Source organism: Phyllobates terribilis, unplaced genomic scaffold (genome assembly GCF_046119375.1).
Source record: "Phyllobates terribilis strain yellow unplaced genomic scaffold, ASM4611937v1 Scaffold_5__5_contigs__length_657084704, whole genome shotgun sequence".
Classification (NCBI taxonomy): domain Eukaryota; kingdom Metazoa; phylum Chordata; class Amphibia; order Anura; family Dendrobatidae; genus Phyllobates; species Phyllobates terribilis.
The window spans coordinates 71,412,417-71,484,505 of NW_027362765.1; positions in this window are offsets into that span (position 1 = coordinate 71,412,417).

The following is a 72,089-nucleotide window of genomic DNA, read 5'->3' on the forward strand; positions in this document are numbered from 1 at the left end:
TTAAAACCCACTGAAACCCCGCCCACTTAAAAACCTCAAACCCCGCCCACTTGCAAAAAAAACAACCGCCCACTTGAAAATAACACTGAAACTTTGCCCACTTACAAAACCACAAAAAAACTCAAACCCCGCCCACTTGCAAAAAAAACCTCAAATCCCTCAGACTGAAATCCCTGACTGAAAAAACTGAAACACCGCCCACTTACAAAACAACAAAAACTCAAAACCCACCCACTTGCAAAACAACAAATCAAACCCCGCCCACTTGAAAACTGAAACCCCGGCCACTTGCAAAGAAAAACCTCAAACCCCGCCCACTTGACAAACTAAAACCCCGCCCACTTGAGGGAAAACTGAAACCCTGCCCACTTGAGAACTCAAACCCAGCCCACTTTGCAAAAAAAACACTGAAACCCCGTCCACTTACAAAACAACAAAACTCAAACGCCGCCCACTTTGGGGAAAAAACTGAAATCCCGCCCACCTGCAAAAAATCAAACTTAAATCCGCCCACTTAAAAAAATACACTCAAACCCCGCCCATTTGCATAAAACTGAAACCCCGCCCAACTGCAAAAAACCCTGAAACCCCACCCACTTGGAATAAAAACCCTCAAATCCCACCCACTTGCAAAAAAAAAAAAAAACCCTGAAAACCCACCCACTAACAAAACCCTCAAACCCCACCCACATGAAAAAAAAAAACCTGAAACCCCGCCCACTTTGCAAAAAAACCTCAAATCCCTCAGATTTTCATAAAACCCTCAAACCCTCAAACCCCGCCCACTTGAGAAAAAAAACACAAAACCCGCCCACTTGCAAAAAAAAGAAAAATTAAAATTGAAAACCCGCCCACCTGCGGAAAAAAAAACACAAACTCCGTCCACTTTAAAAACCGCTGAAACCCCGCCCACTTGCAAAACAAAATCTTCCAACCCCGCCCACTTGGAGAAATGGAAACCCCGCCCACTTGAAAAAACCCGGAAACCCCGCCCACTTGAAAAAACCCGGAAACCCCGCCCACTTGAAAAAACCCGGAAACCCCGCCCACTTGAAAAAACCCGGAAACCCCGCCCACTTGGGAAACCCGGAAACCCCGCCCACTTGCAAAACAACAAATCAAACCGGAAACCCCGCCCACTTGGGAAAATGGAAACCCCGCCCACTTGCAAAACATCAAATCAAACCGGAAACCCCGCCCACTTGGGAGAAAAAAAAGGAAACCCTGCCCACTTCGAGAAACGGAAACCCCGCCCACTTGGAGAAACGGAAACCCCGCCCACTTGGAGAAACGGAAACCCCGCCCACTTGGAGAAACGGAAACCCCGCCCACTTGGAGAAACGGAAACCCTGCCCACTTGGAGAAAGGGAAACCCTGCCCACTTAAAAACACTGAAACTGCCCAATTGAAAATAACACTGAAACCATGCCCACTTACAAAACAACAAAAAAAACTCAAATCCCTCAGACTGAAAAAACTGAAACCCCGCCCACTTACAAAAAAACCTGAAATCCCGCCCACTTGCAAAACAAACCTCAAAACCCACCCACTTGCAAAGCAAAAAATCAAACCCCGCCCACTTGCAATAAACCCCTCAAATCCCGCACACTTGAGAACTCAAACCCTGCCCACCTGCAAAAAAAACAAACACTGAAACTATGTCCATTTGCAAAACAAAAAACTTCCAACCCCGCCCACTGACAAAACAACAAAAAACTCAAACCCCGCCCACTTGCAAATAAACAAACTGAAACCCCGCCCACTTGAAAACTGAAACCCCGCCCACTTGCACACACAAAACGGAAATCCGCCCACTTAAAAAAACAAACTCAAAACCCCGCCCACTTACAAAGGAAAGCCCTCAAACCCCGCCCACTTGAAAACAGACTCCGCCCACTTGAGAACTCCAACCCCGTCCACTTAAACACCCAACAAACCCTGCCCACTTACTAAAGAAACCTCAAATCCCGCCCACTTTGCAACAAAAACCTTAAACCCCGCCCACCTGAAAAAAAAAAACCAAAAACAAACTGTGAAACCCCAACCACTTGAAAACTGAAACCCTGCCCACTTGAAAAAAACTGAAACCCCGCCCACTAACAAAACAACAAAAAACTGAAACCCCGCCCACTTTACAAAAAACCTCAAATCCCTCAGAATTTCAAAAAACCCTCAACCCCCACTCACCTGTAAAAAAAAAACAAACAAACCTGAAACCCCGCCCACTTAAAAAAAAACATCAAATCCCTCGGACTTTCAAAAAGCTCTCAAACCCCGCCCACTTGAAAAAAAAAAAAAAAAAAAACAAACTGTGAAACCCCCGCCCACTTGAAAATTGAAACCCTGCCCACTTTAAAAAACAAACTGAAATCCGCCCACATAAAAAAACACAACTCAAACCCCGCCCACTTAAATAAAAACTGAAACCCCGCCCACTTGCAAAAATTGAAACCCCACCCACTTGAAAAATACTGAAACCCCGGCACTTACAAAAGAAACCTCACTGAAACCCTGCCCACTTACAAAAAAAAACACTCAAACCCCACCCACTTGCATAAAACTGAAACCCCGCCCACCTGCAAAAAAAAACCAAAAATGAAACCCCGCCCACTTGAAAACTGAAACCCCGCCCACTTACAAAACAACAAAAACCCCACCCACTTGCAAAACAAAAAATCAAACCCCGCCCACTTGCAAAAAAACCCTCAAATCCCGCCCACTTGAAAAACTGAAACCCCGCCCACTTGAGAACTCAAACCCCGCCCACTTGGAAAAAAAACTGAAACCCCGCCAACTTGAAAACTGAAACCCCGCCAACTTGAAACCCTAAACCCCGCCCACCTGCAAAAAAACCCCTCAAAACTGAAACCCCGCCCACTTAAAAAAAACAAACTCAAAACCCGCCCTCTTGGGGGAGAAACCTGAAACCCCGCCCACTTCAAAAAAATAACCTCAAACCCCGCCCACTTGAAAAAACTGAAACCCCGCCCACTTGCAGAGCAAAACCATTCAAACCCCGCCCACTTGAAAAATGAAACCCCGCCCACTTACAAAAGAAACCTCACTGAAACCCTACCCACTTACAAAACAGCAAAAAACTCAAACGCCGCCCACTTGCAAAAAAAAACCCCTGAAACCCCGCCCACTTTACAAAAAACCGTCAAATCCCTCAGATTTTCATAAAACCCTCAAACCCTCAAACCCCGCCCACTTGAGGAAAAAAACACAAAACCCGCCCACTTGCAAAAAAAATAAAAATTACAACTGAAAACCCGCCCACCTGCGGAAAAAAAACCACAAACTCCGTCCACTTGGAAAAAAACGGAAACCACGCCCACTTGGGAAAAAACGGAAACCCCGCCCACCTGGGGAAACATGGAAACCCCGCCCGCTTGGGAAACCGGAAACCCCGCCCGCTTGGGAAAATGGAAACCCCGCCCACTTACAGAACAACGAAAACTCAAACCCCGCCCGCTTTAAAAAATAACCTCAAACCCCGCCCACTTGAAAAATTTGAAACCCCGCCCACTTACCAGGCGTGGACTAATTGGGGCTTTTGTGCTGAGCAGAAGGGGAATAAGGGAGGGGGGGTGAACATCTGTGTCAGGCAGATATGGAAGAAAATTTTCCTGATATTAATGTTCCTGACACCCGCCCACTTGCAAAAAAAACACTGAAACCCGCCCACTTACAAAACAAAAACCTCAAACCCCGCCCACTTGCAAAAACAAAAAACAAACTGAAACCCCGCCTACTTACAAAGCAAAAACCTCAAACCCCGCCCACTTGCAAAACAAAAACAAACTGAAACCCCGCCCACCTGTAAAAAAAACCCTGACACCCCGCCCACTTACAAAACAAAAAACTTCAAACCCCCGCCCACTTGAAAATAACACTGAAACCCTGCCCACTTACAAAAAAACCCTCAAATCCCACCCACTTTGCAAAAATAGAACCTGAAACCCCGCCCACCTGTAAAAAAAAACTGAAACCCCGCCCACTTGCAAAACAAAAAACTGAAACCCCACCCACTTGAGAACCTGAAACTACGCCCACCTGTGAAAGAAAAATTGAAACCCCGCCCACTTGAAAACAACAAAAAACTCCAACCCCGCCCACTTAAAAAAAAAACACGGTAACCCTGCCCACTTGCATAAAACTGAAACCCCGCCCACCTGCAATGAAAACCCTCAAACCCCGCCCATTGCAAAAAAACAAAAAAAATGAAACCCGCCCACTTAAAAACCCACTGAAACCCCGCCCACTTGAAAAAAACTGAAACCCCACCCACTTGTGAAACATAAAATTTCAAATCCCGCCCACTTTGCCAAAAAAAAACTGAAATCCCGCCCACTTGAAAAAAAACTCAAATCCCTCACTTTCAAAAAGCCCTCAATCCCGCCCACTTACAAAAAAAAACAAAACAAAGCAAAAACCTCAAACCCCGCCAACTTGAAAAAAACGGAGACTCCGCCCACTTAAGAACTTAAACCCCCACCCACTTAAAAAAAAAAACCTCAAACCCTGCCCACTTTGCAAAAAAAAAACCTTAAACCCCGCCCACCTGTAAAAAACAAACAAAAAACACTGAAACCCCGCCCACTTAAAAACCTCAAATCCCTCGGACTTTCAAAAAACTCTCAAACCCCGCCCACGTACAAAACAACAAACTCAAAACCCACCCACTTGCAAAACAAATCAAACCCCGCCCTCTTGAAAACAGAAACCCCGCCCACTTGTTATAAAAACCAAACTCAAACCCCGCCCACTTAGAAAGCAAAAAACTCAAACCCCGCCCACTTGCATATAAAACTGAAACCCCACCCACTTGAAGAAAACAAACGAAAACTCCGCCCACTTGAGAACTCAAACCCCGCCCACTTACAAAAGAAACCTCAAATCCCGCCCACTTGAAACAAACTCCGCCCACTTAAAAAAACCTTGAAATCCCGCCCACCTGTAAAAAAAATCCTCAAACCCCGCCAACTTGCAAAAGACAAACAAACCTGAAATCCCGCCCACTTACAAAACAAAAAACTCAAACCCCGCCCACCTGCCACAACAAAAAATCTGAAACTCCTCCCACTTGAAAAAAAATTCAAACCCCGCCCACTTGAGAAAAAAACCCTGAAACCCCGCCCACTTGAGGAAAAAACCCTGAAACCCCGCCCACTTGAAAATGAAACCCCGCCCACATACAAAAAGAAACCTCACTGAAACCCTGCCCACTTACAAAACAACAAAAAACTCTAACCCCGCCCACTTGCAAACCCACTGAAACCCTGCCCACTTCAAAAATAACCAAAAACCCATCAACTTACAAAACAACAAACTCAAACCCCGCCCACTTGCAAAACAACAAAAAACTCAAACCCCTCCCACTTGCAAATAAACAAACTGAAACCCCGCCCACTTGAGAGAACCACTGAAACTCCGCCCACTTGAAAATAACACTGAAACCCTGCCCACTTACAAAACAACAAAAAAAACTCAAATCCCTCAGACTGAAAAAACTCAAACCCTGCCCACTTACAAAAAAAACCCTGAAATCCCGCCCACTTGCAAAACAAACCTCAAAACCCACCCACTTGCAAAACAAAAAATCAAACCCCGCCCACTTGCAATAAACCCCTCAAATCCCGCCCACTTGAAAAAACTAACCCCGCCCACTTGAGAACTCAAACCCCGCCCACCTGCAAAAAAACCCTCAAAACTGAAACCCCGCCCACTTTAAAAAAAAAACTCAAAACCCGCCCACTTGGGGGGGAAACCTGAAACACTGCCCACTTTTAAAAAAATAACCTCAAACCCCGCCCACTTAAAAAAAAAACTGAAACCCCGCCCACTTGCAAAACAAAACCATTCAAACCCCGCCCACTTGAAAAATGAAACCCCGCCCACTTACAAAAGAAACCTCACTGAAACCCTACCCACTTACAAAACAGCAAAAAACTCAAACCCCGCCCACTTGCAAAACAAAAAATCAAACCCCGCCCACTTGCAATAAACCCCTCAAATCCCGCCCACTTGAAAAAACTAACCCCGCCCTCTTGAGAACTCAAACCCCGCCCACTTGAAAAAAAAACTGAAACCCCGCCAACTTGAAAACCTAAACCCCGCCCACCTGCAAAAAAACCCTCAAAACTGAAACCCCGCCCACTTTTTTTTAAAAAACTCAAAACCCGCCCACTTGGGGGGGAAACCTGAAACCCCGCCCACTTTAAAAAAATAACCTCAAACCCCGCCCACTTGGGGGGAAACCTGAAACCCCGCCCACTTGCAAAACAAAACCATTCAAACCCCGCCCACTTGAAAAATGAAACCCCGCCCACTTACAAAAGAAACCTCACTGAAACCCTACCCACTTACAAAACAGCAAAAAACTCAAACCCCGCCCACTTTGCAAAAAAAACTCAAATCCCTCAGATTTTCATAAAACCCTCAAACCCTCAAACCCCGCCCACTTGAGAAAAAAACACAAAACCCGCCCACTTGCAAAAAAAAGAAAAATTAAAACTGAAAACCCGCCCACCTGCGGAAAAAAAAACACAAACTCCGTCCACTTTAAAAACCGCTGAAACCCCGCCCACTTGCAAAACAAAAACTTCCAACCCCGCCCACTTGGAGAAATGGAAACCCCGCCCACTTGAAAAAAACCCGGAAACCCCGCCCACTTGCAAAACAACAAATCAAACCGGAAACCCCGCCCACTTGCAAAACAAAAAATCAAACCGGAAAACCCGCCCACTTGGGAAAATGGAAACCCCGCCCAATTGGAAAACTCAAACCCCGCCCACTTGGAGAAACCGGAACCCCGCCCACTTGGAGAAACGGAAACCCCGCCCACTTGGGGAGAAAAAGGAAACCCCGCCCACTTGGAGAAACGGAAACCCCGCCCACTTGGAGAAACCGGAACCCCGCCCACTTGGAGAAACGGAAACCACGCCCACTTGGAGAAACGGAAACCCTGCCCACTTAAAAACACTGAAACTGCCCACTTGAAAATAACACTGAAACCCTGCCCACTTACAAAACAACAAAAAAACCTCAAATCCCTCAGACTGAAAAAACTGAAACCCCGCCCACTTACAAAAAAAAAACTGAAATCCCGCCCACTTGCAAACTCAAACCCCGCCCACCTGCAAATAAACAAACCGAAACCCCACCCACTTGAGAACCACTGAAACTCCGCCCACTTGAAAAACAACAAATCAAACCCCGCCCACTTGAAAACTGAAACCCCGCCCACTTGCACACACAAAACGGAAATCCGCCCACTTAAAAAAACAAACTCAAAACCCCGCCCACTTACAAAGGAAAACCCTCAAACCCCGCCCACTTGAAAACTGAAACCCCGCCCATTTTAAAACATACTCCGCCCACTTGAGAACTCCAACCCCGCCCACTTAAACACCCAACAAACCCCGCCCACTTACTAAAGAAACCTCAAATCCCGCCCACTTTGCAACAAAAACCTTAAACCCCGCCCACCTGAAAAACCACACCTGAAACCCCACCCACTTGAAAAAAAAACCCAAAAACAAACTGTGAAACCCCAACCACTTGAAAACTGAAACCACGCCCACTAACAAAACAACAAAAAACTGAAACCCCGCCCACTTGAAAAAAAAACAAAAAAAAACAAACTGTGAAACCCCCGCCCACTTGAAAATTGAAACCCTGCCCACTTTAAAAAACAAACTGAAATCCGCCACATAAAAAAACACAACTCAAACCCCGCCCACTTAAATAAAAACTGAAACCCCGCCCACTTGCAAAAGAAACCTCACTGAAACCCTGCCCACTTACAAAAAAAAACACTCAAACCCCGCCCACTTGCATAAAACTGAAACCCCGCCCACCTGCAAAAAACAACCAAAAATGAAACCCCGCCCACTTGAAAACTGAAACCCCGCCCACTTACAAAACAACAAAAACCCCACCCACTTGCAAAACAAAAAATCAAACCCCGCCCACTTGCAAAAAAACCCTCAAATCCCGCCCACTTGAAAAAACTGAAACCCCGCCCACTTGAGAACTGAAACCCCGCCCACTTGGAAAAAAAACCTGAAACCCCGCCAACTTGAAAACTGAAACCCCGCCAACTTGAAAACCTAAACCCCGCCCACCTGCAAAAAAAACCCTCAAAACTGAAACCCCGCCCACTTAAAAAAAATAACCTCAAACCCCGCCCACTTGAAAAAAATTGAAACCCCGCCCACTTGCAGAACAAAACCATTCAAACCCCGCCCACTTGAAAAATGAAACCCCGCCCACTTACAAAAGAAACCTCACTGAAACCCTACCCACTTACAAAACAGCAAAAAACTCAAACGCCGCCCACTTGCAAAAAAAAAAACCCTGAAACCCCGCCCACTTTGCAAAAAAACCTCAAATCCCTCAGATTTTCATAAAACCCTCAAACCCCGCCGACGTGAGAATAAAAACACAAAACCCGCCCACTTGCAAAAAAAAATAAAAATTAAAACTGAAAACCCGCCCACCTGCGGAAAAAAAAAACACTGAAACTCCGTCCACTTGGAAAAAGGAAACCCCGCCCACTTGGAGAAACGGAAACCCCGCCCACTTGCACACACAACTGAAACCCCGCCCACTTGAAAATAAACAACCTGAAACCCCGCCCACTTGAGAACCACTGAAACTCCGCCCACTTAAAAACCCCGCCCACTTGAAAACTGAAACCCCGCCCACTTAAAAAACAGACTCCGCCCACTTGAGAACTCCAACCCCGTCCACTTAAACACCCAACAAACCCCGCCCACTTACTAAAGAAACCTCAAATCCCGCCCACTTTGCAACAAAAACCTTAAACCCCGCCCACCTGAAAAAACACCTGAAACCCCGCCCACTTGAAAACTGAAACCCCACCCACTTGAAAAAACAAAACAAAAACAAACTGAAACCCCAACCACTTGAAAACTGAAACCCTGCCCACTTGAAAAAAACTGAAACCCCGCCCACTAACAAAACAACAAAAAACTGAAACCCCGCCCACTTTACAAAAAAACTCAAATCCCTCAGAATTTCAAAAAGCTCTCAAACCCCGCCCACTTGAAAAACAAACAAAAAAAAACCTGTGAAACCCCCGCCCACTTGAAAATTGAAACCCTGCCCACTTTAAAAAACAAACTGAAATCCGCCCACATAAAAAAACACAACTCAAACCCCGCCCACTTAAATACTGAAACCCCGCCCACCTGCAAAAAAAAACAACAACCTGAAACCCCGCCCACTTGCAATAAAACCCCTCAAACCCGCCCACTTGCAAAAAATTGAAACCCCGCCACTTACAAAAGAAACCTCACTGAAACCCTGCCCACTTACAAAAAAAACACTCAAACCCCGCCCACTTGCATAAAACTGAAACCCCACCCACCTGCAAAACAACAAAAACCCCACCCACTTGCAAAACAAATCAAACCCCGCCCACTTGCAAAAAACCCTCAAATCCCTCAGACTTTCAAGAAACTCTCAAACCCCGCCCACCTGTAAAAAAAAACCTGTGAAACCTCGCCCACTTGCAAAAAACAAACTGAAATCCCGCCCACCTGCAAAAAAACAAACTGAAATCCGCCCACTTAAAAAAACAAACTCAAACCCCGCCCACTTGCATAAAACTGAAACCACGCCCACCTTCAAAAACCACTCAAACCCCGCCCACCTGCAAAAGCCTGAAACCCCGCCCACTTGAAAAAACACAAACCCCGCCCACTTGAAAAAACTGAAACCCCGCCAATTACAAAAGAAACCTCACTGAAACCCTGCCCACTTACAAAACAACTAAAAACTGAAACCCCGCCCACTTACAAAAAAACCTCAAACCCCGCCCACCTGCAAAATAAAAACTCAAACCCCACCCACTTACACACAAAAAACCTTGAACCACGCCCAATGGAGAAAAAAAAACACCCACTTGCAAAACAACAAATCAAACCCTGCCCACTTGCAATAAACCCCTCAAATCCCGCCCACTTGAAAAAAATGAAACTCCACCTGCTTGGAAAACTGAAACCCTGCCCACTTGAGAACTCAAACCCCGCCCACTTACAAAACAACAAAAAAACGCAAACCCCGCCCACTTACAAAAGAAACCTTAAATCCCGTACACTTGAAAAAAAAAAGAAACCCGCCCACTTAAAGACACACTGAAACGCCGCCCACTTAAAAAAAAACTGAAATCCCACCCACCTGTAAAAAAAAAACCTCAAACCCCGCCAACTTGCAAAAAAACTTCAAACCCCGCCCACTTACAAAACAACAAAAAACTCAAAACCCACCCAGTTGCAATAAACCCCTCAAATCCCGCCCACTTGTAAAAATTCTGAAACCCCGCCCACTTGAAAACTGAAACCCCACCCACTTACAAAGCAAAAAATGCAAACCCCGCCCACTTGAGAAAAAAACTGAAACTTCAACCCACCTGAAAAAAAACTCAAACCCCGCCCACTTGCAAAAAAAACCTCAAACCCCGCCCACTTTCAAAAAACAAAAACAAAACAAACCCCGCCCACTTGAAAACAAACCCCGCCCACTTACCAAAGAAACCTCAAACACCGCCCACTTGCAAAAACACAGAAACCCCGCCCACTTATAAAACAAACTCAAACCCCGCCCACTTTTTTTAAAAAAAATATAACCTGAAACCCCGCCCACTTGAAAAATGAAACCCCGCCCACTTACAAAAGAAACCTCACTGAAACCCTACCCACTTACAAAACAGCAAAAAACTCAAACCCCGCCCACTTTGCAAAAAAACTCAAATCCCTCAGATTTTCATAAAACCCTCAAACCCCGCCCACTTGAGAAAAAAACACAAAACCCGCCCACTTGCAAAAAAAATAAAAATTAAAACTGAAAACCCGCCCACCTGCGGAAAAAAAAACAAAAACTCCGTCCACTTTAAAAACCGCTGAAACCCCGCTCACTTGCAAAACAAAAACTTCCAACCCCGCCCACTTGGAGAAATGGAAACCCCGCCCACTTGAAAAAAACCGGAAACCCTGCCCACTTGAAAAACCTGGAAACCCCGCCCACTTGGGAAACCCGGAAACCCCGCCCACTTGCAAAACAGCAAATCAAACCGGAAACCCCGCCCACTTGGAGAAACTGAAACCCCGCCCACTTGGAAAAACGGAAACCCCGCCCACTAGAAAACTGAAACCCCGCCCACTTGCACACACAAAACGGAAATCCGCCCACTTAAAAAAACAAACTAAAAACCCCGCCCACTTACAAAGGAAATCCCTCAAACCCCGCCCACTTGAAAAACAGACTCCGCCCACTTGAGAACTCCAACCCCGTCCACTTAAACACCCAACAAACTCCGCCCACTTACTAAAGAAACCTCAAATCCCGCCCACTTTGCAACAAAAACCTTAAATCCCGCCCACCTGAAAAAAAACACACCTGAAACCCCGCCCACTTGAAAAAAAAAAAAACTGTGAAACCCCAACCACTTGAAAACTGAAACCCTGCCCACTTGAAAAAAACCTGAAACCCCGCCCACTTACAAAACAACAAAGTCAAACCCCGCCCACTTGAAAAGAAAAAACACGGAAACTCCGCCCACTAACAAAACAACAAAAACTCAAACCCCGCCCACTTAAAAAAACTGAAACCCCACCCACTTTACACAAAACCTCAAAACCCTCAGAATATCAAAAAACCCTCAAACCCCGCTCACCTGTAAAAAACCACGGAAACTCCGCCCACTAACAAAACAACCAAAAATGAAACCCCGCCCACTTGAAAAAACTGAAACCCCGCCCACTTACAAAACAACAAAAACCCCACCCACTTGCAAAACAACAAATCAAACCCCGCTCACTTGCAAAAAAAACCTCAAATCCCTCAGACTTTCAAGAAACTCTCAAACCCCGCCCACCTGTAAAAAAAACCTGTGAAACCCCGCCCACTTGCAAAAAAACAAACTGAAATCCGCCCACTTAAAAAACCAAACTCAAACCCCGCCCACTTACAAAGCAAAAACCTCAAACCCCGCCCACTTGCATAAAACTGAAACCCCGCCCACTTGCATAAAACTGAAACCCCGCCCACCTGCAAAAAACTGAAACCCCGCCCACTTGGAAAAACAGAAACCCCGCCCACTTAAAAAACCTCAAATCCCTCGGACTTTCAAAAAAACTCTCAAACCCCGCCCACTTGGAAAAAAACTGAAACCCCGCCCACTTGAAAAATGAAACCCTGCCCACTTACAAAAGAAACCTCATTGAAACCCTGCCCACTTACAAAACAACCATAAACTCTAACCCCGCCCACTTGCAAAAAAACCTCAAATCCCTCAGACTTTCAAAAAACCCTCAAACCCCGCCCACTTTCAAAAACCCCTCAAACCCCGCCCACTTGCAAAAAAAAAAAAACTGAAACCCCGCCCACCTCTGAAAAAACAAAAAAACTGAAACCCTGCCCACCTGCAAAAAAACCCAAAACACTGAAACTCCGCCCACTTAAAAACCCACTGAATCCCTGCCCACTTCAAAAATAACCAAAAACCCATCAGCTTACAAAACAACAAACTCAAACCCCGCCCACTTACAAATAAACAAACTGAAACCTCGCCCACTTGAGAGAACCACTGAAAATCCGCCCACTTAAAAAACACTGAAACTGCCCACTTGAAAATAACACTGAAACCCTGCCCACTTACAAAACAACAAAAAACTCAAATCCCTCAGACTGAAATCCCTCAGACTGAAAAAACTGAAACCCCGCCCACTTGAAAAAACTCAAACCCCGCCCACTTACAAAAAACCCTGAAATCCCACCCACTTGCAAAACAAACCTCAAAACCCACCCACTTGCAAAACAAAAAATCAAACCCCGCCCACTTGCAATAAACCCCTCAAATCCCGCCCACTTGAGAACTCAAACCCCTACCACTTGAAAAAAACTGAAACCCAGCCCACCTGTGAAAAAAACAAAAACTGAAACCCTGCCCACCTGCAAAAAAAAAAAACACTGAAACTCCGTCCATTTGCAAAACCAAAAACTTCCAACCCCGCCCACTGACAAAACAACAAAAAACTCAAACCCCGCCCACTTGCAAATAAACAAACTGAAACCCCGCCCACTTAAAAACTCCGCCCACTTGAAAACTGAAACCCCGCCCACTTAAAAACAGACTCCGCCCACTTAAACACCCAACAAACCCCGCCCACTTACTAAAGAAACCTCAAATCCCGCCCACTTTGCAGCAAAAACCTTAAACCCCGCCCACCTGAAAAAAACACACCTGAAACCCCGCCCACTTGAAAACTGAAACCCTGCCCACTTGAAAAAAAAAAAAAAAACTGAAACCCCAACCACTTGAAAACTGAAACCCTGCCCACTTGAAAAAAACTGAAACCCCGCCCACTAACAAAACAACAAAAAACTGAAACCCCGCCCATTTTCCAAAAAACCTCATCCCTCAGAATTTCAAAAAGCTCTCAAACCCCGCCCACTTGAAAAACAAACAAAAAAAACTGTGAAACCCCCGCCCACTTGAAAATTGAAACCCTGCCCACTTTAAAAAACAAACTGAAATCCGCCCACATAAAAAAACACAACTCAAACCCCGCCCACTTAAATACTGAAACCCCGCCCACCTGCAAAAAAAACAACCTGAAACCCCGAACACTTGCAATAAAAACCCTCAAACCCGCCCACTTGCATAAAACTGAAACCACGCCCACCTTCAAAAACCTGAAACCCCGCCCACTTGAAAAAAACACAAACTCCGCCCACTTGAAAAAACTGAAACCCCGCCAATTACAAAAGAAACCTCACTGAAACCCTGCCCACTTACAGAACAACTAAAAACTGAAACCCCGCCCACTTACAAAAAAACCTCAAACCCCGCCCACCTGCAAAATAAAAACTCAAACCCCACCCACTTACACACAAAAAAACCTTGAACCACGCCCAATGGAGAAAAAAAACACCCACTTGCAAAACAACAAATCAAACCCTGCCCACTTGCAATAAACCCCTCAAATCCCGCCCACTTACAAAACAACAAAAAACTCAAAACCCACCCAGTTGCAATAAACCCCTCAAATCCCTCCCACCTGTAAAAAAATAAAACTCAAACCCCGCCAACTTGCAAAAAACTTCAAACCCCGCCCACTTACAAAACAACAAAAAACTCAAAACCCACCCAGTTGCAATAAACTCCTCAAATCCCGCCCACTTGTAAAAATTCTGAAACCCCGCCCACTTACAAAGCAAAAAATGCAAACCCCGCCCACTTGAGAAAAAAACTGAAACTTCACCCACCTGAAAAAAAACTCAAACCCCGCCCACTTGCAAAAAAACCCTCAAACCCCGCCCACTTTCAAAAAACAAAAACAAAACAAACCCCGCCCACTTGAAAACTCAAACCCCGCCCACTTACAAAAGAAACCTCAAACACCGCTCACTTGCAAAAACACAGAAACCCCGCCCACTTATAAAACAACAAACTCAAACCCCGCCCACTTTTTTTAAAAAATATAACCTGAAACCCCGCCCACTTGAAAAATGAAACCCCGCCTACTTACAAAAGAAACCTCACTGAAAGCCTACCCACTTACAAAACAGCAAAAAACTCCAACCCCGCCCACTTTGCAAAAAAAACTCAAATCCCTCAGATTTTCATAAAACCCTCAAACCCTCAAACCCCGCCCACTTGAGAAAAAAAACACAAAACCCGCCCACTTGCAAAAAAAATAAAAATTAAAACTGAAAACCCGCCCACCTGCGGAAAAAAAACCACAAACTCCGTCCACTTTAAAAACCGCTGAAACCCCGCTCACTTGCAAAATAAAAACTTCCAACCCCGCCCACTTGGAGAAATGGAAACCCCACCCACTTGGAGAAATGGAAACCCCGCCCACTTGAAAAAAACCGGAAACCCCGCCCACTTGAAAAACCTGGAAACCCCGCCCACTTGAGAAACCCAGAAACCCCGCCCACTTGCAAAACAAATCAAACCGGAAACCCCGCCCACTTGGGAAAAAGGAAACCCCGCCCACTTACAAAAACTCAAACCCTGCCCACTTGAGGAAAAAACTGAAACCCCGCCCACTTGCAAAACAACAAATCAAACGGAAACCCCGCCCACTTAAAAAAAAACCTCAAATCCCTCGGACTTTCAAAAAAAACTCTCAAACCCCGCCCACTTACAAAACAACAAAAACTCAAACCCCGCCAACTTAAAAACTGAAACCCCGCCCACTTAAAAACGGAAACCCCGCCCACTTAAAAACGGAAACCCCGCCCACTTGGAGAAACGGAAACCCCGCCCACTTGGGGAAACCGGAAACCCCGCCCACTTGGAAACCTTGCCCGCTTGGGAAAACAGAAGCCCCGCCCACTTACAAAACAACAAAAACTCAAACCCCGCCCACTTGAGGAAAAAACTGAAACCCCGCCCACTTGCAAAACAACAAATCAAACCGGAAACCCCGCCCACTTGCAAAACAACAAATCAAACCGGAAACCCCGCCCACTTAAAAAAAACCTCAAATCCCTCGGACTTTCAAAAAAAATTCTCAAACCCCGCCCACTTCAAAAAAACTGAAACCCCGCCCACTTGCAAAACAACAAATCAAACCCCGCCCACTTGCAAAAAAAACCCAAAACAAACCGGAAACCCCGCCCACTTGGAGCAACGGAAACCCCGCCCACTTGGAGCAACGGAAACCCCGCCCACTTGGAGCAACGGAAACCCCGCCCACTTGGAGCAACGGAAACCCCGCCCACTTGGAGCAACGGAAACCCCGCCCACTTGGAGCAACGGAAACCCCGCCCACTTGGAGCAACGGAAACCCCGCCCACTTGGAGCAACGGAAACCCCGCCCACTTGGAGCAACGGAAACCCCGCCCACTTGGAGCAACGGAAACCCCGCCCACTTGGAGCAACGGAAACCCCGCCCACTTGGAGCAACGGAAACCCCGCCCACTTGGAGCAACGGAAACCCCGCCCACTTGGAGCAACGGAAACCCCGCCCACTTGGAGCAACGGAAACCCCGCCCACTTGGAGCAACGGAAACCCCGCCCACTTGGAGCAACGGAAACCCCGCCCACTTGGAGCAATGGAAACCCCGCCCACTTGCAAAAAACTGAAACCCCGCCCACTTGAAAAATGAAACCCTGCCCACTTACAAAACAACCATAAACTCTAACCCCGCCCACTTGCAAAAAAACCTCAAATTCCTCAGACTTTCAAAAAACCCTCAAACCCCACCCACTTTCAAAAACCCCTCAAACCCTGCCCACTTGCAAAAAAACCTGAAACCCCGCCCACCTCTGAAAAAACAAAAAAACAAACCCTGCCCACCTGCAAAAAAAACCAAAACACTGAAACTCCGCCCACTGAAAAACCCACTGAAACCCTGCCCACTTCAAAAATAACCAAAAACCCATCAACTTACAAAACAACAAACTCAAACCCCGCCCACTTGCAAAACAAAAAACTCAAACCCCTCCCACTTGCAAATAAACAAACTGAAACTCCGCCCACTTAAACACTGAAACTGCCCACTTGAAAATAACACTGAAACCCTGCCCACTTACAAAACAACAAAAAAAACTCAAATCCCTCAGACTGAAATCCCTCAGACTGAAAAAACTGAAACTCCGCCCATTTGAAAAAACTCAAAACCCACCCACTTACAAAAAAAACTGAAATCCTGCCCACTTGCAAAACAAACCTCAAAACCCACCCACTTGCAAAACAAAAAATCAAACCCCGCCCACTTGCAAAACATTAAATCAAACCGGAAACCCCGCCCATCTGAAAAAAAAACCCTCAAACCCCGCCAACTTTCAGAAAAACAAACCTGAATTCCCGCCCACCTGCAAAAGAAACCCTGAAACCCCGCCCACTTGAAAAAAACACTGAAACCCCACCCACTTACAAAACAAAACCCTCAAACCCCGCCCACTTGCAAAAAAAAACTCAAACCCCGCTGTCAGGGACAGCATCGGCAGGATCACACAGTATCCCACCGCTGCCACCAATTTGTCAGGGATTCCACCCATACAGTCAGGACGACACCGGGGAGATCACACAATATCTCATCGTGCCGTCAAGCTGTCCGTATTTCGTCCGGAGTCGCGAGCACGTAGGTATTGGTAAGCGACCAGTGAGCATATGGCTCAACACCCTGGGTTCCACAGCCTGGAATCCGTGTTTAACGCCTTCAGTACGGTCACTGTCAGCTTCACGATAGCCCAATTATTAATACTCTCTGCCACCACCGGCCGAGTTTGAAATAATACAGGCCTGGCTGGACGCCTGCGTTTTGGTAGCGTATATGGCTTCGGGGGAGGGAACGATTACAGAACGAAAGAAACAGAACTATTAAATTTTATATTTAATCCAAAAGGGAGGCAGTGTTTAGGAAAAATATATACAAGGATGTTACAAAGGGGACATTAAAATACATACGCAGTTACATAAAATAAACAGGGTAAAAAAGTGAAACTTACACTATAAAGTTCGCTGCGCCGACTCAATATAGGTGGAGGAGGGGCACTCCGGTTGGAATATGCTGTTATTGAACAGGACCCGTTGCTTATAATTCTTATTCCCCCCTGGCAATGAGTGCTCCTGTCTTCTCCATGGGTTCTTTTAAACCTAAGGGAGATCTGGCCACACGCCCCTTGTGGTGACATCCTGTGGGACGGTCTCCAGCCTGTACATTTTTTACTAGAAACGCTAACTTCTGCGATAACTCATTGCTCGTTGATCGCAGAAGCTTGCAGACTACGACATTTTTTCCCTTATGATTTTATCTTTATTTAGATATCACACATCCCATAGCTGCAGTCTGCTATTCTGGTGTTTTTGCGCTGCAGCTCCCTGATTTTGGTTACAGCTCTGGAAAAGTACCTATACATTCCTGGGCTGATTTGGTCACTACACATATGGGTCCCGTCACTGTCGGACCTATGGAACTCATAATATCTCATAATTCATATCGGAGTCATCATGTCTGCAAATTCCCCTTTGAAGCTTGGGAAGTACCTTTAACAGTTACACGCAAATTAGTGCAAGCCTGCATTTTAACTACCTCCTTCGTCTTTCAGGGACAAGATGCTTACTTCCTAATGAAGTTATAACACTCCTTGGCTGGTCGTATTTGCATAAACTATTTACCAGGTGTGGACTAATTGGGGCTTTTGTGCTGAGCAGAAGGGGAATAATGGAGGAGGGGTGAACATCTGTGTCAGGCAGATATGGAAGAAAATTTTCCTGATATTAATGTTCCTGACACCCGCCCACTTGCAAAAAAACACTGAAACCCGCCCACTTACAAAACAAAAACCTCATACCCCGCCCACTTGCAAAAACAAAAAACAAACTGAAACCCCGCCCACTTACAAAAAAAACCTCAAACCCCGCCCACTTGCAAAACAAAAACAAACTGAAACCCCGCCCACCTGTAAAAAAAAACTGACACCCCGCCCACTTACAAAACAAAAAACTTCAAACCCCCGCCCACTTGAAAATAACACAAAAAAGCCCTCAAATCCCACCCACTTTGCAAAAATAGAACCTGAAACCCCGCCCACCTGTAAAAAAAAACTGAAACCCCGCCCACTTGCAAAACAAAAAACTGAAACCCCACCCACTTGAGAACCTGAAACTACGCCCACCTGTGAAAAAAAATTGAAACCCCGCCCACTTGAAAACAACAAAAAACTCCAACCCCGCCCACTTAAAAAAAAAACACGGAAACCCCGCTGACTTGAAAACTGAAACCCCGTCCACTTTAAAAAAAAAAAAAAAAAAAACACTCAAACCCTGCCCACTTGCATAAAACTGAAACCCCGCCCACCTGCAATGAAAACCCTCAAACCCCGCCCATTGCAAAAAACAAAAAAAATGAAACCCGCCCACTTAAAAACCCACTGAAACCCCGCCCACTTGAAAAAAACTGAAACCCCACCCACTTGCGAAACATAAAATTTCAAATCCTGCCCACTTTGCCAAAAAACCCTGAAATCCCGCCCACTTGAAAAAAAACTCAAATCCCTCACTTTCAAAAAGCCCTCAATCCCCGCCCACTTACAAGAAAAACAAAACAAATCAAACCCCGCCCACATGCAATAAACCCCTCAAATCCCGCCCACTTGAAAAAACTGAAACCCCACCCACTTGAGAACTCAAACCCCGCACACTTGAAAAAAACTTAAATCCCGCCCACCTGTAAAAAAAAAAAAAAACCTGAAACCCCGCAAACTTGAAAAAAAAAAACCTCAAATCCCTCATACTTTCAAAAAACTCTCAAACTCTGCCCACTTGGGGGTAAAACTCAAACCCCGCCCACTTACAAAACAAAAACCTCAAACCCTCCAACTTGAAAAAAACGGAGACTCCGCCCACTTAAGAACTTAAACCCCCACCCACTTAAAAAAAAAACCTCAAACCCTGCCCACTTTGCAAAAAAAAAAACCTTAAACCCCGCCCACCTGTAAAAAACAAACAAAAAACACTGAAACCCCGCCCACTTAAAAACTCAAATCCCTCGGACTTTCAAAAAACTCTCAAACCCCGCCCACGTACAAAACAACAAACTCAAAACCCACCCACTTGCAAAACAAATCAAACCCGGCCCTCTTGAAAACAGAAACCCCGCCCACTTGTTATAAAAACCAAACTCAAACCCCGCCCACTTACAAAGCAAAAAACTCAAACCCCGCCCACTTGCATATAAAACTGAAACCCCACCCACTTGAAGAAAAAAAAACGGAAACTCCGCCCACTTGAGAACTCAAACCCCGCCCACTTACAAAAGAAACCTCAAATCCCGCCCACTTGAAACACACTGAAACCGCGCCCACATACAAAAAAAAACACCTCACTGAAACCCTGCCCACTTACAAAACAACAAAAAACTCTAACCCCGCCCACTTGCAAACCCACTGAAACCCTGCCCACGTACAAAACAACAAAAAAAACTCAAATCCCTCAGACTGAAAAAACTCAAACCCTGCCCACTTACAAAAAAAACCCTGAAATCCCGCCCACTTGCAAAACAAACCTCAAAACCCACCCACTTGCAAAGCAAAAAATCAAACCCCGCCCACTTGCAATAAACCCCTCAAATCCCGCCCACTTGAAAAAACGAACCCCGCCCACTTGAGAACTCAAACCCCGCCCACTTGAAAAAAAACTGAAACCCCGCCAACTTGAAAACCTAAACCCCACCCACCTGCAAAAAAACCCCTCAAAACTGAAACCCCGCCCACTTTAAAAAAAAAAAACTCAAAACCCGCCCACTTGAAAAAACTGAAACCCCGCCCACTTGCAAAACAAAACCATTCAAACCCCGCCCACTTGAAAAATGAAACCCCGCCCACTTACAAAAGAAACCTCACTGAAACCCTACCCACTTACAAAACAGCAAAAAACTCAAACCCCGCCCACTTTGCAAAAAAAACTCAAATCCCTCAGCTTTTCATAAAACCCTCAAACCCTCAAACCCCGCCCACTTGAGAAAAAAAACACAAAACCCGCCCAATTGCAAAAAAAATAAAAATTAAAACTGAAAACCCGCCCACCTGCGGAAAAAAAAACACAAACTCCGTCCACTTTAAAAACCGCTGAAACCCCGCCCACTTGCAAAACAAAAACTTCCAACCCCGCCCACTTGGAGAAATGGAAACCCCGCCCACTTGGAGAAATGGAAACCCCGCCCACTTGAAAAAACCCGGAAACCCCGCCCACTTGAAAAAACCCGGAAACCCCGCCCACTTGGGAAACCCGGAAACCCTGTCCACTTGCAAAACAACAAATCAAACCGGAAACCCCGCCCACTTGCAAAACAACAAATCAAACCGGAAACCCCGCCCACTTGCAAAACAACAAATCAAACCGGAAACCCCGCCCACTTGGGAAAATGGAAACCCCGCCCACTTGGAAACTCAAACCCCGCCCACTTGCAAAACATCAAATCAAACCGGAAACCCCGCCCACTTGGAGAAAGGGAAACCCCGCCCACTTGGAGAAAGGGAAACCCCGCCCACTTGGAGAAAGGGAACCCCCGCCCACTTGGAGAAACGGAACCCCCGCCCACTTGGAGAAACAGAAACCCTGCCCACTTAAAAACACTGAAACTGCCCACTTGAAAATAACACTGAAACCCCGCCCACTTATAAAAAAACCTGAAATCCCGCCCACTTGCAAAACAAACCTCAAAACCCATCCACTTGCAAAGCAAAAAATCAAACCCCGCCCACTTGCAATAAACCCCTCAAATCCCGCCCACTTGAGAACTCAAACCCCGCCCACTTGAAAAAAACCTGAAACCCCGCCCACCTCTGAAAAACAAACACTGAAACTACGTCCATTTGCAAAACAAAAAACTTCCAACCCCGCCCACTGACAAAACAACAAAAAACTCAAACCCCGCCCACTTGCAAATAAACAAACTGAAACCCCGCCCACTTGAGAACCACTGAAACTCCGCCCACTTGAAAAACAACAAATCAAACCCCGCCCACTTAAACTGAAACCCCGCCCACTTGCACACACAAAACGGAAATCCGCCCACTTAAAAAAACAAACTCAAAACCCCGCCCACTTACAAAGGAAAGCCCTCAAACCCCGCCCACTTGAAAACTGAAACCCCGCCCACTTGAAAAAAACAGACTCCGCCCACTTGAGAACTCCAACCCCGTCCACTTAAACACCCAACAAACCCCGCCCACTTACTAAAGAAACCTCAAATCCTGCCCACTTTGCAACAAAAACCTTAAACCCCGCCCACCTGAAAAACACACCTGAAACCCCACCCACTTGAAAAAAAAACCAAAAACAAACTGTGAAACCCCAACCACTTGAAAACTGAAACCCCGCCCACTAACAAAACAACAAAAAACTGAAACCCCGCCCACTTAAAAAAAAACCTCAAATCCCTCGGACTTTCAAAAAGCTCTCAAACCCCGCCCACTTGAAAAAAAAACAAAAAAAACAAACTGTGAAACCCCCGCCCACTTGAAAATTGAAACCCTGCCCACTTTAAAAAACAAACTGAAATCCGCCCACATAAAAAAAACACAACTCAAACCCCGCCCACTTAAATAAAAACTGAAACCCCGCCCACTTGCAAAAATTGAAACCCCACCCACTTGAAAAATACTGAAACCCCGCCACTTACAAAAGAAACCTCATTGAAACCCTGCCCACTTATAAAAAAAAAACACTCAAACCCCGCCCACTTGCATAAAACTGAAACCCCGCTCACCTGCAAAAAAACAACCAAAAATGAAACCCCGCCCACTTGAAAACTGAAACCCCGCCCACTTACAAAACAACAAAAAGCCCACCCACTTGCAAAACAAAAAATCAAACCCCGCCCACTTGCAAAAAACCCTCAAATCCCACCCACTTGAAAAAACTGAAACCCCGCCCACTTGAGAATTCAAACCCCGCCCACTTGAAAAAAAAACTGAAACCCCGCCAACTTGAAAACTGAAACCCCGCCAACTTGAAAACCTAAACCCCGCCCACCTGCAAAAAAACCCCTCAAAACTGAAACCCCGCCCACTTAAAAACAAACAAACTCAAAACCCGCCCTCTTGGGGGGGAAACCTGAAACCCCGCCCACTTCAAAAAAATAACCTCAAACCCCGCCCACTTGAAAAAACTGAAACCCCGCCCACTTGCAGAACAAAACCATTCAAACCCCGCCCACTTGAAAAATGAAACCCCGCCCACTTACAAAAGAAACCTCACTGAAACCCTACCCACTTACAAAACAGCAAAAAACTCAAACCCCGCCCACTTGGGGGGAAAACCTCAAACCCCGCCTGCTTTAAAAAATAACCTCAAACCCCGCCCACTTGAAAAACTTGAAACCCCGCCCACTTGCAAAATGAAACCCTGCCCACTTACAAAAGAAACCTCACTGAAACCCTACCCACTTACAAAACAGGAAAAAACTCAAACCCCGCCCACTTGCAAAACAAAAACCCTGAAACCCCGCCCACTTTGCAAAAAAACCTCAAATCCCTCAGATTTTCATAAAACTCTCAAACCCCGCCCACTTGAGAAAAAAAACACAACCCGCCCACTTGCAAAAAAAATAAAAATTAAAACTGAAAACCCGCCCACCTGCGGAAAAAAAAACACTGAAACTCCGTCCACTTGGAAAAAAACGGAAACCCCGCCCGCTTGGGAAACCGGAAACCCCGCCCGCTTGGGAAAACGGAAACCCCGCCCGCTTACAGAACAACAAAAACTCAAACCCCGCCCGCTTACAAAACAACAAAAACTCAAACCCCGCCCACTTGAGGAAAAAACTGAAACCCCGCCCACGAGGAAAAAACTGAAACCCCGCCCACTTGGAAAAACGGAAACCCCGCCCACTTGGAAAAACGGAAACCCCGCCCACTTGGAAAATGGAAACCCCGCCCACTTGCACACACAAAACGGAAATCCGCCCACATTCAAAAAACAAACTAAAAACCCCGCCCACTTACAAAGGAAATCCCTCAAACCCCGCCCACTTACAAAGGAAATCCCTCAAACCCCGCCCACTTGAAAACTGAAACCACGCCCACTTGAGAACTCCAACCCCGTCCACTTAAACACCCAACAAACTCCGCCCACTTACTAAAGAAACCTCAAATCCCGCCCACCTGAAAAAAAAAACACACCTGAAACACCGCCCACTTGAAAAAAAAAAACAAAAACAGACTGTGAAACCCCAACCACTTGAAAACTGAAACCCTGCCCACTTGAAAAAAACTGAAACCCCGCCCACTTACAAAACAACAAAGTCAAACCCCGCCCACTTGAAAAGAAAAAACACGGAAACTCCGCCCACTAACAAAACAACAAAAACTCAAACCCCGCCCACTTCAAAAAAACTGAAACCCCGCCCACTTTACAAAAAAACTCAAATTCCTCAGAATTTCAAAAAACCCTCAAACCCCGCTCACCTGTAAAAAAAAACAAACCTGAAACCCCACCCACTTTAAAAAACACAACTCAAACCCCGCCCACTTAAATAAAAACTGAAACCCCGTCCACCTGCAAAAAAACAACCTGAAACCCCGCCCACTTGCAAAAAATTTAAACCCCACCCACCTGCAAAAAAACAACCAAAAATGAAACCCCGCCCACTTGAAAAAACTGAAACCCCGCCCACTTACAAAACAACAAAAACCCCACCCACTTGCAAAACAACAAATCAAACCCCGCCCACTTGCAAAAAAAACCTCAAATCCCTCAGACTTTCAAGAAACTCTCAAACCCCGCCCACCTGTAAAAAAAACCTGTGAAACCCCGCCCACTTGCAAAAAAACAAACTGAAATCCGCCCACTTAAAAAACCAAACTCAAACCCCGCCCACTTACAAAGCAAAAAACTCAAACCCCGCCCACTTGCATAAAACTGAAACCCCGCCCATCTGCAAAAAACTGAAACCCTGCCCACTTGGAAAAACGGAAACCCCGCCCACTTAAAAAACCTCAAATCCCTCGGACTTTCAAAAAAAAAACTCTCAAACCCCGCCCACTTTGAAAAAAAACTGAAACCCCGCCCACTTGAAAAATGAAACCCTGCCCACTTACAAAAGAAACCTCACTGAAACCCTGCCCACTTACAAAACAACCATAAACTCTAACCCCGCCCTCTTGCAAAAAAAACTCAAATCCCTCAGACTTTCAAAAAACCCTCAAACCCCGCCCACTTGCAAAAAAAACCTGAAACCCCGCCCACCTCTGAAAAAAACAAAAAAACTTAAACCCTGCCCACCTGCAAAAAACCCAAAACACTGAAACTCCGCCCACTTAAAAACCCACTGAAACCCTGCCCACTTCAAAAATATCCAGAAACCCATCAACTTACAAAACAACAAACTCAAACCCCGCCCACTTGCGAAACAACAAAAAACTCAAACCCCTCCCACTTGCAAATAAACAAACTGAAACCCTGCCCACTTGAGAGAACCACTGGAACTCCGCCCACTTAAAAAACACTGAAACTGCCCACTTGAAAATAACACTGAAACCCTGCCCACTTACAAAACAACAAAAAAACACAAATCCCTCAGACTGAAATCCCTCAGACTGAAAAAAATGAAACCCCGCCCACTTGAAAAAACTCAAACCCCGCCCACTTGAAAAAAAACTGAAACCCCGCCCACCTGTGAAAAAAACAGACTGAAACCCTGCCCACCTGCAAAAAACAAACAAACACTGAAACTACGTCCATTTGCAAAACAAAAAACTTCCAACCCCGCCCACTGACAAAACAACAAAAAACTCAAACCCCGCCCACTTGCAAATAAACAAACTGAAACCCCGCCCACTTCAGAACCACTGAAACTCCGCCCACTTAAAAACCCCGCCCACTTGAAAACTGAAACCCTGCCCACTTAAACAGACTCCGCCCACTTGAGAACTCCAACCCCGTCCACTTAAACACCCAACAAACCCCGCCCACTTACTAAAGAAACCTCAAATCCCGCCCACTTTGCAACAAAAACCTTAAACCCCGCCCACCTGAAAAAACACACCTGAAACCCCGCCCACTTGAAAACTGAAACCCCACCCACTTGAAAAAAAAAAAACTGAAACCCCAACCACTTGAAAACTGAAACCCTGCCCACTTGAAAAAAACTGAAACCCCGCCCACTTTACAAAAAAACTCAAATCCCTCAGAATTTCAAAAAGCTCTCAAACCCCGCCCACTTGAAAAACAAACAAAAAAAACCTGTGAAACCCCCGCCCACTTGAAAATTGAAACCCTGCCCACTTTAAAAAACAAACTGCAATCCGCCCACATAAAAAAACACAGCTCAAACCCCGCCCACTTAAATACTGAAACCCCGCCCACCTGCAAAAAAAAAAAAACAACCTGAAACCCCGCCCACTTGCAATAAAAACCCTCAAACCCACCCACTTGCAAAACAAATCAAACCCCGCCCACTTGCAAAAAAAACCTCAAATCCCTAAGACTTTCAAGAAACTCTCAAACCCCGCCCACCTGTAAAAAAAAACCTGTGAAACCCCGCCCACTTGCAAAAAACAAACTGAAATCCCGCCCACCTGCAAAAAAAACAAACTGAAATCCGCCCACTTAAAAAACCAAACTCAAACCCCGCCCACTTGCATAAAACTGAAACCACGCCCACCTTCAAAAACCACTCAAACCACGCCCACCTGCAAAAACCTGAAACCCCGCCCACTTGAAAAAAACACAAACCCCTTGAAAAACAAACAAAAAAAACTGTGAAACCCCCGCCCACTTGAAAATTGAAACCCTGCCCACTTTAAAAAACAAACTGAAATCCGCCCACATAAAAAAACACAACTCAAACCCCGCCCACTTAAATACTAAAACCCCGCCCACCTGCAAAAAAAAAAAAAAAAACCTGAAACCCCGCCCACCTGCAAAATAAAAACTCAAACCCCACCCACTTACACACAAAAAAACCTTGAACCACGCCCAATGGAGAAAAAAAAACACCCACTTGCAAAACAACAACTCAAACCCTGCCCACTTGCAATAAACCCCTCAAATCCCGCCCACTTGAAAAAAACGAAACTCCGCCCGCTTGGAAAACTGAAACCCTGCCCACTTACAAAACAAAAAAAAACCGCAAACCCCGCCCACTTACAAAAGAAACCTCAAATCCCATACACTTGAAAAAAAAAGAAACCCGCCCACTTAAAAACACACTGAAACGCCGCCCACTTACAAAAAAAGAACTGAAATCCCACCCACCTGTAAAAAAAAAAACCTCAAACCCCGCCAACTTGCAAAAAAACTTCAAACCCCGCCCACTTACAAAACAACAAAAAACTCAAAACCCACCCAGTTGCAATAAACCCCTCAAATCCCGCCCACTTGTAAAAATTCTGAAACCCCGCCCACTTGAAAACTGAAACCCCACCCACTTACAAAGCAAAAAATGCAAACCCCGCCCACTTGAGAAAAAAACTGAAACTTCACCCACCTGGAAAAAAAACTCAAACCCCGCCCACTTGCAAAAAACCCTCAAACCCCGCCCACTTTCAAAAAACAAAAACAAAACAAACCCCGCCCACTTACAAAAGAAACCTCAAACACCGCCCACTTGCAAAAACACAGAAACCCCGCCCACTTATAAAACAACAAACTCAAACCCCGCCCACTTTTTAAAAAAAAAATATAACCTGAAACCCCGCCCACTTACAAAAGAAACCTCACTGAAACCCTACCCACTTACAAAACAGCAAAAAACTCAAACCCCGCCCACTTTGCAAAAAAAACTCAAATCCCTCAGATTTTCATAAAACCCTCAAACCCCGCCCACTTGAGAAAAAAAAACACAACCCGCCCACTTGCAAAAAAAATAAAAATTAAAACTGAAAACCCGCCCACCTGCGGAAAAAAAAACACTGAAACTCCGTCCACTTGGAAAAAAACGGAAACCCTGCCCACCTGGGGAAACATGGAAACCCCGCCCGCTTGGGAAACCGGAAACCCCGTCCGCTTGGGAAAACGGAAACCCCGCCCGCTTACAGAACAACAAAAACTCAAACCCCGCCCGCTTACAAAACAACAAAAACTCAAACCCCGCTCACTTGAGAAAAAAACTGAAACCCCGCCCACTTGGAGAAACTGAAACCCCGGCCACTTGGAGAAACTGAAACCCCGGCCACTTGGAGAAACTGAAACCCCGCCCACTTGGAAAAAGGGAAACCCCACCCACTTGGGGAAACCCCGCCCGCTTGGGAAAACGGAAACCCCGCCCACTTGGAAAACTCAAACCCCGCCCGCTTGGGAAAAAAGAAACCCCGCCCACTTACAAAACAACAAAAACTCAAACCCCGCCCACTTGAGGAAAAAACTGAAACCCCGCCCACTTGCAAAAAAAAAACAAACCTGAAACCCCGCCCACTTGAAAAATGAAACCCTGCCCACTTACAAAACAACCATAAACTCTAACCCCGCCCACTTGCAAAAAAAACCTCAAATCCCTCAGACTTTCAAAAAACCCTCAAACCCCACCCACTTTCAAAAACCCCTCAAACCCCACCCACTTTCAAAAACCCCTCAAACCCTGCCCACTTGCAAAAAAAAACTGAAATCCCGCCCACCTCTGAAAAAACAAAAAACAAACCCTGCCCACCTGCAAAAAAAAACAAAACACTGAAACTCCGCCCACTGAAAAACCCACTGAAACCCTGCCCACTTGGAGAAAGGGAAACCCCGCCCACTTGGAGAAAGGGAAACCCCGCCCACTTGGAGAAACCGGAAACCCCGCCCACTTGGGGAAACCCCGCCCGCTTGGGAAAACGGAAACCCCGCCCATTTGGGAAAATGGAAACCACGCCCACTTGGAAACTCAAACCCCGCCCGCTTGGGAAAAAGGAAACCCCGCCCACTTACAAAACAACAAAAACTCAAACCCCGCCCACTTGAGGAAAAAACTGAAACCCCGCCCACTTGTAAAACAACAAATCAAACGGAAACCCCGCCCACTTAAAAAAAACCTCAAATCCCTCGGACTTTCAAAAAAAACTCTCAAACCCCGCCCACTTACAAAACAACAAACTCAAACCCCGCCCACTTGGAGAAACGGAAACCCCACCCACTTATAGAAACCGGAAACCCCACCCACTTGGAGAAACTGGAAACCCCGCCCACTTGGGAAACCGGAAACCCTGCCCACTTGGGAAACCGGAAACCCCGCCCGCTTGGGAAAAAGGAAACCCCGCCCAGTTACAAAACAACAAAAACTCAAACCCCGCCCACTTGAGGAAAAAACTGAAACCCCGCCCACTTGCAAAACAACAAATCAAACCGGAAACCCCGCCCACTTGCAAAACAACAAATCAAACCGGAAACCCCGCCCACTTACAAAACAACAAAAACTCAAACCCCGCCCACTTGAAAAACCTGAAACCCCGCCCACTTGCAAAACAACAAATCAAACCCCGCCCACTTGCAAAAAAAAAAAAAAAACACAAACCGGAAACCCCGCCCACTTGGAGAAACGGAAACCCCGCCCACTTGGAGAAACGGAAACCTCGCCCACTTGAAAACTGAAACCCCGCCCACTTGCACACACAAAACGGAAATCCGCCCACTTAAAAAAACAAACTAAAAACCCCGCCCACTTACAAAGGAAATCCCTCAAACCCCGCCCACTTAAACTGAAACCACGCCCACTTAAAAAGACTCCGCCCACTTGAGAACTCCAACCCCGTCCACTTAAACACCCAACAAACTCCGCCCACTTACTAAAGAAACCTCAAATCCCGCCCACTTTGCAACAAAAACCTTAAATCCCGCCCACCTGAAAAAAACACACCTGAAACCCCGCCCACTTGAAAAAAAAAAAAAAACTGTGAAACCCCAACCACTTGAAAACTGAAACCCTGCCCACTTGAAAAAAAAACGGAAACACCGCCCACTTACAAAACAACAAAGTCAAACCCCGCCCACTTGAAAAGAAAAAACACGGAAACTCCGCCCACTAACAAAACAACAAAAACTCAAACCCCGCCCACATAAAAAAACTGAAACCGGAAACACCGCCCACTTGGGAAACCGGAAACCCCGCCCGCTTGGGAAACCCCACCCGCTTGGAAAACAGAAACCCCGCCCACTTACAAAACTGAAACCCCGCCCACTTGCAAAACAACAAATCAAACCGGAACCCCCGCCCACTTGCAAAACAACAAGTCAAACCGGAAACCCCGCCCACTTAAAAAAAACCTCAAATCCCTCGGACTTTCAAAAAAAATTCTCAAACCCCGCCCACTTACAAAACAACAAAAACTCAAACCCCACCCACTTGAAAAAAAAAACCTGAAACCCCGCCCACTTGCAAAACAACAAATCAAACCCCGCCCACTTGCAAAAAAAAAAAAAAAACCCACACAATCCGGAAACCCCGCCCACTTGGAGAAAGGAAACCCCGCCCACTTGGAGAAACGGAGTTTCAGTGTTTTTTTTTCCGCAGGTGGGTGGGTTTTCAGTTTTAATTTTTATTTTTTTTGCAAGTGGGCGGGTTTTGTGTTTTTTTTCTCAAGTGGGCGGGGTTTGAGGGTTTGATGGTTTTATGAAAATCTGAGGGATTTGAGGTTTTTTTGCAAAGTGGGCGGGGTTTCAGGGGTTTTTTTTTGCAAGTGGGCGGCGTTTGCGTTTTTTGCTGTTTTGTAAGTGGGTAGGGTTTCAGTGAGGTTTCTTTTGTAAGTGGGCGGAGTTTCATTTTGCAAGTGGGTCGGGGTTTCAAGTTTTCAAGTGGGCGGGGTTTGAGGTTATTTTTTAAAGCAGGCGTGGTTTGAGGTTTTCCCCCCAAGTGGGCGGGGTTTGAGTTTTTTGCTGTTTTGTAAGTGGGTAGGGTTTCAGTGAGGTTTCTTTTGTAAGTGGGCGGGGTTTCATTTTTCAAGTGGGCGGGGTTTGAATGGTTTTGTTCTGCAAGTGGGCGGGGTTTCAGTTTTTTCAAGTGGGCGGGGTTTCATTTTTGGTTGTTTTTTTGCTGGTGGGCGGGGTTTCAGTTTTATGCAAGTGGGCGGGGTTTGAGTGTTTTTTTGTAAGTGGGCAGGGTTTCAGTGAGGTTTCTTTTGTAAGTGGCGGGGTTTCAGTATTTTTCAAGTGGGTGGGGTTTCAATTTTTGCAAGTGGGCGGGGTTTCAGTTTTTATTTAAGTGGGCGGGGTTTGAGTTGTGTTTTTTTATGTGGGCGGATTTCAGTTTGTTTTTTAAAGTGGGCAGGGTTTCAATTTTCAAGTGGGCGGGGGTTTCACAGTTTGGTTTTTTTTGTTTTTTTTTCAAGTGGGCGGGGTTTGAGAGCTTTTTGAAAGTCCGAGGGATTTGAGGTTTTTTTTTAAGTGGGCGGGGTTTCAGGTTTGTTTGTTTTTTTACAGGTGAGCGGGGTTTGAGGGTTTTTTGAAATTCTGAGGGATTTGAGGTTTTTTGTAAAGTGGGCGGGGTTCAGTTTTCAAGTGGTTGGGGTTTCACAGTTTGTTTTGGGTTTTTTTTTCAAGTGGGTGGGGTTTCAGGTGTGTTTTTCAGGTGGGCGGGGTTTAAGGTTTTTGTTGCAAAGTGGGCGAGATTTGAGGTTTCTTTAGTAAGTGGGCGGGGTTTGTTGGGTATTTAAGTGGACGGGGTTGGAGTTCTCAAGTGGGCGGAGTCTGTTTTTTCAAGTGGGCGGGGTTTCAGTTTTCAAGTGGGCGGGGTTTGAGGGTTTTCCTTTGTAAGTGGGTGGGGTTGTAAGTGGGCGGGGTTTTGAGTTTGTTTTTTAAGTGGGCGGATTTCCGTTTTGTGTGTGCAAGTGGGCGGGGTTTCAGTTCAAGTGGGCGGGGTTTGATTTGTTGTTTTTCAAGTGGGCGGAGTTTCAGTGGTTCTCAAGTGGGCGGGGTTTCAGTTTGTTTATTTGCAAGTGGGCGGGGTTTGAGTTTTTTGTTTTGTCAGTGGGCGGGGTTGGAAGTTTTTTGTTTTGCAAATGGACGTAGTTTCAGTGTTTGTTTTTTGCAGGTGGGCAGGGTTTCAGTCTGTTTTTTTTCACAGGTGGGCGGGGTTTCAGTTTTTTTTCAAGTGGGCGGGGTTTGAGATCTCAAGTGGGCGGGATTTGAGGGGTTTATTGCAAGTGGGCGGGGTTTGATTTTTTGCTTTGCAAGTGGGTGGGTTTTGAGGTTTGTTTTGCAAGTGGGCGGGATTTCAGTTTTTTTTTGTAAGTGGGCGGGGTTTGAGTTTTTTCAGTCTGAGGGATTTGAGGTTTTTTTGTTGTTTTGTAAGTGGGCAGGGTTTCAGTGTTATTTTCAAGTGGGCAGTTTCAGTGTTTTTAAGTGGGCAGGGTTTCCGTTTCTCCAAGTGGGCGGGGTTTCCGTTTCTCCAAGTGGGCGGGGTTTCCGTTTCTCCAAGTGGGCGGGGTTTCCGTTTCTCCAAGTGGGCGGGGTTTCCTTTTTTCTCCCAAGTGGGTGGGGTTTCCGTTTCTGCAAGTGGGCGGGGTTTCCGGTTTGATTTGTTGTTTTGCAAGTGGGCGGGGTTTCCGGTTTGATTTGTTGTTTTGCAAGTGGGCGGGGTTTCCGGTTTGATTTGTTGTTTTGCAAGTGGGCGGGGTTTCCGGGTTTCCCAAGTGGGCGGGGTTTCCGGTTTTTTCAAGTGGGCGGGGTTTCCGGTTTTTTCAAGTGGGCGGGGTTTCCGGGTTTTTTCAAGTGGGCGGGGTTTCCATTTCTCCAAGTGGGCGGGGTTGGAAGTTTTTGTTTTGCAAGTGGGCGGGGTTTCAGCGGTTTTTAAAGTGGACGGAGTTTGTGGTTTTTTTTTTCCGCAGGTGGGCGGGTTTTCAGTTTTAATTTTTATTTTTTTTGCAAGTGGGCGGGTTTTGTGTTTTTTTTCTCAAGTGGGCGGGGTTTGAGGGTTTGAGGGTTTTATGACAATCTGAGGGATTTGAGTTTTTTTTGCAAAGTGGGCGGGGTTTGAGTTTTTTGCTGTTTTGTAAGTGGGTAGGGTTTCAGTGAGGTTTCTTTTGTAAGTGGGCGGGGTTTCATTTTTCAAGTGGGCGGGGTTTGAATGGTTTTGTTTTTCAAGTGGGCGGGATTTGAGGGTTTTTTTGCAAGTGGGCGGGGTTTGATTTTTTGTTTTGCAAGTGGGTGGGGTTTTTGTTGTTTTGTAAGTGGGCGGGGTTTCAGTTTTCAAGTGGGCGGGGTTTCATTTTTGGTTGGTTTTTTGCAGGTGGGCGGGGTTTCAGTTTTATGCAAGTGGGCGGGGTTTGAGTGTTTTTTTGTAAGTGGGCAGGGTTTCAGTGAGGTTTCTTTTGTAAGTGGCGGGGTTTCAGTATTTTTCAAGTGGGTGGGGTTTCAATTTTTGCAAGTGGGTGGGGTTTCAGTTTTTATTTAAGTGGGCGGGGTTTGAGTTGTGTTTTTTTATGTGGGCGGATTTCAGTTTGTTTTTTAAAGTGGGAAGGGTTTCAATTTTCAAGTGGGCGGGGGTTTCACAGTTTGTTTTTTTTTGTTTTTTTTTCAAGTGGGCGGGGTTTGAGAGCTTTTTGAAAGTCCGAGGGATTTGAGGTTTTTTTTTAAGTGAGCGGGGTTTCAGGTTTGTTTGTTTTTTTACAGGTGAGCGGGGTTTGAGGGTTTTTTGAAATTCTGAGGGATTTGAGTTTTTTTGTAAAGTGGGCGGGGTTTCAGTTTTTTGTTGTTTTGTTAGTGGTTGGGGTTTCACAGTTTGTTTTTGGGTTTTTTTTTTCAAGTGGGTGGGGTTTCAGGTGTGTTTTCTCAGGTGGGCGGGGTTTAAGGTTTTTGTTGTTTTTTCAGTGGGCGGGGTTGGAAGTTTTTTGTTTTGCAAATGGACGTAGTTTCAGTGTTTGTTTTTTTTTGCAGGTGGGCAGGGTTTCAGTCTCTTTTTTTCACAGGTGGGCGGGGTTTCAGTTTTTTTTCAAGTGGGCGGGGTTTGAGTTCTCAAGTGGGTGGGATTTGAGGGGTTTATTGCAAGTGGGCGGGGTTTGATTTTTTGCTTTGCAAGTGGGTGGGTTTTGAGGTTTGTTTTGCAAGTGGGCGGGATTTCAGGTTTTTTGTAAGTGGGCGGGGTTTCAGTGTTATTAAGTGGGCAGGGTTTCCGTTTCTCCAAGTGGGCGGGGTTTCCGGTTTGATTTGATGTTTTTCAAGTGGGCGGGGTTTGAGTTTTTCAAGTGGGCGGGGTTTCCATTTTCCCAAGTGGGCGGGGTTTCCATTTTCCCAAGTGGGCGGGGTTTCCGGTTTGATTTGTTGTTTTGCAAGTGGGCGGGGTTTCCGGTTTGATTTGTTGTTTTGCAAGTGGGCGGGGTTTCCGGTTTGATTGGTTGTTTCCCAAGTGGGCGGGGTTTACGGGTTTCCCAAGTGGGCGGGGTTTACGGGTTTCCCAAGTGGGCGGGGTTTCCAGGTTTTTCAAGTGGGCGGGGTTTCCGGGTTTTTTCAATTGGGCGGGGTTTCCATTTCTCCAAGTGGGCGGGGTTTCCATTTCTCCAAGTGGGCGGGGTTGGAAGTTTTTGTTTTGCAAGTGGGCGGGGTTTCAGCGGTTTTTAAAGTGGACGGAGTTTGTTTTTTTCCACAGGTGGGCGGGTTTTCAGTTTTAATTTTTATTTTTTTTGCAAGTGGGCGGGTTTTGTGTTTTTTTTCTCAAGTGGGCGGGGTTTGAGGGTTTGAGGGTTTTATGAAAATCTGAGGGATTTGAGGTTTTTTTGCAAAGTGGGCGGGGTTTGAGTTTTTTGCTGTTTTGTAAGTGGGTAGGGTTTCAGTGAGGTTTCTTTTGTAAGTGGGCGGGGTTTAATTTTTCAAGTGGGCGGGGTTTGAATGGTTTTGTTTTGCAAGTGGGCGGGGTTTCAGGTTTCCCCCCAAGTGGGCGGGGTTTGAGGTTATTTTTTAAAAGTGGGCGGGGTTTCAGGTTTCCCCCCCAAGTGGGCGGGTTTTGAGTTTTTTTAAAAAAAGTGGGCGGGGTTTCAGTTTTGAGGGGTTTTTTTGCAGGTGGGCGGGGTTTAGGTTTTCAAGTTGGCGGGGTTTCAGTTTTTTTTTCAAGTGGGCGGGGTTTGAGTTCTCAAGAGGGCGGGGTTAGTTTTTTCAAGTGGGCGGGATTTGAGGGGTTTATTGCAAGTGGGCGGGGTTTGATTTTTTGTTTTGTAAGTGGGCGGGGTTTGAGTTTTTTGCTGTTTTGTAAGTGGGTAGGGTTTCAGTGAGGTTTCTTTTGTAAGTGGGCAGGGTTTGAATGGTTTTGTTTTGCAAGTGGGCGGGGTTTGTTTTTTTGCAAGTGGGCGGGGTTTGAGGTTATTTTTTTTAAAGTGGGCAGTGTTTCAGGTTTCCCCCCCAAGTGGGCGGGTTTTGAGTTTTTTTTTAAAGTGGGCGGGGTTTCCGTTTTGAGGGGTTTTTTTGCAGGTGGGCGGGGTTTAGGTTTTCAAGTTGGCGGGGTTTAAGTTTTTTTTTCAAGTGGGCGGGGTTTGAGTTCTCAAGTGGGCGGGGTTAGTTTTTTCAAGTGGGCGGGATTTGAGGGGTTTATTGCAAGTGGGCGGGGTTTAATTTTTTGTTTTGCAAGTGGGTGGGTTTTGAGGTTTGTTTTGCAAGTAGGTGGGATTTCAGGGTTTTTTTTATAAGTGGGCAGGGTTTGAGTTTTTTCAGTCTGAGGGATTTGAGGTTTTTTTGTTGTTTTGTAAGTGGGCAGGGTTTCAGTGTTATTTTCAAGTGGGCGGAGTTTCAGTGGTTCTCTCAAGTGGGCGGGGTTTCAGTTTGTTTATTTGCAAGTGGGAGGGGTTTGAGTTTTTTGTTTTGCAAGTGGGCGGGGTTTGAGTTTGTTGTTTTGTAAGTTGATGGGTTCTGCAAGTGGGCGGGGTTTCAGTTTTTTCAAGTGGGCGGGGTTTCATTTTTGGTTGGTTTTTTGCAGGTGGGCGGGGTTTCAGTTTATGCAAGTGGGCGGGGTTTGAGTGTTTTTTTTGTAAGTGGACAGGGTTTCTGTGAGGTTTCTTTTGTAAGTGGCGGGGTTTCAGTTTTTATTTAAGTGGGCGGGGTTTGAGTTGTGTTTTTTTATGTGGGCGGATTTCAGTTTGTTTTTTAAAGTGGGCAGGGTTTCAATTTTCAAGTGGGCGGGGGTTTCACAGTTTGGTTTTTTTTGTTTTTTTTTCAAGTGGGCGGGGTTTGAGAGCTTTTTGAAAGTCCGAGGGATTTGAGGTTTTTTTTTAAGTGGGCGGGGTTTCAGGTTTGTTTGTTTTTTTACAGGTGAGCGGGGTTTGAGGGTTTTTTGAAATTCTGAGGGATTTGAGGTTTTTTGTAAAGTGGGCGGGGTTTCAGTTTTTTGTTGTTTTGTTAGTGGGCGGGGTTTCAGTTTTCAAGTGGCTGGGGTTTCACAGTTTGTTTTTGGGTTTTTTTTCAAGTGGGTGGGGTTTCAGGTGTGTTTCAGGTGGGCGGGGTTTAAGGTTTTTATTCCAAAGTGGGCGGGATTTGAGGTTTCTTTAGTAAGTGGACGGGGTTTGTTGGGTGTTTAAGTGGACGGGGTTGGAGTTCTCAAGTGGGCGGAGTCTGTTTTTCAAGTGGGCGGGGTTTCAGTTTTCAAGTGGGCGGGGTTTGAGGGTTTTCCTTTGTAAGTGGGCGGGGTTTTGAGTTTGTTTTTTTAAGTGGGCGGATTTCCGTTTTGTGTGTGCAAGTGGGCGGGGTTTCAGTTCAAGTGGGCGGGGTTTGATTTGTTGTTTTTCAAGTGGGCGGAGTTTCAGTGGTTCTCAAGTGGGCGGGGTTTGAGTTTTTTGTTGTTTTGTCAGTGGGCGGGGTTGGAAGTTTTTTGTTTTGCAAATGGACGTAGTTTCAGTGTTTGTTTGTTTTTTGCAGGTGGGCAGGGTTTCAGTCTGTTTTTTTCACAGGTGGGCGGGGTTTCAGTTTTTCTTCAAGTGGGCGGGGTTTGAGATCTCAAGTGGGCGGGATTTGAGGGGTTTATTGCAAGTGGGCGGAGTTTGATTTTTTGCTTTGCAAGTGGGTGGGTTTTGAGGTTTGTTTTGCAAGTGGGCGGGATTTCAGGTTTTTTTGTAAGTGGGCGGGGTTTGAGTTTTTTCAGTCTGAGGGATTTGAGTTTTTTTTGTTTTGTAAGTGGGCAGGGTTTCAGTGTTATTTTCAAGTGGGCAGTTTCAGTGTTTTTAAGTGGGCAGGGTTTCCGTTTCTCCAAGTGGGCGGGGTTTCCGTTTCTCCAAGTGGGCGGGGTTTCCGTTTCTCCAAGTGGGCGGGGTTTCCTTTTTCCCTCCCAAGTGGGCGGGGTTTCCGTTTCCCTCCCCAAGTGGGCGGGGTTTCCGTTTCCCAAGTGGGCGGGGTTTCCGGTTTGATTTGATGTTTTGCAAGTGGGCGGGGTTTGAGTTTTCCAAGTGGGCGGGGTTTCCATTTTCCCAAGTGGGTGGGGTTTCCGGTTTGATTTGTTGTTTTGCAAGTGGGCGGGGTTTCCGGTTTGATTTGTTGTTTTGCAAGTGGGCGGGGTTTCCGGTTTGATTTGTTGTTTTGCAAGTGGGCGGGGTTTCCGGTTTGATTTGTTGTTTTGCAAGTGGGCGGGGTTTCCGGGTTTCCCAAGTGGGCGGGGTTTCCAGGTTTTTCAAGTGGGCGGGGTTTCCGGGTTTTTTCAAGTGGGCGGGGTTTCCGGGTTTTTTCAAGTGGGCGGGGTTTCCATTTCTCCAAGTGGGCGGGGTTGGAAGTTTTTGTTTTGCAAGTGGGCGGGGTTTCAGCGGTTTTTAAAGTGGACGGAGTTTGTGGTTTTTTTTCCGCAGGTGGGCGGGTTTTCAGTTTTAATTTTAATTTTTTTTTGCAAGTGGGCGGGTTTTGTGTTTTCTTTTCTCAAGTGGGCGGGGTTTGAGGGTTTGAGGGTTTTATGACAATCTGAGGGATTTGAGTTTTTTTTGCAAAGTGGGCGGGGTTTGAGTTTTTGCTGTTTTGTAAGTGGGTAGGGTTTCAGTGAGGTTTCTTTTGTAAGTGGGCTGGGTTTCATTTTTCAAGTGGGCGGGGTTTGAATGGTTTTGTTTTGCAAGTGGGCGGGGTTTCAGGTTTCCCCCCCCCAAGTGGGCGGGTTTTGAGTTTTTTTAAAAAAAGTGGGCAGGGTTTCAGTTTTGAGTGTTTTTTTTGCAGGTGGGCGGGGTTTAGGTTTTCAAGTTGGCGGGGTTTCAGTTTTTTTTTTCAAGTGGGCGGGGTTTGAGTTCTCAAGAGGGCGGGGTTAGTTTTTTCAAGTGGGCGGGATTTGAGGGGTTTATTGCAAGTGGGCGGGGTTTGATTTTTTGTTTTACAAGTGGGCGGGGTTTGAGTTTTTTGCTGTTTTGTAAGTGGGTAGGGTTTCAGTGAGGTTTCTTTTGTAAGTGGGCGGGGTTTCATTTTTCAAGTGGGCGGGGTTTGAATGGTTTTGTTTTGCAAGTGGGCAGGGTTTCGGTTTTTTTCAAGTGGGCGGGGTTTGAGGTTATTTTTTTAAAAGTGGGCAGTGTTTCAGGTTTCCCCCCCAAGTGGGCGGGTTTTGAGTTTTTTTTTAAGTGGGCGGGGTTTCAGTTATGAGGGGGTTTTTTGCAGGTGGGCGGGGTTTAGGTTTTCAAGTTGGCGGGGTTTCAGTTTTTTTTTCAAGTGGGCGGGGTTTGAGTTCTCAAGTGGGCGGGGTTAGTTTTTTCAAGTGGGTGGGATTTGAGGGGTTTATTGCAAGTGGGCGGGGTTTAATTTTTTGTTTTGCAAGTGGGTGGGTTTTGAGGTTTGTTTTGCAAGTGGGTGGGTTTTGAGGTTTGTTTTGCAAGTGGGCGGGATTTCAGGGTTTTTTTTGTAAGTGGGCAGGGTTTGAGTTTTTTCAGTCTGAGGGATTTGAGTTTTTTTTGTTGTTTTGTAAGTGGGCAGGGTTTCAGTGTTATTTTCAAGTGGGCGGAGTTTCAGTGGTTCTCTCAAGTGGGCGGGGTTTCAGTTTGTTTATTTGCAAGTGGGAGGGGTTTGAGTTTTTTGTTGTTTTGCAAGTGGGCGGGGTTTGAGTTTGTTGTTTTGTAAGTTGATGGGATTTTGGTTATTTTTTAAGTGGGCAGGGTTTCAGATTTTTTGTTGTGGCAGGTGGGCGTTTTTTTTAATTTTTGCAAGTGGGCGGGGTTTGAGTTTTTTGTTTTGTAAGTGGGCGGGATTTCAGGTTTGTTTGTTTTTTGCAAGTTGGCGGGGTTTGAGGATTTTTTTTACAGGTGGGCGGGATTTCAAGTTTTTTTTTTAAGTGGGCGGAGTTTGTGTGTTTCAAGTGGGCGGGATTTGAGGTTTCTTTTGTAAGTGGGCGGAGTTTGCGTTTTTTTCTTCAAGTGGGTGGGGTTTCAGTTTTATATGCAAGTGGGCGGGGTTTGAGTTTTTTGCTTTCTAAGTGGGCGGGGTTTGGTTTTTATAACAAGTGGGCGGGGTTTCTGTTTTCAAGAGGGCGGGGTTTGATTTATTTTGCAAGTGGGTGGGTTTTGAGTTTGTTGTTTTGTACGTGGGCGGGGTTTGAGAGTTTTTTGAAAGTCCGAGGGATTTGAGGTTTTTAAGTGGGCGGGGTTTCAGTGTTTTTTGTTTGTTTTTTACAGGTGGGCGGGGTTTAAGGTTTTTTTTTTTGCAAAGTGGGCAGGGTTTGAGGTTTTTTTTTTAAGTGGGTGGGGGTTTAAGTTCTTAAGTGGGCGGAGTCTCAGTTTTTTTCAAGTTGGCGGGGTTTGAGGTTTTTGCTTTGTAAGTGGGCGGGGTTTGAATTTTACCCCCAAGTGGGCAGGGTTTGAGAGTTTTTTGAAAGTATGAGGGATTTGAGGGTTTTTTTTTTCAAGTTTGCTGGGTTTCAGGTTTTTGGGGTTTTTTTACAGGTGGGCGGGATTTAAGTTTTTTTCAAGTGTGCGGGGTTTGAGTTCTCAAGTGGGTGGGGTTTCAGTTTTTTCAAGTGGGCGGGATTTGAGGGGTTTATTGCATGTGGGCGGGGTTTGTTTTGTTTTTTTTGTAAGTGGGCGGGGATTGAGGGCTTTTTGAAAGTGAGGGATTTGAGGTTTTTTTCAAGTGGGCGGGATTTCAGGGTTTTTTGGCAAAGTGGGCGGGATTTGAAATTTTATGTTTCGCAAGTGGGTGGGGTTTCAGTTTTTTTCAAGTGGGCGGGGTTTCAGTGGGTTTTTAAGTGGGCGGGTTTCATTTTTTTGTTTTTTTGCAATGGGCGGGGTTTGAGGGTTTTCATTGCAGGTGGGCGGGGTTTCAGTTTTATGCAAGTGGGCAGGGTTTGAGTGTTTTTTTTTTTTTTAAGTGGACGGGGTTTCAGTTTTCAAGTCAGCGGGGTTTCCGTGTTTTTTTTTAAGTGGGCGGGGTTGGAGTTTTTTGTTTTCAAGTGGGCGGGGTTTCAATTTTTTTTCACAGGTGGGCGTAGTTTCAGGTTCTCAAGTGGGTGGGGTTTCAGTTTTTTGTTTTGCAAGTGGGCGGGGTTTCAGTTTTTTGTTTTTTTTTACAGGTGGGCGGGGTTTCAGGTTCTATTTTTGCAAAGTGGGTGGGATTTGAGGGTTTTTTTGTGTTATTTTCAAGTGGGCGGGGGTTTGAAGTTTTTTGTTTTGTAAGTGGGCGAGGTGTCAGGGGTTTTTTTACAGGTGGGCGGAGTTTGTTTGTTTTTTGTTTTTGCAAGTGGGCGGGGTTTGAGGTTTTTGTTTTGTAAGTGGGCGGGTTTCAGTGTTTTTTTTGCAAGTGGGCGGGTGTCAGGAACATTTTCTTCCATATCTGCCTGACACAGATGTTCACCCCCCCCTCCCTCCCTTATTCCCCTTCTGCTCAGCACAAAAGCCCCAATTAGTCCACGCCTGGTAAATAGTTTATGCAAATACGACCAGCCAAGGAGTGTTATAACTTCATTAGGAAGTAAGCATCTTGTCCCTGAAAGACGAAGGAGGTAGTTAAAATGCAGGCTTGCACTAATTTGCGTGTAACTGTTAAAGGTGCTTCCCAAGCTTCAAAGGGGAATTTGCAGACATGATGACTCCGATATGAATTATGAGATATTATGAGTTCCATAGGTCCGACGGGACCCATATGTGTAGTGACCAAATTAGCCCAGGAATGTATAGGTACTTTTCCAGAGCTGTAACCAAAATCAGGGAGCTGCAGCGCAAAAACACCAGAATAGCAGACTGCAGCTATGGGATGTGTGATATCTAAATAAAGATAAAATCATAAGGGAAAAAATGTCGTAGTCTGCAAGCTTCTGCGATCAACGAGCAATGAGTTATCGCAGAAGTTAGCGTTTCTAATAAAAAATGTACAGGCTGGAGACCGTCCCACAGGATGTCACCACAAGGGGTGTGTGGCCAGATCTCCCTTAGGTTTAAAAGAACCCATGGAGAAGACAGGAGCACTCATTGCCAGGGGGGAATAAGAATTATAAGCAACGGGTCCTGTTCAATATTCCAACCGGAGTGCCCCTCCTCCACCTATATTGAGTCGGCGCAGCGAACTTTATAGTGTAAGTTTCACTTTTTTACCCTGTTTATTTTATGTAACTGCGTATGTATTTTAATGTCCCCTTTGTAACATCCTTGTATATATTTTTCCTAAACACTGCCTCCCTTTTGGATTAAATATAAAATTTAATAGTTCTGTTTCTTTCGTTCTGTAATCGTTCCCTCCCCCGAAGCCATATACGCTACCAAAACGCAGGCGTCCAGCCAGGCCTGTATTATTTCAAACTCGGCCGGTGGTGGCAGAGAGTATTAATAATTGGGCTATCGTGAAGCTGACAGTGACCGTACTGAAGGCGTTAAACACGGATTCCAGGCTGTGGAACCCAGGGTGTTGAGCCATATGCTCACTGGTCGCTTACCAATACCTACGTGCTCGCGACTCCGGACGAAATACGGACAGCGTGACGGCACGATGAGATATTGTGTGATCTCCCCGGTGTCGTCCTGACTGTGTGGGTGGAATCCCTGACAAATTGGTGGCAGCGGTGGGATACTGTGTGATCCTGCCGATGCTGTCCCGGACAGCGGGGTTTGAGTTTTTTTTTTTGCAAGTGGGCGGGGTTTGAGGGTTTTGTTTTGTAAGTGGGTGGGGTTTCAGTGTTTTTTTCAAGTGGGCGGGGTTTCAGGGTTTCTTTTGCAGGTGGGCGGGAATTCAGGTTTGTTTTTTTGAAAGTTGGCGGGGTTTGAGGGTTTTTTTTTCAGATGGGCGGGGTTTCCGGTTTGATTTGATGTTTTGCAAGTGGGCGGGGTTTGATTTTTTGTTTTGCAAGTGGGTGGGTTTTGAGGTTTGTTTTGCAAGTGGGCGGGATTTCAGGGTTTTTTTGTAAGTGGGCGGGGTTTGAGTTTTTTCAAATGGGCGGGGTTTCAGTTTTTTCAGTCTGAGGGATTTCAGTCTGAGGGATTTGAGTTTTTTTTGTTGTTTTGTAAGTGGGCAGGGTTTCAGTGTTATTTTCAAGTGGGCAGTTTCAGTGTTTTTTAAGTGGGCGGAGTTTCAGTGGTTCTCTCAAGTGGGAGGGGTTTGAGTTTTTTGTTTCGCAAGTGGGCGGGGTTTGAGTTTGTTGTTTTGTAAGTTGATGGGTTTTTGGTTATTTTTGAAGTGGGCAGGGTTTCAGTGGGTTTTTCAGTGGGCGGAGTTTCAGTGTTTTGGGTTTTTTTGCAGGTGGGCAGGGTTTGTTTTTTTGCTTTTTCAGAGGTGGGCGGGGTTTCAGGCTTTTTTGCAAGTGGGCAGGGTTTGAGGGGTTTTTGAAAGTGGGTGGGGTTTGAGGGTTTTTTGAAAGTCTGAGGGATTTGAGTTTTTTTTGCAAGTGGGCGGGGTTAGAGTTTATGGTTGTTTTGTAAGTGGGTAGGGTTTCATTTTTCAAGTTGGCGGGGTTTCAGGTTTGTTTTTTTTTGCAAGTGTGCGGGGTTTCAGTTTTTTTTCAAGTGGGCGGGGTTTGAGTTTTTGTTGTTTTGTAAGTGGGCGGGGTTTGAGGTTTTGTTGTTTTGTAAGTGGGCGGGGTTTGAGTTTTTGTTGTTTTGTAAGTGGGCAGGGTTTCCATTTTTCCAAGTGGGTGGGGTTTCCGTTTTCCAAGTGGGCGGGGTTTCCATTTCTCCAAGTGGGCGGGGTTTCCGTTTCTCCAAGTGGGCGGGGTTTCCGTTTCTCCAAGTGAACGGGGTTTCCGTTTCTCCAAGTGGGCGGGGTTTAAGTTTTTGTTGTTTTGTAAGTGGGCGGGGTTTGAGAATTTTTTTTGAAAGTCCGAGGGATTTGAGTTTTTTTTTAAGTGGGCGGGGTTTCAGTTTGATTTGTTGTTTTGCAAGTGGGCGGGGTTTCATTTTTCCCTCAAGTGGGCGTGGTTTGAGTTTTTGTTGTTTTGTAAGTCGGCGGGGTTTCCTTTTTCCCAAGCGGGCAGGGTTTGAGTTTTCCAAGTGGGCGTGGTTTCCGTTTTCCCAAGCGGGCGGGGTTTCCCCAAGTGGGCGGGGTTTCCGCTTTCTCCAAGTGGGCGGGGTTTCCCTTTCTCCAAGTGGGCGGGGTTTCAGTTTCCCCAAGTGGGCGGGGTTTCAGTTTCCCCAAGTGGGCGGGGTTTCAGGTTTTTTTCCTCGTGGGCGGGGTTTCAGTTTCTCCAAGTGGGCGGGGTTTCAGTTTCTCCAAGTGGGTGGGGTTTCAGTTTCTCCAAGTGGGCGGGGTTTGAGTTTTTGTTTTGCAAGTGGGCGGGGTTTGATTTTTTGTTTTGCAAGTGGGTGGGTTTATAGGTTTGTTTTGCAAGTGGGCGGGATTTCAGGGTTTTTTGTAAGTGGGCGGGGTTTGAGTTTTTTCAAATGGGCGGGGTTTCAGTTTTTTCAGTCTGAGGGATTTCAGTCTGAGGGATTTGAGGTTTTTTTGTTGTTTTGTAAGTGGGCAGGGTTTCAGTGTTATTTTCAAGTGGGCAGTTTCAGTGTTTTTTAAGTGGGCGGAGTTTCAGTGGTTCTCTCAAGTGGGAGGAGTTTGAGTTTTTTGTTTCGCAAGTGGGCGGGGTTTGAGTTTGTTGTTTTGTAAGTTGATGGTTTTTTGGTTATTTTTGAAGTGGGCAGGGTTTCAGTGGGTTTTTCAGTGGGCGGAGTTTCAGTGTTTTGGGTTTTTTTGCAGGTGGGCAGGGTTTGTTTTTTTGTTTTTTCAGAGGTGGGCGGGGTTTCAGTTTTTTTTTGCAAGTGGGCAGGGTTTGAGGGGTTTTTGAAAGTGGGTGGGGTTTGAGTTTTTTTTTTAAAGTCTGAGGGATTTGAGTTTTTTTGCAAGTGGGCGGGGTTAGAGTTTATGGTTGTTTTGTAAGTGGGCAGGGTTTCAGGTTTTTTCCAAGTGGGCGGGGTTTCCATTTCTCCAAGTGGGCGGGGTTTCCGTTTCTCCAAGTGGGCGGGGTTTCCGTTTCTCCAAGTGGGCGGGGTTTCCGGTTTGATTTGATGTTTTGCAAGTGGGCGGGGTTTGAGTTTTCCAAGTGGGCGGGTTTCCATTTTCCCAAGTGGGCGGGGTTTCCGGTTTGATTTGTTGTTTTGCAAGTGGGCGGGGTTTCCGGTTTGATTTGTTGTTTTGCAAGTGGGCGGGGTTTCCGGTTTGATTTGCTGTTTTGCAAGTGGGCGGGGTTTCCGGGTTTACCAAGTGGGCGGGGTTTCCAGGTTTTTCAAGTGGGCGGGGTTTCCCGTTTTTTTTCAAGTGGGCGGAGTTTCCTTTTTTTTTTTCAAGTGGGCGGGGTTTCCATTTCTCCAAGTGAGCGGGGTTTCCATTTTCCCAAGTGGGCGGGTTTTCCGGTTTGATTTTTTGTTTTGCAAGTGGGCGGGGTTTCCGGTTTGATTTGTTGTTTTGCAAGTGGGCGGGGTTTCCATTTCTCCAAGTGGGCGGGGTTGGAAGTTTTTGTTTTGCAAGTGGGCGGGGTTTCAGCGGTTTTTAAAGTGGACGGAGTTTGTGTTTTTTTTCCGCAGGTGGGCGGGTTTTCAGTTTTAATTTTTATTTTTCTCAAGTGGGCGGGGTTTGAGGGTTTGAGGGTTTTATGAAAATCTGAGGGATTTGAGGTTTTTTTGCAAAGTGGGCGGGGTTTCCCGCCCACTTGGAAAAAACGGAAACCCCGCCCACTCGGAAAAAAATGGAAACCCCGCCCACCTGGGGAAACATGGAAACCCCGCCCGCTTGGGAAACCGGAAACCCCGCCCGCTTGGGAAAACGGAAACCCCGCCCGCTTACAGAACAACAAAAACTCAAACCCCGCCCGCTTACAAAACAACAAAAACTCAAACCCCGCCCACTTGAGGAAAAAACAGAAACCCCGCCCAATTGGAGAAACCGGAAACCCCGCCCAATTGGGAAACCGGAAACCCTGCCCACTTGGGAAACCGGAAACCCTGCCCACTTGGGAAACCGGAAACCCTGCCCACTTGGGAAACCGGAAATCCTGCCCACTTGGGAAACCGGAAATCCTGCCCACTTGGGAAACCGGAAACTCCGCCCGCTTGGGAAACCCCGCCCGCTTGGGAAAACAGAAACCCCGCCCACTTACAAAACAACAAAAACTAAACCCCGCCCACTTGCAAAACAACAAATCAAACCGGAAACCCCGCCCACTTGCAAAACAACAAGTCAAACCGGAAACCCCACCCACTTAAAAAAAACCTCAAATCCCTCGGACTTTCAAAAAAAATTCTCAAACCCCGCCCACTTACAAAACAACAAAAACTCAAACCCCGCCCACTTGAAAAAAACTGAAACCCCGCCCACTTGCAAAACAACAAATCAAACCCCGCCCACTTGAAAAACTGAAACCCCGCCCACTTGCAAAACAACAAATCAAACCCCGCCCACTTGGAGAAACGGAAACCCCGCCCACTTGGAAAACGGAAACCCCGCCCACTTGAAAACTGAAACCCCACCCACTTGCACACACAAAACAGAAATCCGCCCTCCTAAAAAAACAAACTAAAACCCCCGCCCACTTACAAAGGAAATCCCTCAAACCCCGCCCACTTGAAAACTGAAACCACGCCCACTTAAAAACAGACTCCGCCCACTTGAGAACTCCAACCCCGTCCACTTAAACACCCAACAAACTCCGCCCACTTACTAATGAAACCTCAAATCCCGCCCACTTTGCAACAAAAACCTTAAATCCCGCCCACCTGAAAAAAAAACACACCTGAAACCCCGCCCACTTGAAAAAACAAAACAAAAACAAACTGTGAAACCCCAACCACTTGAAAACTGAAACCCTGCCCACTTGAAAAAAAAACTGAAACCCCGCCCACTTACAAAACAACAAAGTCAAACCCCGCCCACTTGAAAAGAAAAAACACGGAAACTCCGCCCACTAACAAAACAACAAAAACTCAAACCCCGCCCACTTTACAAAAAACCTCAAATCCCTCAGAATTTCAAAAAACCCTCAAACCCCGCTCACCTGTAAAAAAACAAACCTGAAACGCCACCCACTTTAAAAAACACAACTCAAACCCCGCCCACTTAAATAAAAACTGAAACCCCGTCCACCTGCAAAAAAACAATCTGAAACCCCGCCCACTTGCAAAACAAAACCATTCAAACCCCGCCCACTTGAAAAATGAAACCCCGCCCACTTACAAAAGAAACCTCACTGAAACCCTACCCACTTTCAAAACAACAAAGTCAAACCCCGCCCACTTGAAAAGAAAAAACACGGAAACTCCGCCCACTAACAAAAACTCAAACCCCGCCCACTTAAAAAAACTGAAACCCCGCCCACTTTACAAAAAAACCTCAAATCCCTCAGAATTTCAAAAAACCCTCAAACCCCGCTCACCTGTAAAAAAACAAACCTGAAACTCCACCCACTTTAAAAAACACAACTCAAACCCCGCCCACTTAAATAAAAACTGAAACCCCGTCCACCTGCAAAAAAACAACCTGAAACCCCGCCCACTTGCAAAACAAAACCATTCAAACCCCGCCCACTTACAAAAGAAACCTCACTGAAACCCTACCCACTTACAAAACAGCAAAAAACTCAAACCCCGCACACTTGGGGGGAAAACCTCAAACCCCGCCTGCTTTAAAAAATAACCTCAAACCCCGCCCACTTGAAAAATAAAACCTCGCCCACTTTGCAACAAAAACCTTAAACCCCGCTCACCTGAAAAAAACACACCTGAAACCCCGCCCACTTGAAAACTGAAACCCCACCCACTTGAAAAAAACAAACAAAAACAAACTGAAACCCTGCCCACTTGAAAAAAAACTGAAACCCCGCCCACTTTACAAAAAAACTCAAATCCCGCCCACTTGAAAAAACGAACCCCGCCCACTTGAGAACTCAAACCCCGCCCACTTGAGAAAAAAAACTGAAACCCCGCCAACTTGAAAACCTAAACCCCGCCCACCTGCAAAAAAAACCCTCAAAACTGAAACCCCGCCCACTTTAAAAAAAATAACCTCAAACCCCGCCCACTTAAAAAACAAACTCAAAACCCCGCCCACTTACAAAGGAAAACCCTCAAACCCCGCCCACTTGAGAACTCCAACCCCGTCCACTTAAACACCCAACAAACCCCGCCCACTTACTAAAGAAACCTCAAATCCCGCCCACTTTGCAACAAAAACCTTAAACCCCGCCCACCTGAAAAAACACACCTGAAACCCCACCCACTTGAAAAAAAAAACCAAAAACAAACTGTGAAACCCCAACCACTTGAAAACTGAAACCCCGCCCACTAACAAAACAACAAAAAACTGAAACCCCGCCCACTTTACAAAAAAACTCAAATCCCTCAGAATTTCAAAAAACCCTCAAACCCCGCTCACCTGTAAAAAAAAAACAAACAAACCTGAAACCCCGCCCACTTAAAAAAAAACCTCAAATCCCTCGGACTTTCAAAAAGCTCTCAAACCCCGCCCACTTGAAAAAAAAAAAAAAACTGTGAAACCCCCGTCCACTTGAAAATTGAAACCCTGCCCACTTTAAAAAACAAACTGAAATCCGCCCACATAAAAAAACACCACTCAAACCCCGCCCACTTAAATAAAAACTGAAACCCCGCCCACTTGCAAAAATTGAAACCCCACCCACTTGAAAAATACTGAAACCCCGCCACTTACAAAAGAAACCTCACTGAAACCCTGCCCACTTACAAAAAAACACTCAAACCCCGCCCACTTGCATAAAACTGAAACCCCGCCCACCTGCAAAAAAACAACCAAAAATGAAACCCCGCCCACTTGAAAACTGAAACCCCGCCCACTTACAAAACAACAAAAACCCCACCCACTTGCAAAACAAAAAATCAAACCCCGCCCACTTGCAAAAAAAAAACCTCAAACCCCGCCCACTTGAAAAAACTGAAACCCCGCCCACTTGAGAACTCAAACCCCGCCCACTTGAAAAAAAAAATGAAACCCCGCCAACTTGAAAACTGAAACCCCGCCAACTTGAAAACCTAAACCCCGCCCACCTGCAAAAAAAACCCTCAAAACTGAAACCCCGCCCACATAAAAAAAAACAAACTCAAAACCCGCCCTCTTGGGGGGGAAACCTGAAACCCCGCCCACTTCAAAAAAATAACTTCAAACCCTGCCCACTTGAGAAAACTGAAACCCCGCCCACTTGCAGAACAAAACCATTCAAACCCCGCCCACTTGAAAAATGAAACCCCGCCCACTTACGAAAGAAACCTCACTGAAACCCTACCCACTTACAAAACAGCAAAAAACTCAAACCCCGCCCACTTGGGGGGAAAACCTCAAACCCCGCCTGCTTTAAAAAATAACCTCAAACCCCGCCCACTTGAAAAACTTGAAACCCCGCCCACTTGCAAAATGAAACTCCGCCCACTTACAAAAGAAACCTCACTGAAACCCTACCCACTTACAAAACAGCAAAAAACTCAAACCCCGCCCACTTGCAAAAAAAAAAAAAACCTGAAACCCCGCCCACTTTGCAAAAAAACCTCAAATCCCTCAGATTTTCATAAAACCCTCAAACCCTCAAACCCCGCCCACTTGAGAAAAAAAACACAAAACCCGCCCACTTGCAAAAAAAATAAAAATTAAAAACTGAAAACCCGCCCACCTGCGGAAAAAAAAACACAAACTCCGTCCACTTGGAAAAAACGGAAACCCCGCCCACTCGGGAAAAACGGAAACCCCGCCCACCTGGGGAAACATGGAAAACCCGCCCGCTTGGGAAACCGGAAACCCCGCCCGCTTGGGAAAACGGAAACCCCGCCCGCTTACAGAACAACAAAAACTCAAACCCCGCCCGCTTTAAAAAATAACCTCAAACCCCGCCCACTTGAAAAACTTGAAACCCCGCCCACTTGCAAAATGAAACCCCGCCCACTTACAAAAGAAACCTCACTGAAACCCTACCCACTTACAAAACAAAAAACCAAGCAATGTGAACTGAGGTCTAAGATGGTAGACATGCAAGAAATAGGAGCATGTTCACACTAGCAAAAAGAAGCAAAACCTACAAAAGACAAAAATATATCTCATACCCTACCATCATTATATATAAATGTAAAGCAAAGTTGCATAATAAATATAGGGTACTTAGTGAACTATTTTTGATCAAAAAAAGTATACAAGCCGTCCCACCAGCGGCAAGGTGACCCTAAATTGGGACGGTACCTATACTGCCTATATTAAAAACCTTACTGTATATCAAAGTTGAAGTAATGCATATAAAAGGGTAGACAAATAGGACCGGGTCCCAACTCCAGACCACCTAGGCCCGTGGTAAGCTACATATATACTAATCAGCTCAACAAAGGGGATGCCACACCCTTAAATTGCACAGAATGCAAACAAGACCAAAAACCAAGCAATGTGAACTGAGGTCTAAGATGGTAGACATGCAAGAAATAGGAGCATGTTCACACTAGCAAAAAACACTTACAAAACAGCAAAAAACTCAAACGCCGCCCACTTGCAAAAAAAAACCCTGAAACCCCGCCCACTTTGCAAAAAAACCTCAAACCCCGCCCACCTGCAAAATAAAAACTCAAACCCCACCCACTTACACACAAAAAAACCTTGAACCACGCCCAATGGAGAAAAAAAAACACCCACTTGCAAAACAACAAATCAAACCCTGCCCACTCGCAATAAACCCCTCAAATCCCACCCACTTGAAAAAGACGAAACTCCGCCCGCTTGGAAAACTGAAACCCTGCCCACTTGAGAACTCAAACCCCGCCCACTTACAAAACAAAAAAAAAACGCAAACCCTGCCCACTTACAAAAGAAACCTCAAATCCGTACACTTGAAAAAAAAAGAAACCCGCCCACTTAAAAACACACTGAAACGCCGCCCACTTAAAAAAAAAACTGAAATCCCACCCACCTGTAAAAAAAAAAAGCCTCAAACCCCGCCAACTTGCAAAAAACTTCAAACCCCGCCCACTTACAAAAAACTCAAAACCCACCCAGTTGCAATAAACCCCTCAAATCCCGCCCACTTGTTAAAATTCTGAAACCCCGCCCACTTGAAAACTGAAACCCCACCCACTTACAAAGCAAAAAATGCAAACCCCGCCCACTTGAGAAAAAAACTGAAACTTCACCCACCTGAAAAAAAAACTCAAACCCCGCCCACTTGCAAAAAAAACCTCAAACCCCGCCCACTTTCAAAAAACAAAAACAAAACAAACCCCGCCCACTTGAAAACTCAAACCCCGCCCACTTACAAAAGAAACCTCAAACACCGCCCACTTGCAAAAACACAGAAACCCCGCCCACTTATAAAACAACAAACTCAAACCCCACCCACTTTTTTTTAAAAAAATATAACCTGAAACCCCGCCCACTTGGGAAAAATCGTAAACCCCGCCCAGTTGCAAAAGAAACCTCACTGAAACCCTGCCCACTTACAAAACAACAAAAAACTCAAACCCCGCCCACTTGCAAAAAAAACTCAAATCCCTCAGACTTTCAAAAAACCCTCAAACCCCGCCCACCTGCAAAAAACCCTCAAATCCCGCCCACTTTGCAAAAAAAACTGAATCCCCGCCCACCTGCAAAAACAAACAAACCTGAAACCCCGCCCACTTGAAAAAATCACAAACCCCGCCCACTTGAAAAAACTGAAACCCGTCCACATACAAAACATCAAAAAAAACTCAAACCCTGCCCACTTTGCAAAAAACCCCTCAAACCCCGCCCACTTGATAAAAAAAACCTGAAACACCGCCGACTTAAAAACACACTGAAACCCCGCCCACTTACAAAAAAGCTGAAACCCCGCCCACCTGTAAAAAAAAAACCTCAAACCCCACCAACTTGCAAAAAAAAACCTGAAATCCTGCCCACCTGCAAAAAAAAAACTTGAAACCCGCCCACTTACAAAACAAAAACACTGAAACCCCGCCCACTTGCAAAAAACACAGAAACCCCGTCCACTTACAAAACAACAAAAACCTCAAACCCCGCCCACTTTGCAAAAACAAAACAAAACTGAAACCCCGCCCACCTGCAAAAACTTGTAACCCCGCCCACTTGAAAAAAAACACAAACCCCGCCCACTTGCAAAAAAAAAAAACTGAAATCCGCCTACTTAAATAAAACAAACTCAAACCCCGCCCACTCACAAAGCAAAAAACTCGAGCCCCACCCACTTGCATATAAAACTTAAACCCCGCCCACTTGAAAAAACTGAAACCCCGCCCACTTACAAAACAAAAACTCAAACCCCGCCCACTTGCAAAACAACAAATCTAATCCCGCCCACTTGAAAACTCAAACCCTGCCCAATTACAAAAGAAACCTCAAATCCCGCCAACTTTGCAAAAAAAACCCTGAAACCCCGCTTACTTGAAAAAAACTCAAATCCCTTAGACTTTCAAACAACCCTCAATCCCCGCCCACTTAAAAAAAACCTCAAATCCCGCCCACTTGCAAACAACCTGAAACCCCGCCCACCTGCCACAACAAAAATCAGAAACCCCGCCCACTTGCAAAAAAAAAACTGAAACCCCACCCACTTGAAAACCACACTGAAACCCCGCCAACTTGAAAAAAAACTGAAACCCCGCCAACTTGAAAACTGAAACCCCGCCCACTTACAAAACAACAAAAAACCCTCAAACCCTGCCCACTTGCAAAAAAAACTTCAAACCTCACCCACTTGCAAAAACCCCTGAAACCCCGCCCACTTTTAAAAAACTCAAATCCCGCCCACTTGCAAAAAAAACTCAAATCCCTCAGACTGAAATCCCTCAGACTGAAAAAAACTGAAACCCCGCCCACTTGAAAAAACTGAAACCCCGCCCACTTACAAAACAAAAAGCTCAAACCCCGCCCACTTGCAAAATGAAACCCCGCCCACTTGCAAAAGAAACCTAACTGAAACGCTGCCCACTTACAAAACAGCAAAAAACTCAAACCCCGCCCACTTGCAAAAAAAACCTCAAATCCCTCAGACTTTCAAAAAACCCTCAAACCCCGCCCACCTGCAAAAAAAACAAACTCAAACCCCGCCCACTTGCAAAAAACCTGAAACCTCGCCCACCTGCAACAACAACAAAAAACCGCAATCCCCGCCCACTTACAAAAGAAACCTCAAACACCGCCCACTTGCAAAAAACCCTGAAACCCCGCCCACTAGAAAACTGGAAACCCGCCCACGTACAAAACAAAACCCGGAAACCCCGCCCACTTGCAAAACAAAAAACGTCAAACCCCACCCACTTGCAAAACAACAAATCAAACCCCGCCCACTTGAAAACTGAGACCCCGCCCACTTGCACACAAAAAACCTGAAATCCGCCCACTTAAAAAAACAAACTCAAACCCCGCCCACTTACAAAGGAAAACCCTCAAACCACTCCCACGTGGGCAAAACTGAAACCCCGCCCACTTGCAAAAAACAAAACTGAAATCCACCCATTTAAAAAAACATACTCAAACCCCGCCCACTTAGAAAGCAAAAAACTCAAACCCTGCCCACTTGACAAAAAAACTGAAACGCCGCCCACTTACAAAAAACCCTCAAACCCCGCCCACCTGAAAACCCCCTCTGAAACCCCACCCACCTGAAAACCCCTCTGAAACCCCGCCAACTTGGAAATTCAAACCCCGCCCAATGGAAAATTAAAAAAAACTTGCAAAATGACAAATCAAACCCCGGGCACTTGCATTAAACCCCTCAAATCACGCCCACTTGAAAAAACTGAAACCCTGCCCACTTGAAAATGAAACCCCGCCCACTTGAGAACTCAAACCCCGCCCACTTACAAAACAACAAAAAACTGAAACCCCGCCTACTTGAAAAAAAACTAAAACCCTGCCCACTTGCAAACAAAATACAAAAACCCTTGAACCCCACCCACCTGAAAAAAAACCTGAAACCCCGCCCACTTGAAAGCTGAAACCCCACCCACTTAAAAAACAGACTCCGCCCACTTGAGAACTCAAACCCCGTCCACTTAAAAACCCAACAAACCCCGCCCACTTACTAAAGAAACCTCAAATCCCGCCCACATTGCAACAAAAACCTTAAACCCCGCCCACCTGTAAAAAAAACACACACCTGAAACCCCGCCCACTTGAAAAACTGAAACCCTGCCCACTTACAAAACAACAAAAAAGTCAAACCCCGCCCACTTGAAAAGAAAAAACACGGAAACTCCGCCCACTTACAAAACAACAAAAAACTCAAACCCCGCCCACTTGAAAAAACCTAAAACCCCGCCCACTTGCAAATAAACAAACTGAAACCCCGACCATTTTAAAATAACACTGAAACTCCACCCACTTAAAAAAACACTGAAACCCTGCCCACTTGAAAATAACACTGAAACTCTGCCCACTTATAAAACAACAAAAAAACTCAAACCCCGCCCACTTGAAAAAAATCCACTTACAAAACAAAAAACTCAAACCCCGCCCACTTTGGGGAAAAAACTGAAATCCGCCCACTTAAAAAAACAACACTCAAACCCCGCCCACTTACAAAGCAAAAAACTCAAACCCCGCCCATTCGCATAAAACTGAAACCCCGCCCACCTGCAAAAAAAATACCCTGAAACCCCGCCCACTTGCAATAAAACCCCTCAAGCCCCGCCCACTTGCAAAAAAAACTGAAACCCCTCCGACTTGAAAATAAAATGAAACCCTGCCCACTTACAAAAGAAACCTCACTGAAACCCTGCCCACTTACAAAACAACAAAAAAATCAAACCCCGCCCACTTGCAAAAAACCCTCAAATCCTGCCCACCTGCAAAAAAACCCTGAAACCCTGCCCATTTGAAACAAACAAACCCCGCCCACTTGAAAAAACAAACCCCGTCCACTTACAAAAAAAACTCAAACCCCGCCCACCTGAAAAACCCCTCTGAAACCCCGCCCACCTGAAAACCCTTGTGAAACCCCGCCAACTTGGAAACTCAAACCCCGCCCAATGGAAAATTAAAAAAAAACGTGCAAAACGACAAATCAAACACCGGGCACTTGCAATAAACCCCTCAAATCACGCCCACTTGAAAAACTGAAACCCTGCCCACTTGAAAATGAAACCCCGCCCACTTGAGAACTCAAACCCCGCCCACTTACAAAACAACAAAAAACTGAAACCCCGCCAACCTGCAAAAAAACCCAAAAACTGAAACCCCGCCCACTTACAAAGCAAAAACTCAAACCCCGCCCACTTGCAAACAAAATACAAAACCCCTTGAACCCCGCCCACCTGAAAAAAATCCTGAAACCCCGCCCACTTAAAAAACAGACTCCGCCTACTTGAGAACTCAAACCCCATCCACTTAAACACCCAACAAACCCCGCCCACTTACTAAAGAAACCTCAAATCCTGCCCACTTTGCAACAAAAACCTTAAACCCCACCCACCTGAAAAAAAAACACACCTGAAACCCCGCCCACTCGAAAACTGAAACCCCACCCACTTGAAAAAACAAACTGTGAAACCCCAACCACTTGAAAACTGAAACCCTGCCCACTTGAAAAAACTGAAACCCCGCCCACTTACACAACAACAAAAAAGTCAAACCCCGCCCACTTGAAAAGAAAAAACACGGAAACTCCGCCTACTTACAAAACAAAAAACGCAAACCCCGCCCACTTGAAAAAAAATGAAACCCCGCCCACTTTAAAAAAAAACCTCAAATCCCTCAGAATTTCAAAAAACCCTCAAACCCCGCCCACCTGTAAAAAAACAAACCTGAAACCCCCGCCCACTTGAAAAAACTGAAACCCCGCCAATTACAAAAGAAACCTCACTGAAACCCTGCCCACTTACAAAACAACAAAAAACTGAAACCCCGCCCACTTACCAAAAAAAACCTCAAACCCCGCCCACCTGCAAAATAAAAACTCAAACCCCACCCACTTACACACAAAAAACCTTGAACCACGCCCAATGGAGAAAAAAAAACACCGACTTGCAAAACAACAAATCAAACCCTGCCCACTTGCAATAAACCCCTCAAATCCCGCCCATTTGAAAAAAACAAAACTCCGCCCGCTTGGAAAACTGAAACCCTGCCCACTTGAGAACTCAAACCCCGCCCACTTACAAAACAAAAAAACGCAAACCCCGCCCACTTACATAAGAAACCTCAAATCCCGTACACTTGGGGGAAAAAAGAAACCCCGCCCACTTAAACACACTGAAACGCCGCCCACTTACAAAAAAAAACTGAAATCCCGCCCACCTGTAAAAAAAAAAAAACCTCAAACCCCGCCAACTTGCAAAAAAACTTCAAACCCCGCCCACTTACAAAACAACAAAAAACTCAAACCCCCCCACTTGCAATAAACCCCTCAAATCCCGCCCACTTGTTAAAAATTCTGAAACCCCGCCCACTTGAGAAAAAACCACCTCAAACCCCGCCCACTTGAAAACTGAAACCCCGCCCACTTAAAAACAAACTCAAACCCCACCCACTTACAAAGCGAAAAAAAACCCAAACCCCGCCCACTTGAAAAAGAAACCCCGCCCACTTACAAAAGAAACCTCAAACACCGCCCACTTGCAAAAAACAAAAACAAAACAAACAAACCCCGCCCACTTGAAAACTCAAACCCCGCCCACTTACAAAAGAAACCTCAAACACCGCCCACTTGCAAAAACACTGAAACCCCGCCCACTTACAAAACAACAAACTCAAACCCCGCCCACTTTGCAAAAAAAACTGAATCCCCGCCCACCTGCAAAAACAAACAAACCTGAAACCCCGCCCACTTGAAAAAATTGAAACCCGTCCACATACAAAACATCAAAAAAACCTCAAACCCTGCCCACTTTGCAAAAAAAAACCTCAAACCCCGCCCACTTGAAAAAAACCTGAAACACCGCCGACTTAAAAACACACTGAAACCCCGCCCACTTACAAAAAAAACTCAAACCCCGCCCACTTGAAAAAAACAAAACTGAAACCCCACCAACTTGCAAAAAAAACCCTGAAATCCTGCCCACCTGCAAAAAAAACCCTGAAACCCGCCCACTTGCAAAAAACAAACTGAAATCCGCCTACTTAAATAAAACAAAATCAAACCCCGCCCACTCACAAAGCAAAAAACTCGAGCCCCACCCACTTGCATATAAAATTGAAACCCCGCCCACTTGAAAAAACTGAAACCCCGCCCACTTACAACAAAAACTCAAACCCCGCCCACTTGTAAAACAAATCAAATCCCGCCCACTTGCAAAACTGAAACCCCGCCCACTTGAGAACTCAAACCCTGCCCAATTACAAAAGAAACCTCAAATCCCGCCAACTTTGCAAAAAAAACCTGAAACCCCGCTTACTTGAAAACTGAAACCCTGCCCACTTGAAAAAAACTCAAATCCCTTAGACTTTCAAACAACCCTCAATCCCCGCCCACTTAAAAAAAACCGCAAATCCCGCCCACTTACAAAACAAAAAACTCAAACCCCGCCCACTTGCAAACAACCTGAAACCCCGCCCACCTGCCACTACAAAAATCTGAAACCCCGCCCACTTGCAAAAAAAATAAAAAATCTGAAACCCCACCCACTTGAAAACCACACTGAAACCCCGCCAACTTGAAAACTGAAACCCCGCCCACTTACAAAACACCAAAAAACCCTCAAACCCTGCCCACCTGCAAAAAAAACCTCAAAACTGAAACCTCGCCCACTTGCAAAAAAAACCTTCAAACCCCATCCACTTGCAAAAACCCCTGAAACCCCGCCCACTTTTTAAAAAACCTCAAATCCTGCCCACTTGCAGAAAAACCTCAAATCCCTCAGACTGAAATCCCTCAGACTGAAAACAACTGAAACCCCGCCCACTTGAGAAAACTGAAACCCCGCCCACTTACAAAAAACCCCAAACCCCGCCCAATTGAAAAATGAAACCCCGCCCACTTGCAAAAGAAACCTAACTGAAACGCTGCCCACTTACAAAAAAACTGAAACCTCGCCCACCTGCAACAACAAAAAAACGCAATCCCCGCCCACTTACAAAAGAAACCTCAAACACCGCCCACCTGTGGAGAAAACAAAAACGGAAACCCCGCCCACTTGCAAAACAAAAAAACTTCAAACCCCGCCCACTTGAAAAAACCTGAAACCCAGCCCACTTGAGAAAAAAACCCTCAAACCCCACCCACTTAAAAAAACTGAAACCCCGCCCACTTGAAAAACTGAAACCCTGCCCACTTGAAAAAAACAAACTCCGCCCACTTTTTTAAAAACCCCTCAAACCCCGCCCACATGTAAAAAAACAAACAAAAAAAAACCTGAAACCCAGCCCACTTGAAAACTGAAACCCCTCCCACTTGAAAACTGAGACCCCGCCCACTTGCACACAAAAAACCTGAGATCCGCCCACTTAAAAAAACAAACTCAAACCCCGCCCACTTACAAAGGAAAACCCTCAAACCACGCCCACTTGGGGAAAACTGAAACCCCGCCCACTTGCAAAAAACAAAACTGAAATCCACCCATTTAAAAAAACAAACTCAAACCCCGCCCACTTACAAAGCAAAAAACTCAAACCCTGCCCACTTGACAAAAAAACTGAAACGCCGCCCACTTACAAAAAACCCTCAAACCCCGCCCACCTGAAAAACCCACCTGAAAACCCCTCTGAAACCCCGCCAACTTGGAAACTCAAACCCCGCCCAATGGAAAATAAAAAAAAAACGTGCAAAACGACAAATCAAACCCCGGGCACTTGCATTAAACCCCTCAAATCACGCCCACTTGAAAAAACTGAAAGCCTGCCCACTTGAAAATGAAACCCCGCCCACTTGAGAACTCAAACCCCGCCCACTTACAAAACAAAAAACTAAAACCCTGCCCACTTGCAAACAAAATACAAAAAACCTGAAACCCCGCCCACTTGCAAACAAAATACAAAAAAACTGAAACCCCGCCCACTTGAAACCTTAAACCACGCCCACCTGTAAAAAAAACCACACACCTGAAACCTCGCCCACTTGAAAATTGAAACCCCGCCCACTTAAACTCTCAAACCCCACCCACTTGAAAAAAAAAACAAAATCAAACTGAAACCCCAACCACTTGAAAACTGAAACCCTGCCCACTTACAAAACAACAAAAAAGTCAAACCCTGCCCACTTGAAAAAAACAAACCCTGCCTACTTTAAAAAAAAACTCAAATCCCTCAGAATTTCAAAAAACCCTCAAACCCCGCCCACCTGTAAAAAAAAAAAACTGAAACTTCGCCCACTTGAAAAAACACTCAAACCCCGCCCACTTGCATAAAACTGAAACCCCGCCCACCTGCAAAAAAAAAAAAAGAGAGAAACCCCGCCCACTTGCAAAACAACAAATCAAACCCCGCCCACTTGAAAACTGAAACCCCGCCCACTTGGGGGAAAAAAAAACTGAAATCCGCCCACTTACAAAGCAAAATACTCAAACCCCACCCACCTGTAAAAAAACAAAAACTAAAAAAACTGAAACCCCGCCCGCTTGAAAACTGAAACCCCGCCTACTTGAGAACGCAAACCCCGCCCACTTACAAAAGAAACCTCAAATCCCGCACACTTTGCAAAAAAAAAAAAACAAACTCCGCCCACCTGTAAAAAACAAGCCTGAAACCCCGCCCACTTAAAAAAAAGCTCAAATCCCTCGGACTTTCAAAAAGCTCTCAAACCCCGCCCACCTGTAAAAAAAAACAAACAAAAAAAACTGTGAAACCCCCGCCCACTTGAAAACTGAAACCCGCCCACTTTAAAAAATAAACAAATCTGCCCACATAAAAAACACAACTCAAACCCCGCCCACTTGCAAAGCAAAAAACTCAAACCCCGCCCACTTAAATAAAAACTGAAACTCCGCCCACCTGCAAAAAAGCAAACAACTGAAACCCCGCCCACTTGCATTAAAAACCCTCAAACCTCGCCCACTTGCAAAAATTGAAACCCCACCCACTTGAAAAATACTGAAACCCCGCCACTTACAAAAGAAACCTCACTGAAACCCTGCCCACTTGCATAAAACTGAAACTCTGCCCACTTGAAAAAACTGAAACCCCGCCCACTTGCAAAACAACAAAAAACTCAAAACCCACCCACTTGCAAAAAAACCCTCAAATCCCTCAGACTTTCAAGAAACTCTCAAACCCCGCCCACCTGTAAAAAATAAAAAATAAAAAAAAACTGTGAAACCCCGCCCACCTGCAAAAAAACAAACTGAAATCCGCCCACTTAAAAAAACAAACTCAAACCCCGCCCACTCACAAAGCAAAAAACTCAAACCCCGCCCACTTGCATGAAACTGAAACCCCGCCCACCTGCAAAAACCTGAAACCCCGCCCACTTGAAAAAAACATAAACCCCGCCCACTTGAAAAAACTGAAACCCCGCCACTTACAAAAGAAACCTCACTGAAACCCCGCCCACTTACAAAAAAACCTCAACCCCGCCCACCTGCAAAATAAAAACTCAAACCCCACCCACTTACACACAAAAAAACCTTGAACCCCGCCCAATGGAAAAAAAAAACCACCCACTTGCAAAACAACAAATCAAACCATGCCCACTTGCAATAAACCCCTCAAATCCCGCCCACTTGAAAAAAACAAAACTCCGCCCACTTGGAAAACTGAAACCCTGCCCACTTGAGAACTCAAATCCCGCCCACTTACAAAACAACAAAAAGCGCAAACCCCGTCCACTTACAAAAGAAACCTCAAATCCCGTACACTTGAAAAACCTCAAACCTCGCCCACTTACAAAACAGCAAAAAACCTCAAACCCTGCCCACTTGCAAAAAACATATTTAAAAAAATGAAACCCCGCCCACTTGAAAACTCAAACCTCGCCCACTTACAAAAGAAACCTCAAACACCGCCCACTTGCAAAAACACTGAAACCCCGCCCACTTACAAAAAAAACCCGCCCACTTGGGGAAAAAAACCAACCTGAAACCCCACCCACTTGAAAAAAATGAAGCCCCGCCCACTTACAAAAGAAACTTCACTGAAACCCTGCCCACTTACAAAACAACAAAAAACTCAAACCCCGCCCACTTTCAAAAAACCCTCAAACCCCGCCCACCTGCAAAAAAACCCTCAAATCCCGCCCACTTTGCAAAAAAAAACTGAATCCCCGCCCACCTGCAAAAAACAAACAAACCTGAAACCCCGCCCACTTGAAAAAATCACAAACCCCGCCCACTTAAAAACACCGAAACCCCACCCACCTGTAAAAAAAAAACTCAAACCCCACCAACTTGCAAAAAAAACCCTGAAATCCTGCCCACCTGCAAAAAAAACCCTGAAACCCCGCCCACTTGCAAAAAACCCTGAAACCCGCCCACTTACAAAACATAAACACTGAAACCCCGCCCACTTGCAAAACAACAAAAAACTCAAACCCCGCCCACTTTGCAAAAACAAAACTGAAACCCCGCCCACTTGAAAAAAAACACAAACCCCGCCCACTTGAAAACTGAAACCCCGCCCACTTGCAAAAAAACAAACTGAAATCCGCCTACTTAAATAAAACAAACTCAAACCCCGCCCACTCACAAAGCAAAAAACTCGAGCCCCTCCCACTTGCATATAAAACTGAAACCTCGCCCACTTGAAAAAACTGAAACCCCGCCCACTTACAAAACAACAAAAACCTCAAACCCCGCCCACTTTGCAAAAACAAAACTGAAACCCCGCCCACCTGCAAAAACTTGAAACCCCGCCCACTTGAAAAAACACAAACCCCGCCCACTTGAAAACTGAAACCCCGCCCACTTGCAAAAAAACAAACTGAAATCCGCCTACTTAAATAAAACAAACTCAAACCCCGCCCACTCACAAAGAAAAAACTCGAGCCCCACCCACTTGCATATAAAACTGAAACCCCGCCCACTTGAAAAAACTGAAACCCCGCCCACTTACAAAACAACAAAAACCTCAAACCCCGCCCACTTTGCAAAAACAAAACTGAAACCCTGCCCACCTGCAAAAACTTGAAACCCCGCCCACTTGAAAAAAACACAAACCCCGCCCACTTGCAAAAAAAACAAACTGAAATCCGCCTACTTAAATAAAACAAACTCAAACCCCGCCCACTCACAAAGAAAAAAACTCGAGCCCCACCCACTTGCATATAAAACTGAAACCCCGCCCACTTGAAAAAACTGAAACCCCGCCCACTTACAAACAACAAAAACTCAAACCCCGCCCACTTGCAAAACAACAAATCAAATCCCGCCCACTTGCAATAAACCCCTCAAACCCCGCCCACTTGAAAACTGAAACCCCGCCCACTTGAAAACTGAAACCCCGCCCACTTGAAAACTGAAACCCTGCCCAATTACAAAAGAAACCTCAAATCCAGCCAACTTTGCAAAAAAAACCTGAAACCCCGCTTACTTGAAAACTGAAACCCCGCCCATTTGAAAAAAACTCAAATCCCTCAGACTTTCAAAAAACCCTCAATCCCCGCCCACTTAAAAAAAAAAACTCAAATCCCGCCCACTTGCAAACAACCTGAAACCCCGCCCACCTGCCACAATAACAAAAAATCTGAAACCCCGCCCACTTGAAAAAAAAAACCTGAAACCCCGCCCACTTGAAAACCACACTGAAACCCCGCCAACTTGAAAACTGAAACCCCGCCCACTTACAAAACAACAAAAAACCCTCAAACCCTGCCCACCTGCAAAAAACCCTCAAAACTGAAACCTCGCCCACTTGCAAAAAAAAATTCAAACCCCACCCACTTGCAAAAACCCCTGAAACCCCGCCCACTTTTTAAAAAACCTCAAATCCCGCCCACTTGAAAAAAAACTCAAATCCCTCAGACTGAAATCCCTCAGACTGAAAAAAAAACTGAAACCCCCCCCACTTACAAAACAACAAAAAGCTCAAACCCCGCCCACTTGCAACAAACCCGAAACCCAGCCCACCTGTGGGGAAAACCTGAAACCCCGCCCACTTGCAAAACAAAAACCTTCAAACCCCGCCCACTTGAAAACTGAAACCCCGCCCACTTGCAAAAGAAACCTAACTAGAACGCTGCCCACTTACAAAACAGCAAAAAACTCAAACCCCGCCCACTTGCAAAAAAAACAAAAATTCAAACCCCGCCCACTTGCAAAAAAACTGAAACCTCGCCCACCTGCAACAACAAAAAAACGCAATCCCCGCCCACTTATAAAAGAAACCTCAAACACCACCCACTTGCAAAAAACCCTGAAACCCCACCCACTTGAAACTGAAACCCGCCCACTTAACTGAAATCCCGCCCACTTGAAAACTGAAACCCCGCCCACCTGTGGAAAAAAAAACAAAAAACGGAAACCTCGCCCACTTGCAAAACAAAAAACTTCAAACCCCGCCCACTTGAATAACCTGAAACCCCGCCCACTTACAAAACAAAAACAACTCAAACCCCGCCCACTTGCAAAAAAACCTCAAATCCCTGACTGAAAAAACTGAAACCCCGCCCACTTGCCAAAAAGAAGAGAAACCCCGACCACCTAAAACCCCGCCCACTTGGAAAACTGAAACCCCGCCTACTTTATTTTAAAAACCCGGAAACCCCACCCACTTAAAGACAAAAAGACAAACCCCCAACTTGTGAAAAACCCCGCCCAATTGAAAAAAACACGGACCCCGCCCACTTACAAAAAAAAACGCAAAGAATTGAAACAAAACTCAAAACCCGTCCACTTGCAATAAAAACCACGGCCACTTGCAAAAACTAAAACCCCGCCCACTTGAGAGAAAAACAAACTCAAACCCCGCCCACTTACAAAACAACAAAAAAAAACTGAAACCCCGCCCACTTGAAAACTGAAATCCCGCCCACCTCCCGCCCAAAAAACTTGAAACCCCGCCCACTTGAAAAAACTGAAACCCCGCCCACTTACAAAGCAAAATAAACCTCAAACCCCGCCCACTTGCAAAAAAACCCAAAGAATTGAAACAAAACTCAAAACCCTTCCACTTGTAATAAAAACCCTCAAACCCCGCCCACTTGAAAAACGGAAACCCCGCCCACTTGAAAACTGAAATCCCGCCCACCTGCAAAAAACCCTCTGAAACCCCGCCCACTTACAAAACAAAAAAACTCAAACCCCGCCCACTTGCAATAAAAACCCTCAGACCCCGCCCACTTGGGGAAAAAACACCTGAAACCCCGCCAACTTACAAAACAAAAGAAACCTCAAACCCCGCCCACTTGCAAAAAAAAAAAAAAACTGAAACCCCGCTCAATTTCAAAAAATAATAAAAAAAACACTGAAACCCCGCCCACCTAAAAACAAAAAACAAATAAAAACCTTAAACCCCACCCACTTGGAAATGGAAACCCCGCCCACTTAAAAAATACAAACTCAAACCCTGCCCACTTGCAAAAAAACCCAACTTCTGAAGAACCCCGCCCAATTGCAAAAAACCCCCCAAAGAATTGAAACAAAACTCAAAACCCTTCCACTTGCAAAAACAACCTCAAACCCCTGCCCACTTGCAATAAAAAACCCTCAAACCCCGCCCACTTGAAAACTGAAACCCTGCCCACTTACAAAACAACAAAACCCCGCTCACTTGCAAAAAATAAAAAAATCCTGAAACCCCGCTCACTTGCAAAAAAAAAACCCCTCAAATCCCTGACTTTCAAAAAACCCTCAAACCCCGCCCACTTAAAAAACAAACCTCTCAAAGCCCGCCCACTTGCGGAAAAATAACCTCAAACCCCGCCCACTTGAAAAAAATTGAAACCCCACCCAATTGAAAAAACTCGGATCCCGCCCACTTGCAAAAAAAACCCCAAAGAATTGAAACAAAACCCGTCCACTTGCAATAAAAACCCTCAAACCCCGCCCACTTGCAAAAACAAAGACTGATACCCCGCCCACTTGAAAAAAACGGAAACCCCGCCCACTTGCAAAGAAAACCCTCAAACCTTGCTAACTTGCAAACAAATAAAACCTCAACCCCGCCCACTTGCAAAAAAATAAAATCCTCAAAACCCGCCTACTTGCAAAAACACTCAAACCCTGCCCACTTGCAAAGAAAAACCCTCGAACCCCGCCCAATGGAAAAAATACCACCCACTTGCAAAAGAACCCCTCAAATCCGGCAGACTTGCAAAAAAAAAATCCTCAAACCCCGCCCACTTGCATAACAAAACTCAAACCCCGCTTACTTGAAAAAATAAATGCAAACCCCTCCTACTTGCATAAAACTCTCAAACCACACCCACTTGCAAAAACAACCTCAAACCCCACCCACTTGCAAAAAAATAAACCCTCAAACCCCGCCCACTTGCAAAAAAAAAAAACCCAAAGAACTGAAACCCCAAAGAACTTGAAACAAAACTCAAAACCCGTCCACTTGCAAATAACCACGTCCACTTGAAGAAAAAGTACCTCAAAACCCGCCCACTTGCATAACAAAACTCAAGCCCTGCCCACTTGTAAAAAAAAATCTCGAACCCTGCCCACTTGCAAACAGAAAAAATAAAACCTCAAACCCCGCCTACTTGCAATAAAAACCTGAAACACCGCCCACTTAAAAAAACAAACCGAACCTCCGCCCACTTGAAAAGAACAAACGAACCCCGCCCACTTACAAAACAACAAAAAACTCAAACTCCGCCCGCTTGCAAAAACAAAAAGCCCACTTCAACCCCGTCCACTAGCAACCCCCCCAAAAAAAACAAACCTCAAACCCCGTCCACTTGTAGAAAAAAAAACCTCAAACCCCACCCACTTGTAAAAAAAACCTCGAACCCCGCCCAATTGAAAAAAAATAAAACCTCAAACCCCACCAACTTGTGAAAAAAAAACTCAAACCCGCCCACTTGCATAAAACCCCTCAAACCCTGCCCACTTGCAAAAAAAAAACCCCAAAAGACTAAAATCCCGCCCACTGGCAAAAAAAAAACAAAATAACCTCAAACCCCGTCCACTTGTAGAAAAAAAACCTCAAACCCCACCCACTTGTAAAAAAAAACCTCGAACCCCGCCCAATTGAAAAAAAATAAAACCTCAAACCCCACCAACTTGTGAAAAAAAAACTCAAACCCGCCCACTTGCATAAAACCCCTCAAACCCTGCCCACTTGCAAAAAAAAAACCCCAAAAGACTAAAATCCCGCCCACTGGCAAAAAAAAAACAAAATAACCTCAAACCCCGTCCACTTGTAGAAAAAAAACCTCAAACTCCGCCCACTTGGGGGAAAAAAAACTCAAACCCCGTCCATTTGTAGAAAAAAAACAAAACCCTCAAACCCCGCCCACTTGCAAAGAAAAGAAAATAAAACCTCAAACCCCACCCACTTGCAAAAAAACCACAAAACCTAAAACCCGCCCACTTGCAAGAAACCCTCAAACCCCGCCCACTTGCAAAAAAACCACAAAACCTAAAACCCGCCCACTTGCAAGAAACCCTCAAACCCCGCCCACTTGCAAAAGCAACTCAAACCCACCCACTTGAAAAAAAAAACTGAAACCCCGCCCACTTGAAAAAACCACCATGAAACCCCGCCCACTTCGGAAAAAACTGAAACCCCGCCCACTTGAAAAATACAACCCTGCCCACTTGAAAACCCCATGAAACCACGCCCACTTGCCCAAAACGGAAACCGCGCCCATTTGTAAAAACAAACTCAAACCCCGCCCACTTAAAAACAACAAAAACCTCATACCCCGTCCACTTGCATAACTTAAACCCTGACCACATGCAAAAAAAACCTCAAACCCCGCCCACTTGAGGAAAAACAACCTCAAACCCCGCCCACTTGCAAAAAAATTATAAAAAAACTCAACGCGCCCACTTGTCAAAAAACCACGTCCACTTTAAGAACAAGTCAAACCCCGCCCACTTGCAAAAAAAAACCTCAAACCCCGCCCACTTGCGAGAAACCCTCAAATCCCGCCCACTTTCAAAGAACCCCGTCCACTTTAAGAAAAAACTCAAACCTCGCCCACTTCGACAACACCAATTTAAACCCCGCCCACTTTCAAAAACTACTTGAGGTTTGAGGGTTTTGGGGGGGGTTGCAAGTGGGCGGGGTTTGAGGGATTGTTTTGCAAGTGGACGGGGTTGTGGCAGATTATCAATTGGGGTTTGAGTGATCAGGACATGGCGGATTATCAGTAGAGGCTCGTGTGATCAGGACATAGCGGATTATCAGTAGAGGCTCGTGTGATCAGGACATGGCGGATTATCAGTAGAGGCTCGTGTGATCAGGACGTCCTGAATTATAAATAGAGGCTTGTGTGATCAGGACATGGCGGATTATCAGTAGAGGCTTGTGTGATCAGGACATGGCGGATTATCAACAGAGGCTCGTGTGATCAGAACATGGCGGATTATACAGAGGAGCTCGTGTGATCATGACATGGTGGATTATCAGTAGAGGCTCATGTGATCAGGACATGGCGGATTATACAGAGGAGCTCGAGTGATCAGGACATGGTGGATTATCAGTAGGGACTCGTGTGATCAGGACATGGCGGAGTATCAATAGAGGCTCGTGTGATCAGGACATGGCGGATTATCAGTAGGGACTCGTGTGATCAGGACATGGCGGATTATCAGTAGAGGCTCGTGTGATCAGGACATGGCGGATTATACAGAGAAGCTCGTGTGATCAGGACATGGCGGATTATCAGTAGAGGCTCGTGTGATCAGGACATGGCGGATTATACAGAGAAGCTCGTGTGATCAGGACATGGCGGATTATCAATAGAGGCTTGTGTGATCAGGACATGGCGGATTATAGAGAGAAGATCATGGCGGATTATCAGTTGGGGCTCGTGTGATCAGGACAGGCCACATTATCAGTAGAGGGTCGTGTGATCAGGAGATGGCGGAATTTTTTTTCAGATGGGCGGGGTTTGATTTGTTTTTGCTTTGGGGTTTGTGTGATCAGCACATGGCGGATTATCAGTAGAGGCTCGTGTGATCAGGACATGGTGGATTATCAGTTGGGGTTCGTGTGATTAGGACGTGCTGGATTATCAGTAGGTGCTCGTGTGATCAGGACATAGCGGATTATCAGTAGAGGCTCCTGTGATCAGGACATGCCGGATTATCAGTAGAGGCTCGTGTGATCAGGACACGGCAGATTATCAGTAGAGGCTCGTGTGATCAGGACATGGCGGATTATCAATAGAGGCTCGTGTGATCAGGACATGGCGGATTATCAGTAGAGGCTCGTGTGATCAGGACATGGAGGATTATACAGAGGAGCTCGAGTGATCAGGACATGGTGGATTATCAGTAGAGGCTCGTGTGATCAGGACATGGCGGATTATCAATAGAGGCTCGTGTGACCAGGACATGGCAGATTATCAATAGAGGCTCGTGTGATCAGTACATGGCGGATTAGCAGTAGGGGCTCGTGTGATCAGAACATGCGGGATTATCAGTAGGGGCTCGTGCGATCAGTACATGCCGGATTATCAGTAGAGGCTCGTGTGATCAGGACATGGCGGATTATCAATTGGGGTTCGTGTGATCAGGACTAGTGTTGAGCCACCCCCGTAGTGTTCGAGTTCGGTTCGGTTCGTCGAACACCCGTGTGTTCGCCGAACTGTTCGTCGAACTGTTCGTCGAACACCTTCGAACACCGTTAAAACCAATGGCAGGCAAACAAAAACACATAGAAACACATAGAAAACACCTTCAAAGGTGTCCAAAAGCTGACAAACTGCTCAGAAGACACAACTAACACATGGAAAAGTGACAAGTACATATAGTCATGCGAAAAGAAAAGAGGTGGAGGAGTAAAAGGAGGGGGAGACACAGATATAGGCATGTCATGCCCTTCTAAAATCCAAAAAGTGAGAAGCCGAGACGGCCAGTCCGCTCCTGCCCGTGCCACCTCCGTGTCGCCGGGTTTGTGCCAGAGCCGCGGTGAACCCTGACGGCCAGCCCCCCTCTCCCAATACTGGTGCCTGTCCGCTGGTGGGTCGAGAGAGCCCCCCTGTGGTGGAGGCAGCTCTAAGCTTTTTAATTTAAATTGTCCCTCTAATTTGAATGAATACACTTTAAATCCATTTACAAGGATCTATTGGAGGGCAAGTCTCATGCCAGCAGCCGCGTAATTCCAGCTCCAGTAGCGTCCACTAAAGCTGCTGCAGTTAAAAAGCTTTTATAAGGATCGAGCTCGGCTGTCCACCGCAAGGCATCCTAGTGCCAGTCCCAGCCCCTATGCCTTGGGGTGCCTCCTGATGCTCTTCACTAAGTATCCCGTGGTCCCGAAGCATTTCCTTTGAAAAAATTAAGTGTCCAAACTACAGGTGGTGTAGCTTGCTTAACAGCCGGGATAATCCGCTGACTAGCAGACACTGCTACTAGGCACAAAGTATTTCCTGGGCTAGATGCAGTTAAAAATTTGTAAGTAGATACTCTCGTTGGATGCTGAGAAAGCATTCCATAGAGTCTCCTGGCACGCCATATATGATTCTCTTAAAAAGCTTGGGGTAGGGGTCTAGGGGACCCTTTTATAGCCAAAATCACGGCCCTGTATCACAATACGTCACCTAGGCTGAAGATAAATGGAACTGTAGCACCGAGGGCTCGGTTGCTACAGACGTATTGCACCTCACCCAGAGGTGTGATATCTCACTCTCAGATAAGGATGGAGTGTGGATCAGGACCCGACACCTGCATGCATTACACCACATTGCCGTGGGGCAGGGCGACCAATATGCCCCTGAGATGGGCACGACAGTCCCTGTCCCTGGCTGGAGTGGGGGGAGGGAACACTGAGGAAGGGGAACCCTGCAGTGCAGGAGCAGGGAGGAAGCAGTTCCTGGGTGCATTGAGAAGGGAGTATAAAAGGTGGGCACCATCTTAGTTCAGTGCAGAGAAGTCTGAGCAGAAGTGGCAGGGAGCAGGGGCTCTGCATGAGCTCTGCTCCGGAGGCGGGCCTAGTAACAGAGGCCCAGGCCTGCAAGAGGGAGAAGGAAGGAAGAGGAGCGGAGAAGGCTCCAGGAACGAGGAATGAAGGAATCCCAGGTGTGCGGACGGGCGAGTCGCCACTGCACGCCCGAATCCACCTGCGTGGAGGGGTCAGGCCAAAGGGGGAGACCGGTCCCCGAACTAGTGGAGGCAGGAAACGACCCTCAGCTAGAAACCGGAGGCTCTGACATTTTATGTGGCGCAGCCCCTTGCTCCACCCGCTAGGAAGGCACCACATAGGGTCAGGGAAACTGGCGCCAAGTTTACCAAGAGGAGGCCCGAGGCAGCCGGACAGAAGTGTTGGTAAGAAAGGCCAGACAAAGGACACACAAAGGGGGTCCTGTGAAGCGCTCCAAAGTTATCTGGGAGTTGTCTGAGCCCCTCACCTGGTGAGCACAGTACGACGTGGGCAGCCGTTACCTGCAGACGTGGTCTGGATAATAAGAACTGTGAGTAAAGGCCCTGAACTGCATCACTGACTCCGTGTCGTTACTGCTGCTGCCCTGCACCATCACCCCCATCCTCCGCATACACTGCCCTGAGGCTATACTCCTCCCGTGGGGAGTTATGCTACGCTCTGCTGCACCCACAACACCAGCCTTAGCGATCTGCCCTGTAGCGGCGGTTCACTCTGACCGCAATCCACGGGTGGCGTAGTCGGACATTTAAACATCAAAACCACATAAATAGTTCCGCCACTGGTTTGACCGCCCTGAGCCACGGAACCGGATCGCCGCCACGAAGACTACAACCACCAGCATCCACCAAAAAGGGTCCGGCTCCGGGTGTCCCAAGGCCCAGGGGGTGCGTCAGAACATTTTCATCACCTTTCACAATCACCAATGGGACAAGGCAGGGATGTCCCCTGTCCCCTCTCTTATACATCCTAGTGACGGAGCACCTGCTCTCATCAATTCGCCATAACCCCAATATTAGGTGGATTGAGGTGGGAGGCACCGAGTACAAGTGCTCTCTATTTGCTGATGATGTCCTAGTATATATCACTCAATCACATATATCCATCCCTGCTGTTATGGCTGAAATAGATCACTTTGTTACATGGTAAAATTTTAAAATCAATGCAGCGAAGTCTGAGGCCCTCGATGTCTCCCTCCCTAAATCCATATAGGATTCCATCCAGTCCAACTTTCCCTTTGCCTGGCCCTCACAGGGTATCAAATACTTAGGAATTCCTATTCATAGAGACCTCTCCCATCTATGTTATCTTAATTTTGGGCCCTTTATTGAACAATTCCATACAGACCACGGTTGGCAAGTTAGAACTGTAAGATTCACTACGTGAACCACTGGTGTTTTGTGGAAAAGCACATGTACACCGCGTTCCAAATTATTATGCAAAAAGTGTTTAGGAGTGATAAGGGAAGAATTTGTTTGTTTGTCAGTTAAACTCATTGATGGTGATGTGTGTCAGGGCTCTTTATATCACTGTAAGCAATTGCAGACACCTGTGCTAATTAGTTTGGCAGGTGTGTCCAATGAAAGGCAAGACTACTTAAGAAGGCTCTCTCACATTATTAAGCAGCCTACATTTTCTGCCAAAATGGGAAAGAAAAAGGATGTGTCGGCTGCTGAGAAGCAACAAATTGTGGAGTGTTTAGGTCAAGGCATGACTACAATCAACATTGTGCGATGATCAGGATGAAGTGTCTTGGCAATCAAGAAGTATGTAGCTGATTCACAGTACACACGTGTGCGTGCTGATAAGGGCAAATTGAGGACTCTTTCCTACAGGCAATTACGTCAGGTTGAAAGAGCAGCGGCAAAAAAGCCTTGTCATAGCAGCAGACAAGTTTTTGAAGCTGCTTGTGCCTCCAACGTCCCCCGAACAACAAGATGCAGGGTCCTTCAGAGGTTTGCAGCTGTGCATACGCCATCCTGTCGACCTCCTCTATCCACTTCACACAAGCAGAAACGGCTCCAGTGGGCCAAACATTACATGAAGACTGATTTCAAAACTGTTTTGTTCACGGATGAGTGCCGTGCAGCGCTCGATGGTCCAGATGAATGGAGTGGAGGATGGCTGGTTGATGGACACCCCACGCAAACACGGCTACAGCGCCAACAAGGAGGAGGTGGAGTAATGTTTTGGGCTGGAATCATGGGGAGAGAGATTGTCGGCCCCTTTAGGATCCCTGAAGGCGCTAAAGATGAACTCCATAATGTATGTGGATTTTCTCAAACAGCACTTCCTGCCATGGTTCAAGAAGAAGAACCGTGTATTTCACAGCAAGATCATTTTTCTGCATGATAATGCACCATCTCATGCTGCACATAAAACATCTGCATCTCTGGCTGATATGGGCATAAAAGGGGACAAACTTATGGTGTGACCCCCATGCTCCCCTGACCTCTACCCCATTCAGAACCTTTGGAGCATCATTAAAAGGAGTGTCTATGATGGCGGGAGGCAGTTCACATCTAAGCAACAGCTCTGGGAGGGTATTCTGTCCTCATGCAAAACAATTGAAGCAGAAACCATCCAAAACCTGACAAATTCAATGGACGAGAGAGTTCAGAAGCTCCTTTCGAACAAGGGGTCCTATGTGAAAATGTAACATCACCTAGAATAAAGTTTTGAGTTGAAAACTGTTTGATTTCAGTTTCTAACAACCTGCTAATGCTTATAATTTCAAAAATGACCATTTTTTTGGTCTTTATTAAAATGAAAAGGTTGATCGAAAAGTTTGGGGGATCTAAGAGTGTGGCAACCCAGTAGTCATGATTACTTCGAATTCTGACAATATGAGGGTCATGCTGCAGGTAGTGCAGCAAGAAGGCACTTATGTGTCTTGCGCATCTCGGAGCCCCAAAATTATTTTCCGGGCTAGATGCAGCTAAAAATTATTTTTAATTTTAAATCTGGTGAAGCTTATTATAGATGGCCTAATAGGATCAGTGCTGCACACTGCTACAAAGCCCAAATTATTTTCCAGTCAAGATACAGATAAACATGATTAGTAATTTGAAAGCTTAAAACGGTTGGTAGGGTGATTTTAACCAATCATCAAGCTTTTACTCTCCCCAGGATGACACGGGTAGAAAAGTCGTTTCGGATCCATGATTTGTTCATCTTTATGAACGTGAGTCTGTCTACATTATCAGTGGAGAGCCGCGTGCGCTTATCTGTCAGCACACCACCAGCAGCGCTGAACACACGTTCAGACAGAACGCTGGCTGCGGGGCATGACAAGATCTCCAAGGCGTAAGTGGCTAGCTCCGGCCATTTATCCAGATTGGAAGCCCAAAAAGAGCAAGGGTCCAGTGACACAGTCGTGGCTTCAATGTTTACTTGGAGATACTCCTGTACCATCGTCTCTAGGCGTTGACTATGTGTCAG